This window comes from Girardinichthys multiradiatus, chromosome 14 (assembly GCF_021462225.1).
Source record: "Girardinichthys multiradiatus isolate DD_20200921_A chromosome 14, DD_fGirMul_XY1, whole genome shotgun sequence".
NCBI lineage: Eukaryota > Metazoa > Chordata > Actinopteri > Cyprinodontiformes > Goodeidae > Girardinichthys > Girardinichthys multiradiatus.
Window position 1 is genome coordinate 17,479,761 of NC_061807.1, and position 72,089 is coordinate 17,551,849.

General features: G+C 38.9%; 1 protein-coding gene across 1 annotated transcript; it reads left to right on the forward strand.

The window, feature by feature from the left end:
• The first annotated feature begins 16,389 nt into the window (after positions 1–16,389).
• serpinh2 (serine (or cysteine) peptidase inhibitor, clade H, member 2) lies at positions 16,390–48,185 on the forward strand. Its single transcript, XM_047385226.1, has 5 exons — positions 16,390–16,523; positions 18,725–19,353; positions 26,532–26,624; positions 27,104–27,336; positions 47,066–48,185. The coding sequence occupies exons 2-5, from the start codon at positions 18,732–18,734 to the stop codon at positions 47,369–47,371; spliced, it is 1,254 nt and encodes a 417-aa protein (XP_047241182.1). The 5' UTR covers positions 16,390–16,523; positions 18,725–18,731; the 3' UTR covers positions 47,372–48,185.
• The last annotated feature ends 23,904 nt before the right edge of the window (positions 48,186–72,089 follow it).

Consider the following 72,089-nt stretch of genomic DNA (forward strand, 5'->3'; position numbering starts at 1 on the left):
ACTCTTCTAAAATACACCAAAATCTAACTCAAAACTGTCAGATGAACTATATCAGCATCAAGGTTCAGTTCATTCAGCTCCCTGTGCCTAATACTCATAATTAGATGATGGCAAGTGTATTTAGAATAGAATAGAATAGAATAGAATAGAATAGAATAGAATAGAATAGAATAGAATAGAATAGAATAGAATAGAATAGACAGTAAGGGCAAATTTACCGAACACTTATTAAAAATAGCATACACAGATTAAAATAAATGTACAATTGAGTAAGGTGATTTAAAAAAAAAAAGTAAAAATCTAACTATTTGTTGAAAACAAATTACATACTTTGCAAATAACAGAAGCGATATAAACACACATTGGTTTTTTTGGGGGGAACAGTGAAGTTATAAAGTTTAACAGCTGCTGGGAGGAAGGATCTGCTATGAAGCTTCTTTGTGCACCTACTGTAGGATGCAGTAGTCTGTCACTGAAGGACCAGTTCTGCTACAGCTTCATTGTCCAACACTGATGTTATTTTTACCAGAGTTCTTCTGTCTCCCACCACCTGCATTCGGTTAACGTTATAAACCTTGAGCCAGCTTTCTTTGTTTATTAATAAAACAGTGACAACCCACACCACCCCTTCCCTTTTCATTTTTTAAGGTGACCTTGTTTTTGTGTTACCTTCAGAGTTCTGGACCTATTCAACTTTAAATAGCAACATTAATCCTCATTCTAATTCTTCAGTCATTTGTATATATAGGAGATCAAATCTTCTCAAACGGTACTTATACTAAATTAAATTAACGTAATAGCTAATTCATCGATCCTTGTGAGATTAATTTTATATGCCAGACTTGGACCACTGGGGAACAAATTATTTTCTCCACAAGATTTTAAAAATAAAAACGGTAAATGGAGCCTGGAATTTAGACCTGGATGAATGATGTGCAATCAAGAACACTTAAAGGGACACTACTTGCGGCAGGGTAGAACCACAGTATCTAACAATCTCAGGTAAAATGTGCTCTCTGCTTAAGGCTGGCAATAATAAATATACTACGGAAAAACCTTCACTTCATTAAATTAGGACATTCCCACATTTATTACTACTTAAAATGTCTAAAATAGCATGCAGGCGAATCCCATCAGGTGGACATGATTTGAGTTTTAATACTCAGCAGTTTGAAGGAGCTTTGCTCTATTTAAACCTTAGATATTTGTTTTGGTGTGCTCCTTATTGTTGAATTGATAATGAACACAATATGTAAAGATCACTATCTAAAGATCTGATGCGACCTTCAGAATGAAAATTGTAGTTTGTGAGTTTGGTAAGGAATTTAAAGAGGTCTCAAAAGAATTTAAAAGTAGCATTTGCACTGGATGGAAAACGGTCTGCAAGGCCAGGACATTCAAAACAACTGCCAACATTCCCAGGTCTGGCTGTCCATGCAATTTCACCCTGAAAGCAGACCGCAAGATGATAAGAGAAGTCTCCAAAAACCCTTCAATGTCATCACGAGACCTAAAGCAGGATGTTACTGTTTGTATTAAGCAGGCCTGTACAATCAGAAAGAGGCTGCACAAGTTCTCTAAGAAAAACATGAAGGCCAGATTGATGTCGTCATTAGAGAAAGTAGACAAAGAGTAGGACAACTGGGATAATGTTCTTTCACACATGTCTAAAACTGTGAAGCATGGAGGTGGGAGTGTTGTGGTTTGGGGATGCTTTGCTGCAGCAGAACCTGGTCTGTACATCACTGTGTATCAAAGCGTGCTTGTGGACATAATAAACAAATAAAAACACATAAGGTCCCATGATACTTTCTATCTAAAAGAAAAAGTGTTAATAGCAGCTGTAGCTCCTTAAGTGGCTTTGTTTTGGAGAGAAATACAGATAAACATAGAAGCACTAAGCCACTGGTAAAATCTATAGGAAGAAAAACAGAGTACATGAGGGAGTCACAGCAATTGCTCCTTCAATTGGTTTGTGTAGGAGAGAGACACGGTTATACAGAAATGTAAATCCCTGTCTTTTCCAGAAATTGAAAAAAAAAAAGATAAGACATTAATATGTGATGTTATCTGTGGAAAGAACAGAAACAAATGTCATTCTAATTGTTTAACATGCATGTGCCTTGGGATTCTTGGGCCACTTACATGGATGCCCTTTAAGACAGTGACAGAAAGAGTTTTAAAAATGATTTTATCTGCCTCTTTTACTGAATCATGGGAACATGCTCCACCTGGGGGTTGCTGTAGGCCTATACATAGGAGCGAAAAGTAGTCCTACTTTTAACACCCAGGAAAATACTGAAATGAGGTTGTAAAAATTCACTTTACCAGTCAGTTTGTCCTTGGTGATTATAGATACTGAAGACATAAGTTTAATTGAAAATATCGGCTAGAATGTTTGTTTTAAAAACTAAGTAAAACAGTTTTCCTGTGTTTACACCAGCGCATGTTTTGCTGCTTACCATCCATCCATCCATCCATGCATCCATTTTCTTTACCCACTTCTTCCATCCAGGGTCGTGGGGTCACTGGTGTCTATTTCCAGTGGTCTATGGGCAAGAAGCGGGGTACACCCTGGGAGCTTCTTGCAGTAAGGTTACAGTGCTACCAACTGTGCCAGTGTACAGCCCCCTGCTTACTATTTGTTGATAAAAATGATGTTGTTGATGTTATTGATGCAACTTGCAATCAGAACATTCAAAACAGTTGTTCTACCTCTGCTGTTGTGATTAATTATTAATAAATCTGAATTATTATTTGAAAAATGCTTTCTGCATTTATCCAGGTAACTTTCTTTGACATTAAAATGTATTTAATGATCTGAAACGTTTAAGAGAGAGAAAAAAGCAAGAAGAGAAGTGTGCCGGGGTTTAATACCTTTTGATGCCATTGCATGGATGTTTAGATGTAGAAATCTTGCTCTCGTACCTCCTCACAAAACAAGGAATAGTTTCTTCTGAAGGTTGAATCTGTAGGATTCTTCAGAAATGTTTCTGAGCAGACAGTGTCCCTGACTAAGGTCTTGTTAGTCAGTTGTTACTGGTTGTCACAGAAAAATGAACTGAACGTACAGACTGGCATCAGAACAACCCGCCATTCAACAGCTCCAAAATTCAGATTTGCGTTTAATAAATGCATGAAGCTGCACCTGTGGCCACTTTTAAATTACAGTGAATTCATATTTACAAGCCTCTCCGCCTGCGTCTTCTAAATTCACACTGGGTTCGGGCTGAAACTAATGTAATTTTGATGAATGCCAGCTGAATTAATATATTCTTGGTAGGTTTTTTTCCCCCCAAATGCACACACTTTGACTAAATGCCATAAAATGTCATTTCTTTATTACAATATTACATCATCAAAAATGTTTGTAGTACTTTTGAGAAAGTACAAGGCCAAAGTGGAGCTATCAGCAAAAGGTCAGAAGCATGCAAATGATGGCTGAAGTGCTAATGACTGGTCGAAAAGGTGGATGTGAATGCGTTGTGGATGCAGAGGAGTCTGCAAAACATCTTTCCTGGACTTTGAAAGCTTTTGTTGATCCACAGGAGCATTATTAGTTGATTTCATAAGCAGTTTGTGCAAGATGGTGTGTGAGCAGTCATTTTGAGCAGGTATTAAAAGGACCTCTGACCTGGAGGAACATTAGCAGCGAAATAATACCCCAACTTGACCCTCGACATTTACTGCAGCTTATATCTCCTCGCTGAGAGGTAGCCTCTGCATTCAGCTCTCTGCTCTGGAAACGGCAACAGGAAGGGAGAAAACAGAGAAGCTTGGGAAGGAGGGATGGTAAAATGGAGAAAGCAGATTTTATTATATTTTCTTTTCACACCATATATCAAACCTGGCTCTGTAAATCCAGCATGAAGGGGATGTGTTCAGACTAACAACAAGCACTCGTCGAGGTAGATAATAAATGACACTCGAAAAGTTTTTTTGTTATCAAAATCAAATCACTGAACTGGTTCTCACTTAGCTTAGACTGCTTAAGACAATTTTCCATCTTTCAGATGCATCTTGATGGGATTTTTCCTAAATAATGTGCCATTGATTCTTCACTCAATGCAGAAGCAAAGGAATGACCCTTTGCTTTTGCATCTTCCATATTCTCCATGACCCCCTCCTGTGCTACATACAGAGCTGAGTTTCAAAACCAACCTTAAAATATTTGTTTTTGCCTCTGAAGATCCAGACCTTTTTGCAATCTTTTAAGGTGGTCTTGATAAATAGCCCTTTGGGTTTATTAATGGTCTTTTTCTTTGTAAGCTGCTCTGTTGCTCATTTTTAGCCAAACCTTTCACAGAAAGTGATGGCTTCAAGAAGGAGGAAAAATAAACATAGAGACATAAATGATACGTTACACTTGAATTGAGTATCTAAATTTTCCAATTTTTGTAATGCTTCAGACACAAACTGCAATGTATGTGTAAGAACGGCAAGAGGAGAGCTACTCTTGGAGGACAGCCATAAGAAATCCTGTTTAGTTTGCTACATCCCATGAAAGGGAACACAACAAACATTTGGAAGAAGGTCCTCTGGTCAGAAGAGACCAAAATAAAACATTTTATAGTTATGCCCTACTTTGTGTTGTTCTATCCTATGAAATCCCCTAAAAACATTTACCGTATTTTCCGCACTATAAGACGCACTTAAAAACCTTTAATTTTCTCAAAAAATGACAGTGCGCCTTGTAATCCGGAGCGCCTTATATATGGATCAATTGGTTAATTGGTTGATCCATACTGGTTGTACACGGCGCTCTGTCAAAATGTTTCAGTACGACTGGTAAACTACAAAGCCGCACCGCTTGCAGCATTACGGCTACCGTAGTCAGGGGTGTCGCCGAAGTAATGGCGGTAAACACCTGTACTGTGCTTACTCCTAGTCCAACACCACTTGTGTGTGTATAACGTTTGAATGTAGTGTTGCAGGAATTGCCTGAACTATATGTGATTAGAAGCTCAGTGTGTGGGGTGTATGTTTCGTGTGTGTGTATGGAAGATGTTGACATTACTCCTCCGGACAGAGGTGGCGCTGTGTGCTGCCGTAGCTGAGAATCAAGAGTGAAGGAGTGACGTCGGTATTATTGTGTGTGTGGGGTGGGTAGAGACGGCGACCGGAGCAGCGGTGTATGAGTCTGTAAGCCCTGTGTTTTTACGTGCTGCAAAGTCATTAAAAAGAACCCCGAATCTCGTCAACAACTCAGTGTTTTGATGCTGTTTCTTCATGCTCAACTCAGCAACGTATGAGTGAGGGAGTTAACCCCGAGGAAACTAGTAACTTCGGCCCTGGAGAAAGCGTCTCCCCTGTGTCATCAGACTACGGTCAGGGGACAGAAACAGGAAAGGTTAACAGTACTAACGTTTGATTTAGTGCATCAAACTGTTTCTTTTACGTGTTTACTGAATCAGGGAAAAGTTCCCTTTCACGTTTTAACTAACGTTTGATTTCAACTTCATAGACTCCAATGCATTCCTAACGTGCGGTTGGCTCTATTCAATAGAATTCTATGTAGAGGAGACCTTACCATGAGAGTGAATGGAGTTATCAGAACGCTGGTTTGTAGTGTATTAATAAAGTTTGACTGACTGACTTATCTGTTTTGTTGACATTCTCTTTAGCACAGCTCCATCTAGTGGATGCATAACGCAACCCCAGTCAAACGTTTGACTGCAGTAGCTTCTATTCTATGCGCCTTATAATCCGGTGCGCCCTATATATGAAAAAAGTTCTAAAATAGGCCATTCATTGAAGGTGCGCCTTATAATCCGGTGCGCCTTATAGTGCGGAAAATACGGTAGTTTTGTGGATATAACGTAACTAGATGTGACAAAACATTTCAAATATATGAGTACTATTGCAAGGCATTGTTGATTTAATTCAAGTAATAGCAACAAATAAAGTCCTTAAAGATCGTGTTCTTTGCTAAATTGTCTGTAATGTTTGCCTTGGTCGGCTGGTGTGTATTAACCTCTGTTTGTTCTAGATCTATGCTGCAGCATCAGGAGCATATCTAGCTAATGTATCCAGCCTATAAAAACCCTGGGTCCTTACCTCTCCTTTGTTCCTCGCGAGCTCTTTTATCCACCTTTTGTTTGGTTGCTACATGCCACTCTCACTTCAGCTGATTATTCATCCACATATGAGAATAAATGTTGCTAATATTACTGACTTCCTCATGTTTTTTCTGTAATTTTTCTTTTATTTTTAGTTGAAACAAACATCATTCACCTTTTTTTTACCTTTAACGTTGTCTCTCCGCCATTAGTCATGGCTGGTGATCAGGATATGACATGAGTCAACAGGTTACCAAGGCATAATTTATTATGTGTTGATGTTTCCATAAAACATAAACAAGTTCATTTTACATTTATAGCAGAAATACCTACAGTGGTCTGGAAGTAAAACAAACAAACAAACAGACAAACCATGGTACCTTTTGTATAGATCAGTGTAATCACATTGGAGCAACTTATTTTTCCTGAAAATGGGACAAGGAATGATGCATGGAGATATAAATCTCTTGATATAATCTCTTTTTTTTTTCTTTTTTTTTTACCCAAAGGTTCATTAAGTTTTGAAGCCTTTCATGTCTGAATAAATCACTGGTCAGGGTTGATGGACAATAAAATAGAAAATAATTCTCTTTAAAAGGGATAAAAAAAAACAGCCAAAGTCAATGAAAAACTTCATAGATAGCCTGAAGAATACCTAATGATAACCACATTCAAAGATGGGGAAATTCTGGTTCCATGGAAGCGGAGCATAAAGAAATGAGAGATGACTCTAGAGTTTTGTGCTGTATTATGCTTTAACCTTTTACCCTTCTCTCCTGAGCCCCACTTCCCCTTTCCCCGCATTATTCCAGCTTCCTCCCTCAAACTGTGTGCCCTCCAGCAGGGTTGCAACCAGTTTCCCATGAGGCCTAACGGCAGCCTGATCGACAGCCTACCTACACCTGACACCATCTCTTCTAACCCTTCCCCTCCTGTTAAAAATGCTTCCCCTCCATCCACCCACACCCTCAGATGACTCAACGCGCTCCTGCCCTGCAGCCGTCGCCTATCAGTCAATCTCAATCACACACACTCACACAAAGAGGCGATCTCTGTGTGTGCTCCATGAGATTCATGCGAACAGTAACCGCTGTGAAGGACTAAAATGACAGCTTCAGCCCTCAGGAGAGGTCGAACCTCTGTGTGCGGGTTTGAGCGCATCTCTATGCTTGTAGATTCAGTTATGTCTATAAATATGTATGGTAATGCACAGAGTGGGGTTGTGAATAAAACATGCAACAGGCGAGGATTCCCTGTATGGGTGTTAATCTCTGAGGCTGTGATTGTGAAGACTTCACGACGTCCTGTTCAAATGTCACGGCTTTCTGCAGGTCATGCTAAAGGGAACATGTGTAACATGGTGCTTCTTTATAAGAGAAATGGCACTGCAAGGACAATGTATTTTTTTGACTAAGGCAGTGGTGTCCAAACTGTTTGTCACATGAGCCAAAGAAATCAGCAAGTCAAAAGCGGGCCAAAAAAATAGTTTAACTAAATCATATCGTAATTTTTTTTTGACCTACTCGACAATAATCTAAGCATGCAATATTTTCATAAAACAAACAAAGTGCTCATATCTTGTAGGAAAGGGTTGTCTAAATCATTGTAGATCCAAATCCTAAAAAGTGTGGTTAATCCAGTTTGCAAATTCTTTTGGGATTGATTGAAAATCAAAACGAAACATGAAACAGAACCTCAATTGTAAAAAGGGATTTGAATCAGGGTTTGGGTCACTTTTCCTTTAAAGCACTTCCTTTATTTAGCCATGGGTGTATTCACATCTGCCACATCTAGTCCGCTTTAAATGGACCAGAGTTCATTTCCCCCCTTGGACCAGACATGCTGTTCAGGTGTGAAAACACTCAAGCAAACCCTGGTCCTGACCAAACAACTAGACTGAGACCCACTTTTTGAGGTGGTCTCGATCTGCTTCCAAACGGACTCTGGTGTGGTTCACTTCTGATGTGAATCTGTGCAGGGGCCCCAAATGTCTGTCTCAGTGTACCACATTGGATTTTAAAACTTGATCTGCTCCCTGAACTCAAACTCAGAGACATCGTTGTTCAGTGAGAGGAGACTGAAGCTGTTTGTCTGCTGAACATCCTTCACCCAACCATCATGCTACAAGCCTTTAAATGTAGAGATTAATATTTAAGCTGGGCTTCATCTGCTTATACAAGGGTGCTGATTTAAAAGGCCAAACTGCTGACTGAGTCAAGGCATAACATTATGATCACTGACTTGCAAATAACATCACTTCATAATATTATTCCTGACCAGAATTTTCTGTATATCCATCCTCTCAGAGGAGCAATGTACCTCCATGACTAGGCCTTGGATGGATGGATGGATGGATGGATGGATGGATGGATGGCACACTTACATTTCCTGGTCGAAAAGCATCTCTTCATTCGAGGTTATGGAGCTTTTTTCATAGCTTTTGGTCTGACCTAAAATTAATGAAGAACTTGATTGATGAAGAAAAAAAACTCTGCACAGCAGGGGATTGGGATGAGGGATGAGAACTCTCCCTATAGACCTATATGAGATGGTGCAATGAGTTGTCCCCAACTAAGAACATATCCAGACAGGCAGACAGGATCTTACAAATACATTGTCGGGTAGACCTTTTCCCAGCTTGCCTCCCTCCTTCTCCATCTCTCCCCATCTCTGTTCCAGCCTATCAGACATGACAGCACCAGCTGGCTGCAGGCAAACTCACAGCCAGGGGATATAAGCAGTTGTTAGTGTACACGTGGACAGAGTGGGAGGTGATATCAGCATATCTGTCTTCTAAAGTTGTGTCCTCAGCTTTGACAGTTTATGGCAGGGTGAGAGTTTGATTGCGAGTCCTAAACAGCATGTTGATTTAAGGTGGTGGAGTCTGGGTCCAAGTGATCTGAGTCACTGGTGTGAGCCCGTCTACTTGGGGCGGGGCTTAGAGCAATATTTAATTCCTATAAAGATAGCTGTCAACACTTGCTCGAAGCAGCTGTGTACTCCTGTGGGCGCTTGGCATTTGCTTCTCTGTCTGACTCACCGAGCACATTAAAAGCCACTTATTTGCCTTTCTTGATGTGTAGACGGGCTTCCTGAGAGCTGCGTACCCTTTCCTTTGTGCTTTTCACAGAACTTCTGGTAATTTATAGAAGTGTCTAATGAGAAAAGGGGGAGAAAGACCACATTTTCTTCCACTCAGAGAAAATCAAATAGCAGAGGTCCTTTCTGTCTTGGCAGCTCGGTGCACTTTCACAGGACTTCAGGAAACATTTAGAGCCTTTTTAAAACATTCCAGTTATACAGCAGATGTGTCTGTGATTTTAGTTCTGTTCGGCATGTTCAACCCGACCCCCAAATGCTGCTGTCGCTCGTCACCTTTCCTGGCCTGCTCCCTCTCTCGTTCAACCATCAATTGGGTGCACATATTTCTCTTTTTCCATCTGTCCGCCCAAACTCTCAGCAGACCATTTAGTACAGAGGTGGTTTGGGGCTGAAATGTTTGTTTAAAACAAATGTTTTAAATAAAATAACAGATAATTAATTAAAAGATATTTGAAATTTAGGAAATAGAAGTTGTGATGCTCTATTTATGAGAAGCCCAGTCCCCCAAACCAAGTAATTTATAAAGCAAAAATAGTTTTTCTGTACAATATCTGAAGGTAGAAAAGTTAAATAGCTAAAAAAAACATTTTCAAATTGATTTAAATTGACTGAGAAAGACAGATAATCCGACAAGTTCAAAATATAAAATTTAAAAACAAACGTAACTTTTTTTTTAAGTTCAAAGTCAACAACTTGAATTTCATTTTTTTACCTTTATTTTATTTATTTTTTCATTTTAAATAAATCAATTTAGTAAATTTATAAAGCAACAAATGCCATCTGAATGCACTTTACAAGACAGATATAATTCATATAGGTCCAAATTCTGTTCAGATCCCACGATGATCCAGTCAAGTCAAAGAGTTTAAACTTAGTCAGCTGTTCATTTTGAGTCCTTTGGTAAAAATTTTTATTCTTAAGGAAACAACAGATTTTTTTAAACAACAAATGCTATGCTGTTTAACTCATGTTGTTCATACTTGTTTTTAAAGACATCCTCTTATCATACGGGAGGAAAAATTCTATTATGTTCAGTAGATATACTCAACTGTCATGTAATAAAAAAAAAAAACTTATTAGAAATCGAAAAAATACATAAATAGTCACCTATTTTTTGTCATCGTTTTCTTTAAGGCCGACTTGACCCACATGGAGAGAGAACACTCAAACAGAGAAGCGTGGATTAAAGATGATTTATTTACACGATTAACTGAGAACTCAGTCAAAGAGGGGCGTGGCCGGAGGTCAGGCTGAAAAGGAGCAGGTCGAACACGATCAGACTGGAGGGTACGCAAGAGCGGCTGCCCGGCAAAATGATCCAGGGAAAAAAATCCAGATTAGTTGTAGGTGGTTCGAAGAGGATCCCCAGCATGGAGCTCGGCTCACAGGCCTAGGAATCAAGGAAAACAGAACAGGCGATTAGTCAGAGAACTACTGCTCAGGATTACAAGGTACGGCCAGGTGATCACTACCGCAGTGACAAAACACTCAGGGGTAGAAGTGCTGGGGAGCCGCCCTCATATAGTCCTCCAGCTGATGAGGCAACGATGTGCACCTGTCAGGAACTCAGGACCCGGCTCCAGCGCCCCTAGTGGTGGAAGGAGGTAAAGAGCAGGCAGGATGAAAAGCAGACTTGACATTTTTAGTGAATGATCTGCCCCATATCACCTTCTCAGAGCCAAAGGTTTCAGACTAAAAAAAAAACTGGGGAAATCATAAAGTAAAATTAATGTAAAAAAATAAAATCAAAAGGAATAACACTAATCTGAAACTAAAAATAGTTTTGATCATGGTTTAGAATATCTGAGTCTAACACTGACTGGAGAAATATACATATATATATATATATATATATAAAGGCAGAAACTTGAATCTTGAATCGGAAGTTGGAAAAAAGTTTTAAACAAAACATGTCTGAGTCTAAAACTGCCTGAATTTCTTTTTACAAAAGTTTATAAAAACATTTAAAAAAGAAAAACTGTGACCTATATTTCTTTTTTTTATTATTATTAAAAGCTCAAGTTGAAAAACTGCTGTTACATTTTATAGTTTCATTTTCATTTTTTAGATCCTCCTAGATATAGTAAATCAAATAATTTAATGTTTACAACTTGGTAAACATTAACTAATCCTGGTTCCGAAGCCCACTGATGGCAATAGATTTTATTTTAGGCAATCAGTGTGAAGGGGGATGAATGCAAATCCACACATTTCAGGTTTTCCTCCGAAGCATACCAGACTTTCTTGTAATCTTTGTTATTTTGATGAATAGTGTTCCAGAGATTTTGAACGTTTAGTTTTTCTTTGGACTTTGGCTGCCGACCCCCTTCAAAGCAAAGAATTTAACTGATAAAGTAGGTTTAAAACTTTTACACAGTACCCTAGAAAGGAGGAAGCAATAAGGCCTAGAATTTTATGTTTTGGAGTGAGTGTAAGTGTAAAAAACACTTTATTGTATTGTGAACCAAAATGGGTGTATTTTGAAGTGAATAAATAATAAGCCGATAGCAGAACAAAGCCAATGCCACAGTCAGAGTGAATCAGTGAGAAAAAGAGCTAAACATGTGGAGAGTAGATGGCTCTAGGCGACTTGGCAGGGACTGTGAGGACTTCTGTAGCAAGGCGCTGATTCTGTTGCCGAGCCCTTGAGCCAGGGGCATTAAATCTCAACAGCAGCCAAGAACAATGGCTAACAGCCCTGCAAATGGACAACATGTGAGCTGAATTACAATCTTACCGCCTTAGACAATAACATCTGGAGCTCCGAACTCGAATCAAGGCTCAGGGCAGGGTCTCTGTGTTGAAAGGTGAGGGGTATTGCATGGGAGGGAGCGTGGCGCAGGTGAGCCCCCTGGAGGCAGGGTGAGGGGGTTAGATGGACAAATGCACTGTGGTAAAAGTGCAAGCTGACAATCTGCTGACTGAGATGTTTCTTTCATTCTGACCCAGTTCCCCTGGGATTCATTTATCTGCTGAGCGAGACCTGCTTTCTTTTTTTTTTTATGAATCACCTACACTGTAATGTGTGTCACAGCTCATTACTGACAAGGCTCGCTGTGATAGGATCCCAGGGGGTCTCAAGAGGAGGAAGGTGACTTATCTCATGGGGGTTATAGGCTCACTGATACCACCATGTATCTGCCTGTCAGGGAAGCCTTAACCATATATATATTGTGTCTACCTGTGACACCTTTCTGGAGAGGGGAATCGTCCAAGCTTCTGCTGGCAACAACTAATGCTCACCTTCTACCGATGATCCACATGGCTCTGTCTTTCAGTGTTTAACCCTTTCTCTCTCCTAGATATAGCAATTGACTGAGCTTTTACTGTAACTAATTATATGTGCTCTCTTTCAGACTCTAACCTTGAAAACTGGCTCTGAGTTTATCTGTTCTTTCTTTCTAGATGAAACGACTAAAGGAGCTACATCCATTAACATTTACTTTTCCTTCCCATAGAAAGGACACCTGGATCAGTGCTTCTTTGTTCTCTTTGTGTCTCTGCTCTGTTCTCTCAAACCCCCAGTCGGTCGTGGCAGATGGCTGCTCACACTGAGCCTGGTTCTGCTGGAGGTTTCTTCCTGTTAAAAGGGAGTTTTTCCTCTCCACTGTCGCTACATGCATGCTCAGTATGAGGGATTGCTGCAAAGTCAACGCCAGTGACTGTCCACTGTCTCTACATGCTCATCTAGGAGGAGGGAATGCTGCAAGTCACTGACTGGATGCAATCTGCTGGGTTTCCTTAGATAGAAAAACGTTTTATCCAATTTGAATAAACAACTGAATCTGACTGCACTGTTCAATGGTTAGGATTAATTGGAATGTATGTACCTGATGTTGTGAAGTGCCTTGGAGTTACATAAATAAAACTGAATTGAAGAATATTATATATATATATATATATATATAAATAAAAGTATGTGCTTTCTGCTTGTTTCAGGTCAATGCACTGATTGGCCTTTCCCTTTTCATGCAATTTAATCATGAATTAACAGTGATAAGCCATATTTCTGTTTAATTTCACTAGCCACACTCAGGGATTCAAGAAAGCTCTTAAATAGAACCTGTCTGACAACATGAAGTAGGCAAAAATATCTCGAAAAACAGCACATGATACCCATAACTAAAGGAAATCAATAACAGATGGGAAGCAAGCTGATTGACATGTATCAGCCTGGAAAAGAGGTAATTTAGGGGTGATACTTTTTTTTTTACATTTAAGTAAGACCCGGTTGCTCTTTTCCTTAATTTATTAATCATCATTTGAAAACTGCTTTTTATATTCACTCAGTTTATCCCCCTGATGTCAAAATTTGTTTTATGTTCCAAATATATTAAACAAACAAAAAGCAAAACCTGGAGAAATTTGGTGGTAAATACTTTATCACAGCTTTGTAAGTATGTGTGTTTGCAAATGTTCCTGTGATTGCATTCCACACAGTGTAACTGATGGCTATCTATCAGCCAGTGCTGTATTGATTTGGGTGGGCTGAATAATTGGTTGGGTCTACAAGCTGTCATGTTTGGCCTGACTACAGAGCATCGGTGGTCTCGTGCAGTTATCGTCTTCCAAATTTCTCTCCGATCCATCTCCATCCTCCTTAGCCTATCCCTGGGTGTATTGATTAGAACTCTGTATGTTTTAAAATTTGGGCAATAATCTACTGTTCCAAAGCACTGTTTTTACAAGCAATCTGCTGTTTACGCCTTGTTCCGTTTAGAGGAACATCAGGAAAAGGCAAAACAAGAGAAAAATACAGAATGAGGACAGTTGGAGGGGGTCAGAGCAGACGTCAGGAGGACTTGCCCTAGATTTTCATGATAGAGGATGGCAGTTTCTGCAGCGTAAGGATATTTAACGTGTAAGAGGTTACCAGGAAATTTCATCGCATAAACGTAAACCTAAAGCCGAAATGAGGGATTTCTGGGAGATTTACATGCCAGAATTTATTAAGATGTAATGTAACAGTCACCAAAAAAGGCACAAACCATCCTCATATTGCACAACTGACTGATGGCAATAAGTGCTTTGCAGAATATTTTCACATTTTGGCACATTGCAACCACAAACTTTAATGTCAGTCAGTCATCTTCTATACCGCTTCTTCCATAGTGGGTCGTGGGGAAGCTGGTGCCTATCTTCAGCAGTCTATGTGCAGGGGGCAGGGTACACCCTGGACAGGTTGCCAGCCCATTGAAGGGTGACACACAAACAACCAAGCACACACTTAAGGGCAAGAGAGACCAATTAACCTAACAGGCATGTTTTGGACTGTGGAGGAAGCCAGAGAACCTGGTGAGAACCCACACATGCACGGGGAGAACATGCAAACTCCATGCAGAAAGACCTCCAGCCGAGAGTCAAACCCTGGACCTTCTTGCTGCAAGGCAACAGTGCTACCAACTGCGCCACCTCGCCCAAACTTTAATGTTTTCATTGGAATTTTATTACTAAACCAACACAAAGTTTCACATAGATGTGAAATAACAGAAAATTAGACATACTTTATTAGTTTTATTTACAAATTATAACCTTGGTGGGTATTTGTTTTCAGCTCCTTTTCTGTAACATGCTCACCGCTGTTCTGTGAAGGCCTCAGAGGTTTGTTAGAGTTTGTTAGAGACCAAGGAACACAGCAGACAGGGCTGGAGTTCTGGAGTAGTTTAAAGTAGGTTTAGGTTATACAACAATATCCCATCCACCAAAACTTAGAGGCTGGACATAGACTGCATTAGTCACAGAAGCAACCAGAAGAGTTATGGTAACTCTGGAGCTGGAAGTGGAAGAATCAATTGATAGGACATCTATTAGTTGTGGCACTCCACAAATCTGACATTTATGAAGAGAGTGATAAGAGGTTGCAGCAAACATGTGGAAGAAGTTGCTCTGCTTAGATGAGATCAAAAGTTTTAGGCTACAAAGAGCTAAAACACTACATGTGGTGAAAAACAAAAACTGCACATTAACCTGAACACAATGTCCCCACAGTGAAACATGATGGTGGCAGCATCATGCTGTAGGGATGTTTTTCGTCAACAAAGAGAGGGAACCCACTCCAAGTTTATTTGAAGCACACAGTTCAACGTACAGCTAGAGGTTAAATATTTTTTACTTGACAAATATTTATCTAAGGTGCTACCAATACATAAATCATTCTTAGTGAATTTAATTCAAGCAACACATACTCAGTTGTAAAGTCAATTCATATAAAATAACAGATCCTAATTTTATTTATTACTTTTGTTTAATGTTTGTTTTTCTTCTTTTAATGATATGGACTGATTTTGTCTGAAATAAAGGTAAATTAATTTGCAATTATTAACTATAATTATGTCAAATGTAAAAAGCAAAAAACATTGAAATGTAGTTGATATAAAGATGATTATACAGTTGAACCCAAAATCTTTCATGTACCTGGCAAATTTACGATTAAAGTTCCCAAATCATTTTTACAGTTCATTTTAATAAAGATAAATAACTTTTTTCAAAACTGATACTCCTTTCATATTGTTGTATTATTTCACAAAAGATGCTTGTCTCGTTTCCTATCAGAAAAAACCCCCCTGGTTAATTGAAAATAACTTTAAATCTAAATCTGCCAGGGGTATGAATAATGGCTGTAGCTATAGCTAAGATCGGCATATCAATGACAGTGGAGAGGCCCCAGACCGAATTCTGTTTGGGGGCCCCATTCACCGTTGGACCGGCCCTGGAAAATCAAACAGCCAGCTCCTTAATGGGAGGGCTTGGTGACAAGGTTAGCAGACTCCATTTTGGCCTGCATGAGTCCAGCTCTTCCAGGATTACTGAGACGAAGCAACGAGAAGATCAGTAGCGACCTCGCTTGAATGATTATGAGAACTGCAGCCTCCTCCTCTCAGAAAGATGTTTATTATCGAGGCAGGTATGAGAATAAAGGTTCAGTTTAGAATGCAGAAAAACATGCATGGTTTACTACAACCTGTAAGCTCATGCCCGTATTAAATAATGTATTATACTTATTGTGTAGCGTTATTTATTCAGTTATTTTTACACTAACTGTAAAGTGATACATTGCGCATGTTTTGCACAGATGTTCGCTGTGTTTACATCAGATAAACAACATTAAACACACAGACATATGAAAACTTATATATGCAAAAAGTTGGAAACTGGTTCGATTTTTTCTCCGCTTTGGGTCCAGCTTCCCACACATGCTCGGTACGGTCCGCTGAGCCTGGAAGTTTCGGGAAAAGCAGGAAACATTCACCGTCTCTTTCCTGCCACGTCTGAGCCCCCGGTTCGGTCCCAGCCGTCACTTTCTCCGGAGGCTCAGGTGAAAGCAAGACGAGCTGCGGGGACAGACGGCTGAATTAATTAACGGTAAATATGAACAAATCGAGCCATTCTCTGTTTCCTCTCTGTTTGCCGTCAGGAGGTTATTTTGGAAATCAGAACAGAGTAGGCAGCACCAGACAGCAGATGTTTCCCGTCTTCTCACAATCAATAGCTTTCTTTCCTTTTTTCCCCACAAGATGAATGCATTTTTAGTGTATCAATTTCACCCGCTTGTTCTCTCTGAAAAGCTTTTTTTTTTTTTTTTGCAACTTCATCCAACTTAATTGTCGTACTTTGATTTTTTTTTTTGGCGCTGCAGGAGAGATAATTATCAAGCAGGGAGGAATTTACAAAAATCCAGTTTGCTGCTGAGGCTCTGCAGGAGCGCTTTGCACATGTAGGAGTTTTAACTGCGAAGAGGGAACCCTCAGGCTGTTTATAGTGCTTTATCTCAAATATTAACAGCGAGTTAAAGTAGCTGCACTAAGGGACGCCGGTTTGCGTGAAGAATAGAGCCGCACGCTTATGCAGGCATTATAACTCAGAGGGGTGCATTCCTCCCATCCGTACAGTGCAATGCTAAAGTGTTCATTTGCCCTGAACTTTTGAACATTCAGTCACGTTGTAACCATAGACCTCAGTGTATTTTATTATTTTAAGTGATAGACCAACACAAAGTAGTGCATGCTGGAAAAGGGAAGATGATTGCTACGTTTTAAATTTATTTACACATAAAAATATGAAAATAGAGTCCCCCTCATAATCTAGCACTAGTTTCTCTCTCCTTACTGGAGAAAACCTTCCCCACAGGATGATACTGCCACCACCACGTTTCACTATGGGGATGATGTAGTAAAGTTGATGAGCATTGTTGGTTTTCTGCCAAACATGATTTATTTCATGTAGGTCAGAAAACCTAATTGTGGACTTGCCTTCTCCCACGTTTGCTCTGACCCCTGTATCCAAACATGACTTCTTATGGGTTTCTTTCAACTGTGGCTTTCCTTTTGCCACCCTTTCATAAAGACCAGACTTGTGGATTGCACTAAAAATAAAATATTAGTTGTGTTTTGGACAGACTCCACCTGAGCTGTCTATTTCTGCAGCTCCCCCAGAGTTACCATGGGCCATTTACACATGTCTTGGTACAGTGGTTCCCAGAATTTTCAGTGCAGGTACCATAAGTTTTAGTAACACCCTTTAAGACATTTAGAAATACTATCACAACTTTTATTTCTGTTTTTCACAAAGAAGGGAAACAATTTTTTAATCAATTTCCACAGTTTTTGAAGCAATGCAAATTAGTTGGCCTCCTGAAGTCATAATCTCTTCATAGGGAAAGATGAAGGTTCATCACCAACCTATCTAATATGGCTGCACTGGATTTAAACGGCTGGGATAAAGAGTTTATTTGCACTATTGGCAGTGTGTTCATCATTTAATTTCTTCTGCTAATAAACACAAGTACAGCCTCTATCATCGGGTTTGATGTTATTCCTCAAACCCACTTACAGTTTCAGAGGTAAATAGAGTGCATGAGAACCCATCAGCACATGTTCTGTTTAACACTGACTGTGTCCCTGCATGCCTTGTGGTAAACAAACTTGACTTCTTATGACTTTTTTTCAACAACGGCATTTTTCTTGCCACACTTCCATAAAGCTCAGATTTGTAGAGTGGATGTCCAGTAGTTGCCCTATTAAGAGCTTCCTCGCTCCTGAGTTATGGATCTCTGGAGCTCCTCCAGAGTTACCACAGCCTATTTGACTGCTTCTGTAATTAATGCTCTCCTTTGCTGTTGGTTTAGGTGGACGCCATGTTTTTGTATGTTTGCACCATTGCCATACTCTGTTTTCTGAAAGCAGGTGCCTGAAATGGATTGTTAATTAGACTTATCATCATTATTCGTATGAAATGTTGAACACCATGTATCATTTTCTTTCTGGTTCACAATTATTCACTAATTTGTGTCGGTCTGTCACATTAAATCTTTTTTTTATTATTATTGTGGCACTAGGGGCCTTTAGTTGGTAGGTTGACTGACAGGAAATGGGGTGGAGAGAGAAAGACATGCAGCAAAGGTCAACAGGCCAGGACCCATGACACCTGTGTCGAGGACTTTAGCCTCCGTAAATGGGTCGCGGGCTTTACCCCACAGTTACAGCTACGCCCGTTACATGAAATCTTAATAAAATACAATGTAGGTTGTTGTAACCACAGCCTTATCTTTTTGTGCTCTCCTTCAGGTCCACCATGCTGTCCAGGCTGGCATTTGGCCTCCTACTTTCTCTGCATGTTCTCCTGGTACTGAGCGGCACCACTAATTCATCAAAGAGCCCCTTTCCCCCAGCCAGCCCCTCTGTTCCTTCTCTCCTAAATGACCCAAGCTGGGCTCTGGGTGTGCGCCTTTACAAGGCCCTACGCTCTGATTCCAGCTCTGTAAACGCATTGTTCTCCCCTCTCCTCTTGGCCTCCTCACTTGGAGCCTTGGCTGAAAGCTCGGTGGGTAAAACTGCTGACCAGATTCAAGATCTTCTCAAGACGCCATCCAAGGCCAAAAGAAAGGTTGGGGATGTACTCTCTGTGGCGTTGAAGAGCTTCGTCGAAGCTAATGGGACCAGCTTCCAGATGCATACATCCTCTTCTGTGTTCACTAAGCAGGCTCCTGCCCTCAGTCACACTTTTACAAAGCAGAGCCAGAGCAGGTTCAGGCTGCAGCACCAGACGCTGGGGAAAGGGGACTTCAAGGCTGACCTGAAGCAGCTTCATGACTGGGCTAAGGCTGTGCTCAGTGAGAAGAAAGGAGCTCCTTTGGAGGCAGAAATTAAGGCTAAAGCTGGAGCCATGATCCTGGCGAATGCTCTTCACTTCAAAGGTCTGTAGAAACAGTACAGTGGTAAAGCAGCGTAGTGTATTGAGTTTTGATTGCATCTGAAAAGGTCAGTCCAGCTTCAGCATTTGCCTACACCTTAATTATACCAGGTTCCTGTTACAGGTTCAAAAGGAGGGGCAGGGTGTCCTAGATCGTTTTGTCATGTAGACGAAGGGTAAGGGAGGGCTATAGTTTGTTGGGGAAAAAGTTAAGACAAAGGGGTACGACCTGCGAACAAAGGATGAAACAAATGTTAAAGTACATTTTCTCTATTAACAATATTTTCCATTGCAATTATGATTGTCTGGTATATTGCCAATTCGACTAAAAAACCTTTAAAATGTGTATTTCTTCATGAACCAACAGCAACTATGGCTAATTTTGACGTTTTCTCATTCAAAAGATTATGCCATCAAGCTCTTGACCAGGGCTTGTGCTAAAGCTGGTTCTTAGCTGTTTCTTTAAAAACAAAGCAAAGAACCAATTTAGTTTCCTTAGCCAGCGAGTCAGTGAACCCTCTCTTTATTGTGTCAGTAAGGTCTCCTTTAGTAAAGACTTGATCCTCCCTCTAAGAAATGGATCACAGGGTTGAGAGCAAATCGACCCAAATATATTTAATTCTCACATTATTCAGGCATGAATGTTGCATGTAGGTTCCCAGCACCTCTGATCTCTTATCTTAGGGTATACCTAAACTTAATACCTGGTTGTACCATGTACCACCCTTGATGGCAACAACAACCTTTAAGTGTTTGCATACAGGTACTGAGTCTTTTAAATCAATGTAGAGGAATTTTGGCCCACTCTTCTTTGCAGAATTGATTTATTAAAGCCACATGGAATTTTAATCATATACTTTGACTATGCTACTACAAAACCTTACTAGTTTTTTTTTTTTTTTTTTTGCCATTCCATTGTGCCTAGATTCGGTAAGCTGGTAGAGGCATACTCCTAAAGACCTTTAGCTGTAATTGGAGCAATAGGTGGTTTTACAAAGTGTTGACTCCTAGAGGTTGAATACAAGTGCACGCTGCAGATTATTTGTAAGAAATTAATAGATCAATGTATCCTTTACCTTCCACTTCTTAGTTATGCACTACTTTGTGTTGGTGTATCATATACAATCCCAGTAAAACACATTAAAGCCTGTTGTGGGAACGTGACAGATGTGGAAGAGTTAAATTGGTATGAATAGTTTTGCAAGGCACCGAAACGGTTTTCAGCTCTAATAAACCAATTCTATAACATGGATTTGGGTGGACCTCCAGTTACATAATTGTTTGGATGATATAGAGACGAAATCCTGGAGCATCTCTGCACCGAGCAGAGTCATTTTGAATTATCCAATCTGTTCATTTTGGACCCGTTTGCTGCACTGAATGAAAAAAGCTTTGCATGTGAACATGGCACCATTTTTCTCCTGTTCAGACAGCAACATACACTCTGCAGGCCGCGTGCCAGCATGGCCACCTGCACTTGGAGTGCGCGTCCTTGATGCATTGGACTCCAGCTGGTGAACTCCGCGGATAAAGGATGATTCTGGGGTCCGTCGCTGAGAGCTTATTCATCTTCTATTGGCGGTGGTGGTGGTGTGGATGGGTGGGGGTGATATGTTGTCTTAAATAATTGAGTAACAAGTGTCCGGACCCTCTGCCTTATCGTCATGCCTAACATCTGCGCTCAGAGAGCTCCAAGTCTGTCTCGGTACAGCTCGGCTCTGTTCTTTGTGGCAGGCTGCAGTGGTGGAAGTTCATTGTTTCAGGCTTCAATCCAGTCCATCAGAAACTCCATCTGTGACTTAATAGCTGCATTCCCAAAGCATATCCATTTAATCCTTATCAGCACTTCATTGTAGCAGCACAGCAGAGATGCATCATTAAAGGTAAAATGTTCACTTTCAAGCGGGCTGTGGGAATTTTTTCTATTAGTCAAACAAAATGGGTTTTTGTCCATTTTCATGACAACTTTTAAGGAATTCAGGCCCAAAGCGAATGTTTCAGTGAACCTCCTCCTGTTTCCGCTCTCCAGAAAACCTGATGATGTGTTAAATACATTCTTCAGTTACATTTGTTCTCGTTGTGCCGTCCCTAATTGTTTTTCTTGCTTTTTGCCGTTATTTATCAGACGCCTTATCTCCCCACCCGCCTCCTTCTTCTTCTTTCCACTCGTCCCCCGTTCCTGTCCTTATCTGTGTTTATCTGCAGCCTTTTCCCCCCTGCAGGTATTCTTTTTATTAGGCAACCGCAGCTGAAGTGGGAACAGGTTGAGAGCCCCCTCCAAAAACAACATTCTCTAAACAAAGTAAGCATTGATAAGCAACTTAATTAATTTTTCTTTGTTTGATGATTCGACTATTATGAAATTAGTTTTTTCTGTGCAGCAACTCTCATTGGTTCATTAATTTTGTGGTTGGAAATGTATATATCAGATTATTTAGACCATGAATGCACTCAAAGTAGATTAAAGAAAATTGGATTCCTATAGTGTTGATTCGCAATTTAGAGGTGGTCGATAGTTTGCTTCTTGCTCCAACTAGCTGCTTTTTTTAAATTTGTTTTTCATTTCAGGCTCCTAAATTAGTCATGGCAGTGATTGTGCATTGTCCTCTGACAAGTTGCCAGCTTTCCTTTAGGTAAAAATTGAATATGAATTAAAATAATAAAAAAAGAAGTGTCATCCAGTCTTGTTTCTGCTGCTCGTAACGTTTGAAACGTGTAGTTCAGGGTAGAAGTCGTAACATTTGTAGTGATGAGATGCACTGATCACAGTTTTCTAGGCCTGTTCCAGTTTTTCTTGTAATGCACCAAATAATCGGACAGTGGTCAGAATTGGTCAGTTTTCCACTTTATTGGCAGATCAGGTGCTGTCAATAGATCTATATCTACCTTCAGTCAATATTTGCACCAACAGCCATAGTTAATTTATTTTCTGTTGGGTTAAAATTGAAACCTGCATCAAGGACACTACAGCATTGCTGATTTTTAAATAATCAATATTTGTTTAATTGTTTAATTAAAATATATTTACGTAAAGTTAGTTTATACACTGACTTGCAAAAGTCTTCATACCCCTTCAACGTTTTTACCTTTACAACCACAAACCTCATTGTTTTACTAGGAATTAGATTGATATATTAACACAGTAAATTAGTGCATAACTAATGTGGAACAAAAATGATACATACTTTTCTAATTATTTTCAAATAATCTGAAATGTTTTGTGTGTATGTGTATTTTATGGCAGTACCTTCTAAATTTCAAATCTTTCTACAAATTCTTAGTCAGATTTAGATCTGGACTTTGACTGGGCCATTCTAACACTTGAATATGCGTTGATTTAAACCTTTGTTGCTCTGGCTGTAAGTTTGGGGTTGTTGTATTTTCCAGCCTCAAACTAATTTATTTTCCAGGATTGTCCTGTATTTAGATCATCCTGTCAACACTCACCACTTTTGCTGTCACTACTAAAAAACAAACACAAAAAAAAACCTATCCCCACAGCATGATGCTGCCACCACCATATTTTACCATTAGAATGGTTTGTTCATAGTGCTGGGCAGTGTTCATTTTTAAGAAGCAATCTATATCAAGCTTGTCTAACTTTTGTCTGCTCTGATTTCATGTTTAGACACCCTGTTGATATATAGATGGGTATCTTTGATTCTTCTTAACTCAGTTGCAACTTCCACATTCAGGACAAGCTGTTGCTTAACAGTATCGCTACATTGTGTTCACTGACTGTTCATCTGGGGATGAACAATCAGATCAACGGTTGGTGCAATCTTTATATAAAACAAACAGATAAGGCTGAGGAAAGGAGAGAAGCAACAGAAATGATGTGTGGATGGGTTGCAGACAAAGATACATTGGGTGTATTAGATGGTGATAAATGAAGGAGCAAAACACTAAGGAACAGTAAAGTAAGAGACTTTGACAGAAATGATTAGGAGGGAAATATTGGTGTTTAAAGGCTTGTCTTGGGAGTTCTTGTACATGCTGGTTAATTAATTCAGGCTTTGTTTTGTTGGAGAGCAACACCAGTGACAGTGGAAGAAAATAATAATTTAAAAGCAACAAGAGAGACAAAGTTACACAAGGTAATGCTACAACATGGGGTAAAACAAGTCCCTGCATATGTATCCTCAAATAATGGCTTCTGCAAACCAACTTTGGCATGCAATCACAAGTTGATAAGGAGAAAAAAACTGGTCGCTCTCACTGATTTCTGTCTGGACTTTTGTTAAAGTTGAAGCACTGTTTCAGTCTAACGTTTTTGTTCACTCATCATGTGTATGAATGTCAATAATTTCGGGCTTTTAATGATTTATTTAAATCGATGTTTTTCCAGGGTGACATTATGACACAACACTAAACTTCAATGATTTAAGAAATACATAAATAGGGAGCACAGGTTAAAATTTAAGGTGCATTTACTCTAATCCACACAAGGTCAGAAATATACATACAGGCAGAAATATAAACAGCACATAAACCCCCACTAATTCCCTTTGAAAGATACACCTTGACCACATACTTTTTGTAGCCATCAAAACCAACTGAATTTTAAATATGTAATTATAAACTGTGTTTAGTTTTCAGCTTTGGGAAAACCATTTCGGGACCCCATTCTTTAAATGTTCGAGGGGAGTTAGGAAAATTTTGAGGTGGTCCTTCAATTTTCAATTGCAGTTCAGTAGTAGTTTGTCTCATTCGACCATTAAACCATTTCTTCAAAAGGGATTTGGTTTGCCCAGTTGTGTTGAAGTTTCAACTTCATCCTAATTTCATATACAAAGTAGAGATTTTCAGTGTACCATTTTAGACCGGACAACTGAAATTTGTCTGCATTCCAAACTTTGGCTTTCTGTACCAGATATTGTAATGACCCTTAAGCCATTTTTGTGAGTTTTTCCACATCTGTTTGTATTGCTGCCAATAATCTTTAGAGGCGTGTTTAAAAGTCAAAAGGAAATATTACATGGTGCCAAAGGAAAATGAGCTACAATTTCGTTTGGGGGGCAATCTTAAGTCTATTACCCCTTTAGCCATTCTCAGGATGGTTCTCCCTTTGAATTATCATAGTGTTGGCCTACTTGTGTGTCATTGCTACTACAGCAATGTCCATATGGACATAGCTTTTCTTTTCTTTAACAAAAGCAAGAAATAGAACAATTATATCAAATATTTTATTATTATTTATTATTATTAAACAATTTTTTGGTGAGGAAAAAACGAGAAAAAGAAAAACAGTTTCCAGAGTGTCGAATTTAAAAAACTAGATTTGTTTGTGCATCTCTGGGCAGAAATGTGTATAGAACTGTGTATTTCTACTGTTTCCACTACAGGAACCATTTCTGTGCTGACAAATTGCCTTTTAAAATTTATTACAGTTAAATTTTTCCATGAAATTTGTATTAACGCTTTATGAGCTACAAAATAGCATCGTTGTGACTGATTGCTGAACGCCAGTCTCTCTACCAGTTGTAGTTGCAGAGTGAGACCTATAGGTCAATGATGCTGCTGTAGGAGATTACCAACTCATTGTCTAATCCTGTTTAGAACTCCACAGTGGAAATACTCAGTAAACTGCAAGGGTAAATCAAAGTTTTATAGGTTTGATAGTCATAATGTGTCTTTACGCTCTGTGTGTTCTCAAGCGCTGGTGTTCTCTCTTTGTATTTTAAAGAGCTATTTTGTTGCCACCTGCTGGTTCAGTATGGGATATGTTTTTCTTGCAGTCTGCTTGTTAAGAGGACAGAAAAACTTTTTTTGCAAGAAGTAAAGACATCTGTTTTAAAATACATCATGATCCTAGCCCCTTACTCTTAACTTATGTATAGTTATGTAAAAAATAATTTTTGTCATTTATTAAGTAGATATTGTTCATTTGAATATTGCACATACTAAAAATCTTAGTAAATGTATTTAATATGTAAATAAGTAAACTTAGACACACCAGGTATAAATCTGACCACTAGATGGTGGCAAAGTGTGATCTCAGTATGCGTAGAATTTGCATAACCTGGTATTGGTGGTAAACATGCGCCACCCTCGCTATGTAGTGTTAGTTTTGAGCAAACTTGCAGCAATAATTTAGAAGGGGTTAATGTTAATGATTGTTTTGATTTTGTTGTAAATTGTGCAATGAAACTCTGGTTTTCAAGTGGAACACTGAATTATGACATGACGTGATTGGACATAAAAAAAAATACATTTATATATATTCATAGGGTTTATTTCACTCTGAGAATATTTCCTCCATTTGTTGTCTCTCTTTCTTTGTTTTTTGTCTAATTTATATGCACAGGAATGTTACTTTTCCGAAAAAGTTAAAACAACCCACTTTCTTATTAAAAATAGACATTTATGAACTGTTTTATTGTTGAAACACACTTCAGTTGTTTCATGTTTTCAGTTTTCATTTTCCATAAAGAGCAAAAAGTAGGGTGGTGTAAATCTTCCCAGTCTTTTTAAGTGCCACAATCTGTAGATGTCACCTTGGGTACTTTTTGCCTTCAGATCAGATCAATAATCAACAATACGAACAAAACACTGAGGCTGCACACTCCTTTTAATCAAAGTCTTTAATCATAATAAGTTCTCAAACTATCTCTTTTTTCTTTTTGGACCTCTTTTCTCTGTAGCATTGTGTGCTGAGAGTGGAGATTTTTCCAAAAGATTAATCAGTAATGAGTCATCATTTGTTGTTGCCAAAGCCAAACTAAAGTGTCATTCACAAAGGCCCAAATGGTCATAATTTTGTCAACCTACACCCACACACACACAAACACACACTATGATGGTCCAGCAGCTTTGAGAGTGTGTTTTGAGGTTATTACAACAGTAATTCCACTACTCTCTGCCCCTCTTAAACTGACAGCTGGGGTAAGCGGGGCCAAGTGGGACATGTCGAATAATGAATGGTACACAGTGGCCTTCTAGACTATCCAACAACCTCTGCAAGCCTCTTCGACTCAGCAGCTTTGGGAGGTGTTTACATTGTTTAATGGGCAGTAAATAATTGACAATTAATGCTCTTTGTTACTGTATGAGGCCCACATGTAGTCTTAGGGATGTCATGTCATTTGGAGTGTCTTTAATCATCTACAACTTTCAGTGCCTGATGATTTTCTTGGAGCCTTTTCATTGTTTTCCGTATTTAAGATGTCTTTGTGTGTTCAGGGCTATGGGAAAGGAAGTTGAGCGAGGAAAGCACTGATCATCGCACCTTCTTGGGGAAGAAATACACCAAAGTGATTATGATGCACAGAGCAGGTAAAAAGATAAAAGCCTGCAGCTAGCTGCTTTTTGATGCTAAATAACTGCAAATAAAAGGGATTCAGCTTCTGTATGGTCCAGTCTGCTTCCCTCCCATTTATCACTGTGCACCTTATGATTTATTAAGCAGGCTTTTTATATTTTATGGATTGTCTTCAAACAACAACAAGGCAGACCGAATTTCTGCCATTAAAGCAGTAAAGGATGTCAGAAAGATGCATTGTGCTCGTTTTAATGCTATTTTTACAATGTCGTTTTCAATTTGGGAGAAACTTAGTTCGCTTTATGGCTCCAGCTGAACGTCTCGTTCCCTGTTTAAGTTCAGCTGAATTGAAGAATGAGAACTCAAGTGGCTCCGAATCATTGCACTGCAAAAAAAAAAAAAAGCATGTCTGCTGAGAGCTTCTGCACTGTAGCAATAAAATATAAAATGTTTCTGTCCTTAATGCTGTGATCTTTCCTCACCCTTCCTGCAGGTCTGTACCACTTACATGAAGACATTGACAACATGGTGCAGGTTCTTGAGGCGCCTCTGTGGGGAGGCAAGGCCAGCCTCATCCTCCTGATGCCCTTTCATGTAGAAAATCTGGCCAGGCTGGACAAGCTGCTGACCCTGGAGCTGCTGTCAAAGTGGCTGGAGAGCACAGTGGTAACCAGTGTGGCTGTCTCACTGCCCAAGGCAAACATCACTAGCACGCTCAGTCTGCAGGTTGGTGCAGTGCTGTTAGCTGTATATGACAGTTTTCTTGTAGACTGGTGCTCTTTCAAAACATAAATGTTTTTATTTATGTGTTTATACTTTAAACAAGCTTCAATCCAGCAATGAATCAGTTGCTCTGCAGGTGATAGAATTTTCAGCAGTGCTGACCGAGTGTCTGCATGGTGTAGCAAGAAGCAAAGAAAGTTATCATTTAGTGATTAGATAGTACTTGCTTTGATTCCATAGCACAGCAGTGTATTTTGTGTCTCTGAGTAGCGATACTCATGCTAAACATTTTCTGAATTGTTCAAAAAGTGCATCACAGACTGGCTTAGCTGGAGATCCAATTACATATGCTGCTGTTTTAGATATGAAGATAGGAGATGCTGGAGTGTTATTCCCCGGGCAGGGATCAGCAACCAATCCAAGGAGCCATTTGTGCCCTCATGCTTAATACAGGAAATTTGTTTAAAGTCTTTGTTTTATTGTTAAATAAAATCACTAAAAATGTGACTGCAGGTTTTAGAATAAAAACATGTAAAACTTTTAAAATACATTTGTTTTCCTGAATGAAATGTTCCAAATTTATGGAAAATAAAGGAGGAACATGTTGTGTGCTGCCTAATGACAAAACAACAAAAAACCTTAACTTTCCGTTAGCATTAGCTCTTAAAGTCCTGTATCAACCAGACTTTTAACATAATATTACATTTTCGCATCAAAAAAGCAGCTCAAGTTAAGACTAACTTGCCTTAACTCCATAATACTTAACTGTAGGCATGAGCCTGTCACTGACATCAAAGTATTCCAAGGTTCTAAAAACGTATTATTTAAAACCACTAAAATGTTTCTGTCATACCGTTCCTGCCATTTGAAGTCCTTTTAATGAGATGCCAACGAAAGTACTGCAGTGACAGAAGTTCCCTCTTCCTCCACAGAGCATAGACTAACCTAGCAATGCCGTACAATGCCTACATCTTGCTGTTCACTGCTCCTGTGGTGACTGAAAGATAGTTACTATACTGTTCCCTCAAACAAAGCAACAACGGATTCAGCTGTTTGGGATTTTTTTGCAAGGTGCATGTTCTGTCATGGTGAGGAACCTACTGTAACACTCATCACATCTTTTGAAGGTAACGCCATTTTGAAACTGCAGTTGATGTACGTGCAGTATGTCTAACTGAAGGCAGACTACCCCAGTAGATTACTCAACTAATTAAACGGCTAATATCAGCTTTTCTTAGTTGTGATACTCCAGAAAGTACCAGACTTATTCACTCAAATACTAACAGGAAATAAATCCATCCTGCTGCTATCATGCTTTATAACTCATCCGCCATCATTGTGGAAGAGTGGTTACTTTTTAACCCTGTTTATTGAAATACTTCTGCAGGATACTGGAATTCTTTTTTAACATACAGGGGTTAGACAATGAAACTGAAACACCTGTCATTTTAGTGTGGGAGGTTTCATGACTAAATGGGACCAGCCTGGTAGCCAGTCTTCATTGATTGCACAATGCACCAGTAAGAGCAGAGTGTGAAGGTTCAATTAGCAGGGTAAGAGCACAGTTTTGCTCAAAATATTGAAATGTACACAACATTATGGGTGACATACCAGAGTTCAAAAGAGGACCAATTGTTGGTGCACGTCTTGCTGGCACATCTGTGACCAAGACAGCAAGTCTTTGTGATGTATCAAGAGCCACGGTATCCAGGGTAATGTCAGCATACCACCAAGAAGGACGAACCACATCCAACAGGATTAACTGTGGACGCAAGAGGAAGCTGTCTGAAAGGGATGTTCGGGTGCTAACCCGGATTGTATCCAAAAAACATAAAACCACGGCTGCCCAAATCACGGCAGAATTAAATGTGCACCTCAACTCTCCTGTTTCCACCAGAACTGTCCGTCGGGAGCTCCACAGGGTCAATATACACGGCCGGGCTGCTATAGCCAAACCTTTGGTCACTCATGCCAATGCCAAACGTCGGTTTCAATGGTGCAAGGAGCGCAAATCTTGGGCTGTGGACAATGTGAAACATGTATTGTTCTCTGATGAGTCCACCTTTACTGTTTTCCCCACATCCGGGAGAGTTACGGTGTGGAGAAGCCCCAAAGAAGCGTACCACCCAGACTGTTGCATGCCCAGAGTGAAGCATGGGGGTGGATCAGTGATGGTTTGGGCTGCCATATCATGGCATTCCCTTGGCCCAATACTTGTGCTAGATGGGCGCGTCACTGCCAAGGACTACCGAACCATTCTTGAGGACCATGTGCATCCAATGGTTCAAACATTGGATGCACATGGGTGTTTAAGTTTCATTGTCCAACCCCTTGTATATTTGTGAAGTTTCTGTCTTTTTTGACTACTTTAGCTGACATGACACTCGATATTCTGCTTCATAATTATTCTATATTTATATTTCCTACACAGCTGCTTTTTGCTATGATTTTTATTTATTTTTTATATTTCATTATAAATTTGATATTTTTTAATACTTTCTGACTACTTTTATGATGACAATTGGATTTCCTTTGGGGAATATCTTTTTTTTTCTACCTTTCTGTCTTAAAAGCTGCTACAAAATTGCTCGATATTTTTTCTATGTATCAAAATAACAATAATTAAATGTGATCGATAACATTACTACAATTATAATAATTAAAAGCTTGTGTTATTTTGGCAGCAGTAGGAATAAATGCTGCTTGTCTGTTTTCAAATAAAATCCAGTTGGTCCTATTCTGCAAATTTGTTTTACAGTTATATTTGATACATAAGAATGTTATTGAAAAGTTCCTTTTTTCAGTAACTCAGTTCACTAAGTGAAACACATTGTATAGATTAATTACAAACAAAGGTTTTCAAGCCTTTATTCCTGTTAATTATGATGATATACCACTTCCAACTAATGAAAACATGACATTTAGGATTAGAATATTACATCACACCAATAAAAAACACAATTTTGATACGGAAATGTGGGTTTAATGAAAATTATGTTTATTACCTACCTGAAGGTTGTTATTTTCTAAAGGTACATTTAATCTGACAAACAAGCTTATTCTGAATGCATATTCAAATTTACTGAATATAAGTGCATACTATTGTTAAATATATTGCTACAGGCAGCTTATTTCTCCTCAAAGGGACGTGAAGGTGTGAATCTCCATCCCATCCAGATCTTCTATGGTATCCCCATAAAATGTTCCTGTGTCTGTTTGTGCTCACCCTCCTAAAATATTCAGTTTCAATCTTACCTCTATGAATGTTGACCTGTAGCTGGTGGTGACAAAGACACGAGGAGCAAAAAAAAGACAGACTTCAAGGTTAGTTGGACCAGACGTATACAGATGACATGGCAGTAAAACCCTTTTCCCTGAGGTAGGGCATGCTGACTGAAGCCGATAACCATGTCCTCTTCGTGCGCACGCTGTAACCTCATCACGGACTAATGAAATCTGCTCTGCCCTCGTTTCTAGTTTGACGTACATCTCTGTAGAGCTGCGCTGCCATGTTACTCCGCTGGCCGTGCCCTGAAGAACAAGCTTTTGACATTAACCTTGTCAGGACGCTCCGGGGGAGGAAGAAGCTGTAATCTAGTGCCGAAGCCCGAAACAACTCCTTTTGACATGGCTGTGGCCCTGCTTGAGAAAGCAAGAGAAAAAACTTGATGTTGCACAAATCCTAATTTGTTCCATGAAGGAGTTTGTCAGACTGAAGGAAAAAAAGCTGTAACTCCTGTAAATAGCTGAAGGTAGCTGTACAGTGTTTTGATTATGTAATCAAATCCGAGTCATCACAGACCAGATGGGTTTCAGTGATCGTGTTGAAAATGCTTAGGCGGGTTACCGGTATCCAGGTATACCAAGATTTAAAAATCTTAAGGACATTTTGTCATACTGTTCACACAGTTTAAATAAGATGTCAGGCAAAGACAAAATTGGCTATTCATAGTTGGTAAAAGTACAGATGGTCACTGTGTTGAAATTAAAGAACTGCAACCCATGCCTCCTAATTAGGGAATGCAGATTTAAAACTACGGCTAACAAGCAGTAAGCCAGAATAATTAACCAGCCAATGTCCGCTTGTTATTAGATTAGCGTTATATATTATGTATATGTCTTGTAGCATAGGATGGTGTGATAATGAAATGTGATATGGTGCATTAAAGTGAAATATGTTTCATAAAGAACTAACTAGTTACAGTTTTAGTTAAAGCTGTGAATGTTTTGTTTTCCCCAGAAAAGGATAGAAATCGTATCCTGTCTCGTTCTTGTGAACCCGATGTCGTGTATCGTTAATGCCTCGTTGAGCTGGATGTATTGTTGCAGCTCTACCTGTTTTACTTGTATTCGTCTATAAAGAACAGACTGCAAATACATCAATGTGTTAACTTCTTTAGACAGCTGAAATGAATAAGGGTTGCTTTTCAGTTTCAAGTTAAGCAATTAGGTCATGTTAAATGTTTTGCTTTTAAATCTTTGTGTCAATGCCGTGGTATTTTTCATCAAGGTGCTCAAACCATGGGAATTTCATACCAGGCCATGCCTTGTCTACATTGAACAGATTTTTTTAAAGCATTGTTTTTAGATTTATGAAATCTTTGTTCTATTCGTGAAACACAATTTCACTTCCTTTCTTGGCATTACAGCAACATTAGATTGAGTCTATTGAGTCCATAAATGCTGCAGCAAATTATTACATGTGGACCAAAATACTCAAATTTGGGGGAAATACTCAGTGAGTTTTTCCCCCGACTTTGTTAAAATCTTATCTTGTTCTCGTTGACCCAGTATCCTGTATCGTCTCATTTTGAGCTGAATGTATCGTTACTTTACTTGTTCTATATCTATTAAAACAGAACAGCAGCATAACCAACATGTTAAATTATTTTAGCTATAAGGAGTATATCGCTTTTTTATTTTAAATAAAACAATTAGATCTTCTTATCTGCTTGTGTTTTAAATTTTCACATCAATGCCACAAAACCATGATTCACTCAAGATTGTCCTTATGTGAGAATCTCACACTTTCCCATGCAAAGTCTACAACCAATATAGATTATTTGAAACCCTTTAAAAACACTCTTTGTAAAACATACAATTGCATATTGTGTTCTTTGTTTAGATATTTTTTTTAGTTTTTAACTAATAAAATATGAAGACGTTCTCGTGTTACTCTATGAGAAAACAAACAGCCAAAAAGTGCAATATTTTGAGCAAAACGTACTTAAAACCTATAAATATCTAAAAAAAAAAAAAAAAAACTAAATGGTAACACTATTAAAACACTGATAATCACTGTTATTTTAGCAACAAAAATACATATTTATTCATTTTCTGCTTTAAATAGAACAATTAGATCCTATTTAACACTTTTGTGTTAATACATAGCCCAAATGTAAAAACATCAGCTGGTGGAACCTGAATTAAGTTGTTACATATTTAAGACACAAGTTTGTATGTAATCTGTGAGGACTATTTTTAAAATGAATAGAAAAAAATGGAAATTGAACCTGCTTTTGTCTATCTTCTCTATAAATATCTTATTACGTCTGTGTCAGTTTAATAAATATTAAAGGTACATATAATAGCTGTAGTAGCCAATATGTTATTTTATTTTAGCAGCAGTATGAATAACAGTTGATTATCTTTTACTGCTTGAACATTTTACCATGTCATGTGTTCTTATATGGTGAGAAATGCTAACCAGACTGAGCCCACTCAGTCCTCTGGCCAGTGACGTCCCGCCATGTCTTTATTAACAATTATTCTTCCAACAGGGTCTGGCAAATAATTGCTCATCACCATTGGCTAATTCTGTTTACCTCTCTGTCTGTCAGCACTTGGGTCAGCCATAGACTTGAGATTAGAGGGCAGCATCTGGACAAACAGATGATTATTATGTGTGTGTGTCCTTAGTGTCATGGTATATGAGAACAAACTAAATCAACCTCCTTTGAGTCATGTGGAGCAGATTCTCCACATCCAGATGCACCAATTTCCTGCTTCACCCCTGTCCTCTTCGTCCTATCAGTCCCAGGAATCTAAATCCTTTCCTTTTTCTATGTGGGACTCACATGTTCCTTTAATATGCTATCACCAAGCAAGTGTATCTCAGCCCTGCTGACCTAAATGGAAGTGACATTCGGCAGGGAAGTGAGCAAGAGATGTGGAGGAGCATGGTGGCGGTGGGGGTCAAAGATTGCTCAGGGACAAGGTAGAGACCGTAACACAGCACTATAAATAACGGTTGAATTTGGCTGTTTTTTTTCCCCCCGTTTTCCAATTTGTGGTGTTTTTCTCCAAAGGCCACATTACGTTGCTGGTCTACAGCTGGAGATGAAGAGCCCTCTTAACAAGAGGTCAGCGATAAGCCACCCTTTTCTCTCAGTGATCCTCTTCTGACCAGGCCACACACACACTAATGACCAACGCTGAGGCAGTACCTCCAGTCGATGACTAAGACATATGAGTGTGCACCACAGAGCTCACTCAATCATGGCTAATGAGGTCAAGAGGGCATCAAATATTTACAAGAGCTCGCTCCGCAGTGTACAGTGTCATGGGGGCAGCTGTTTTGATGCCGCGTTGGCGGACCCGCATTGTATGAATTAACCAGATGTGCTTCATTTGTGTAGCCTCTCGCTAAAAAGCAAAAGCTCCCTTTTTTCACCTTTGTTTTGTGCCGATACGGCCTTGTGGAATAAAACAAGCTCTTCGTGTGTGTACGTGAACAAGTTGAATGAGACGCTGAGTATATTGACCGTGCAAAAGAGGTAAAAGCCCATGGAGATAATACACCAGTGGAGCTGATGAGATTCAATAAAGAAAGAGAGCGGCTTTGAAGTCTTAAGGGAGCCATGAGGAATAGAGCTCTTTGTTTATTTCTTTCTCTGAGCCTGCATCATCAGTGGGTCCATGAAATGAAGCTGTGATGATGCCAGAGCCACTGCTTTAACCCACCCACTCACAATGTTATGGGCAGCGCTGAATTAAGCAGAACGTGTCTGCATTTGTTCAAGGTGGCAGGAGCTTAAAGGAGCATCTCCGGACGCTTAGTGGTAGACCAGAGGGAACTCGAAGTGTAAGCTGTGCAGGAGGAGTGGCGGTAGAGATTCTCACTCCAGGGTTGTTGTTATGATGGTTTGGCTGATTTGAATTTGAATTCTGGTGCCGCATTCATTTGTTCCAATCTGGTTCTGCTGGTATTCATGGTGTTAAGATTCATGCCCAGTATTTAAACATACCACATGTGATGCAGTTCCACTCTTATTAGCTATGCCTGTCAAAATTGTCTGGATATTTTATTTTTTTATTTAGACACCTTTGCTAAGGAGCATGATTCGCTCTCTTCACACCAGAACATTTTTCCAGGATCTCCACAGGGTTCCTACACAGTCTGGAAAAATATGGAATTAGATTTCAGTATTTTCCAGCTCTAGATAATTGTGGGAAAAAGTTTTTCTACTTCTAGACTTTATTCTGAAATTCATTGTTGAAATGTTGTGAGCTTACTTCATTTCTTGTATCCTTGCGTATGTCCTCCCTCCCTCATGTGTGCTCTTTCTTCTTTGTGTCCTACATCAATGCCTTCATTGCATCCTTCTTTCTTTGCATCCTTCCTTCCTCCCTTGTGCCTCAACTTTTTTCTTTTCCCCCATTGTGTTCTTTTTTCCTTTTATTTTCCTTCCTTCCTTCTTTCCTACCCTGTTTGCTTCCTTTCCTTATGTCCTCCTTGGTTTCTTTACTTCCTTTTTTCCATCCTCACTTTGTAATCCATTCTATGCATGAGTTGTATCCTTCTTTTTTCCTTTCCATCCTTCCCTCCTCTCTTGTGTCCTTTTTTCCTCCTTCGTGTTCTTTCTTCCTTTTGGATTTTCTCTTTCCTTTCTTCCATTGTTATTTCCTACCCTGTCTGCTTCCTTTTTCCTTCCATGTGTCCTTCCTTCTGCAGTTTGTTCTGACTTGTATTGCTTCCCTGTTTTCTTCCTTCTTTCCATTTTTCATTCCTTCCTTCTGACCTAACTTTTTTGTGCCCTTCGTTTCTTCCTTGTGTCCCTCCGTTCTTGTCCTTATCTTTATTTTTTCCTTCCTTCTGTCCTTACTATTCCACTTGTGCCATACTTTCTTTCCTTCCTTCTTTTCTTCTTTTCTTTCAGTTTCTTGTTTTCCAGGTTCCTTGTATGAGGCTTGCTCACCTTGAAAATACCCGGGATAAATTCATAGTAAATTGTACAATGAACGTAAAGGACTGAGAACTTTAAAAGCCTGAATATTTATATGAAAATGTTGTGGTCGCTGAATGGATCACAGCGAGGCTCGTAAACCTTTAAGTTCTTGTTTTCTTGATGCTGATCTACCCAGTGGTCATTCAGAGTTCTGACTTCCAGGGCAAATCAAACGTAACAATATTTATGTTTCACTAAACAAGGCCGTTTTTACCTGGATAACTTGAATGCAGCACATCTTACCCTGATAATATTCAACAACAGTATATGAGGGCATGAATGGCTGCTGTAAAGTGCAGGGATCTTTGATAGTCTCATGATGGGCAGAATCTAGTTGTACGTTTGGAATGTTCCAAACATTTATAACTTTGTTAAAAACAGTCTTTGATAAAATATACTCAGGTGCAGAGGGGTCTGCACCTTCCCTTTACCCAGTTTGATGTCCAATGAAAACATATTGATTAAAACATGTTGAATGCATTTAATCCAACACAAATAAAATGTAAAAGTGAAGGTGAATCCGGTTGGCTGTTGTGAGTTCACGTGATTTTTATGAACTCTTTCCAGACTGTTCTGATTCACTGCACCAGACAAACTACTACAATTGCTGACTTAATTCCTGTAACTCTACACATGTTCTGATGGATGATAAAATTTTTATTGTACCAACACGCTACTGTATATATTACATTTGCTTTTACTTAAACTTCCTGGAATGATAAACTGCAGGAAAAAGAGACTGAAGACAAATATACAGATCAAGTGATAACACAGTTCGTGGGCATGGAGTTTTAAAGCCATTAAGAATGAATTTTGAGATTTGTGGTTTAAAAGGTGCCTAGGGAATACTAATCTTATAATGGCATCAATCTGGCTTTTAATCATATGGCATTTAATATATGACAACTTGTGAACTTATTTCAACATGAAGTCACATGTGTTGGACTATAACTATATTAAAAGAGAGTTTGAATAAAGGCAGGACATTTGCCCAAGTAAAGATTCAGTTCTTCATGGAGAAGTCTTCATATATTTATATGTAATTTAATTGTTTATCCTTTGAAAAAAGTGACCCTGCCATGTGGCAGTCCAGTTCTGCTGACTGACATTATCCTGAAGCCCCCTGTGATAAATGGTAACATTTGTTGTAGGTTTTATGATGGTGTGCTCTTCAGGTCCTGCTGTAGTAAAGCATCCCTGAACCATGACCCTTCCACCCCATACTTTACACCTGGTATTAAGTTATTTTTCCTGAAATGGTGTATTTGGTTTATGCCAAACATGTCCTCTGATTTAACGCCCAAATAATTAATCTGTCCAAAGGAAATTGTTCCAGAAGTATAGGTATTAATCTGCATTCTCTCTGACCCACGTCAGTCTGGCCTTTATATTTTTGTTAGAGAGCAAAGGCATGCAATTTCACATCAACAGTAGCAAGAACCTGCAGTAGGTTCTATGAAAACATTGTAGGGTATTTGGATACTTTTTTTTAGCATCTCACGGTCTGCTTTCAGGACAAACTGGCCGGGGATAACCAGACCTGAGCATGTTGGCAGGTGTTTTGATGGTCGTACACTTGTACATGATTTTTCCCAAACAGTTGAATGGATGATTTCGAAAATGTTTTGAGACCTCTTTAAATCCCCTACCAGACCCATAAGCTGAGAAAAACATTTTTTTGAAGCCCTAAGACAGCTCGGATCTCACCATTCAACAGTCAGGAGCACACCAAGCTAAATTCCTGAAGCTTAAACAGGGCAACCCTCTTGCAAACTGCTGAGTAAAAATATTCTCATCATGTGCTTTTGATTGGATAGTACTTGAATGAGTTTAACCATTTTTCTTCACATTTAGTTTCACAGCACTAGTGGACTTTATTTTTTGTTTTTTTCTGAAAGTAAGCAGACAGAAAATGTGGTGGAGAGAGTATGGAAGCAAACGTCCCTGGGGCCCAGACTTTAATCTGGGACAGGATTAAGGCCTTCACACATGGGTCAAGTGCTCTACCGCTGCGCCATTTGTCAAAATGTGTTAGACAAACTTTTTTTTTTTCCTCATCGTTGAAAGACATTTTGAAATGTGCAACAAAAAAATCCACACCAGAAATGTTCCATCAGTGCTACTGATCAAAACACGATTAATGATTTTCCATCTGTCAGGGTGTACAGCTTCATGGAGATTTGCTCTCTTTAAGCCACCATTGCTACAAGTAGTTTAGAGGTGACAATCTCACAGCTGCTTCACATGGGTCTAGTTTTAGGTTAACAAACTAATATCCAATTGAGAACTTCAGTAAACTAACATTGTTTGATGCTGACTCTAATAATGATAAAATTAGACAGTGTATGACAGATGTGTCAATGAGATATCAGCAGTTTGTTAAATAAACCATGTTAACTGCAGAAGGCAAGGCTCATTAAGTTCGATAGCAATTAACACATTCAGTAAAGTGAATCAGAGTTTAAAGCTGAGTGTGAATTAGTCTCTCTCTATCATAGAGGACTCAGTATTGGACATTGCGAGACAAACTGATGCATTTCAGACACTGCTTAACAGCAGTAGTGCTGTTTAATATAATGCCTAGTATTACCAGTTGCAAGTTGCATAGGTAAGTCAGCAACAATATGCAAAACCCTACCTGATGTGGTATTGTTTTATTTCTTTTAGATTGGATCCAAGTCAGGTCTTTAGTCTTTAAAGCCTGGGAACAAATTGAATCTCAATCTTTAAAAATTGTAATCAGATTTTGAGTCATAAAAGTGTGTGTCTAAGTCAGGATTCGAGTCATTGAAGCGTTAGTTGAAGTCAAGTATTGAATCCTCAAAGGATGAATCCAAGTCAAATCTCAAGTCTTTAAAGATTGACTTTAAGTCATGTATTGAGACTTTAAAGCATGAGGTCAAATCAAGTCTCAAGTCTCTAAAGCATATGTCCAAGTCAAGAGTCAAATCTTTAAAGCTTGAGTCCAAGTAAAGTCTCTAGTCTTTTGAGAGTGAGTCCACAATAAATGTAGAGTCTCTAAACCAAGTGAAGTCTAGAGTCTTTAAAAGTTGAGTCATGTCTCAGGTCTTTAATGTGTGAATCCAGTTGGTCTCAATCTTAGCTGGAACACTCAGACGTATCCGAATAGCAATAGACGGGAGCATGAATCCATCCTGCTTTGTATCAATGGTTCAGGCTGATGAAGGTTGAATGGTGTGGGGGATATTAAGTTTGCCTGTTCTAGGCCCTCTAGTACCAACTAAACATTGCTTAAACACCCAACCCATCACTAGCAAGATGCACCTTATACGTTACCCTGCGAGTGTAAATGTAGATAACCTTTTAGCTCAGCTCTCATAGAAAAAGGTAAATATCTGCTGTTCTAAGGTCAGTTTTGCCAGTGCAGCTACAATGTCATGAAAGTATCACCACAGGGATTCTTCCTCAGTCTGAGACTATGATTATATCCGTCTGGACACCGTTGCTATGTGAGCACTTAGCAACACCGGATCTTTCTCACATGTTGTGACACACAAGTCAAGGTCAGGTCAGTGTGAGTCTGCTAGAAGAACCCAGTTCCTAGAGCCTTCACCGCATCAGCATAAAAGCTATGAGATTAACCAAAGATGATGCTCATGCAAAGTGTGGCAACTCATTTTACACAATTACATTTTCTTATACCGACGTATAAATTAGTGGGTGCAGTTTTTATACTGCTACTCTTTTGCTCACCACTTTATTTCTTTGTCCTGAAAGTATGTTTGTTAATTGTTATTCCAACTTTTATGACATTATGGGCAGTCGAGTACAGAAGGTTCACCTCAGGGGGTTTTGTTATCTGTACATTATAACATATTATAATACTCCTTATTCAGCATTGCTTCTTGGCATCTGGACAAACTTGGAACAGTAAAAATAAATACAACCAAAACATTTCTAGACTGGATTATTCTAGCTTAAATCCTTTAAATTACACTATGCAATCAGTGATTTTTACATTTATTAAAATTACAAAAAATAAAATTTTCAGTGCTAAACCTGACTCAGTTAAGAACATTGGGCCCAGTTTTAAACACAAAAGTAAAAGTGTTTTAAGGCCATTTGAACAAATGTTTCATCTGTTACGAACTCAAGAAGCAATGAGTTAATCATCAAAATGTAAATCAATGTAAAAAGTTTTTTAGTTTTCCAGGATTTCTAATTTGTATCTTTTATATAATCTAAAATCAAGTCTGGAAAGTATGTTTGATATACCTCTTTTTTGAAATTATTTTTCCATACTGATCTAGACTTGAAAATTTATAAAATGAAATGTTAGAATTTGCACACTTTTTAAGACTGTGCATGAACCCAGGTCCAGCTTGGGACTACTTATAATGATGTGAACTTATAACAAATTAAATAATTGTGATTTATTTATGATTTTGTTTTACTTTTCAGAGCCAAAATAGAATATGTTTTGGAGTTATGTAGGTAAAATGATTCAGAAGTGCTGGGCAATGAGGTCTTCTGGGTTTCAGTCACATGGAGTTAAGGAGTTTTTCAGAGAATTATATAGAAACAAATTTCTCAAAATCAATTTTGAAACAGCTAGAGTCAGAGGAAAATTAAAACCTTTTAACACCCATTTTCCTCAGATTCTAGAGTTGCTGCAAAGACATACAGGTCCTTCTCAAAAAATTAGCATATTGTGATAAAGTTAATTATTTTCCATAATGTCATGATGAAAATTTAACATTCATATAGTTTAGATTCATTGCACACTAACTGAAATATTTCAGGTCTTTTATTGTCTTAATACGGATGATTTTGGCATACAGCTCATGAAAACCCAAAATTCCTATCTCACAAAATTAGCATATCATTAAAAGGGTCTCTAAACGAGCTATGAACCTAATCATCTGAATCAACGAGTTAACTCTAAACACCTGCAAAAGATTCCTGAGGCCTTTAAAACTCCCAGCCTGGTTCATCACTCAAAACCCCAATCATGGGTAAGTCTGCCGACCGGACTGCTGTCCAGAAGGCCACTATTGATACCCTCAAGCAAGAGGGTAAGACACAGAAAGAAATTTCTGAACGAATAGGCTGTTCCCAGAGTGCTGTATCAAGGCAACTCAGTGGGAAGTCTGTGGGAAGGAAAAAGTGTGGCAGAAAACGCTGCACAACGAGAAGAGGTGACCGGATCCTGAGGAAGATTGCAGAGAAGGGCCGATTCCAGACCTTGGGGGACCTGCGGAAGCAGTGGACTGAGTCTGGAGTAGAAACATCCAGAACCACCGTGCACAGGCGTGTGCAGGAAATGGGCTACAGGTGCCGCATTCCCCAGACCTGGGCTACAGAGAAGCAGCACTGGACTGTTGCTCAGTGGTCCAAAGTACTTTTTTCGGATGAAAGCAAATTCTGCATGTCATTCGGAAATCAAGGTGCCAGAGTCTGGAGGAAGACTGGGGAGAAGGAAATGCCAAAATGCCAGAAGTCCAGTGTCAAGTACCCACAGTCATTGATGGTCTGGGGTGCCTTGTCAGCTGCTGGTGTTGGTCCACTGTGTTTTATCAAGGGCAGGGTCAATGCAGCTAGCTATCAGGAGATTTTGGAGCACTTCATGCTTCCATCTGCTGAAAAGCTTTATGGAGATGAAGATTTCATTTTTCAGCACGACCTGGCACCTGCTCACAGTGCCAAAACCACTGGTAAATGGTTTACTGACCATGGTATCACTGTGCTCAATTGGCCTGCCAACTCTCCTGACCTGAACCCCATAGAGAATCTGTGGGATATTGTGAAGAGAACGTTGAGAGACTCAAGACCCAACACTCTGGATGAGCTAAAGGCCGCTATCGAAGCATCCTGGGCCTCCATAAGACCTCAGCAGTGCCACAGGCTGATTGCCTTCATGCCACGCCGCATTGAAGCAGTCATTTCTGCAAAAGGATTCCCGACCAAGTATTGAGTGCATAACTGTACATGATTATTTGAAGGTTGACGTTTTTTGTATTAAAAACACTTTTCTTTTATTGGTCGGATGAAATATGCTAATTTTGTGAGATAGGAATTTTGGGTTTTCATGAGCTGTATGCCAAAATCATCCGTATTAAGACAATAAAAGACCTGAAATATTTCAGTTAGTGTGCAATGAATCTAAAATATATTAATATTAAATTTTCATCATTACATTATAGAAAATAATTAACTTTATCACAATATGCTAATTTTTTGAGAAGGACCTGTATGTCTCCTTAGCAAGAAGTCAATAAATATTAGCTATTTTTCTAATCTATCTATTATACATAAACATTCAGGAAAAAAAAACAAACATAACAAAAAAACTAGCTAGAAATGTTGTTCTTTTGTAGCAGACATACCTAGTCCCATGAAAAATCAAGTCTCCCTGCTGGAGAGCAAACAGGTCCAATACTCACTATAACACTGAGGCAAAAAATGAAATTTAAGCTTATTTTCTCCTGTCTATGCCCCTGAAAACTAGTTTTGTGTCTTTTATGTAGTCTAATTATTTTGCTTTTTACAAGGCTTTTGTTAATGGACTTTGCCCATTCAGCAAAATTCCTAAATTATCTCTAATTTCTGTGATGGGAGCTTTTAATATTAGCCTTAGTTTCATAAGCCCACTTTGCTGGAGGTCTTTATGCAATTTGCAGTCATTGTTCGATTGTTTCCTTACTAGATATCTCCTCGAAATTTATGTTTTGTTTTTCCTTAGCTTTGATTGCCTTTCTCCAATATTTGTATCAAGAATTAACAGGAGATTCAGTTTTTGATAGATGTCAGTTTTGATTTTGAACAGGGTCTTGAATGTCAGAGTTTTTGCTGAATTAACTTGGAAACAAAAATATTTAATTGTACCCTTGGGGGAAATATCTGCTTTCTTTGCTGAGGTTCCAAAAAACAATAAATGCAATATGCATTTTGTAGATATAAAACTTCCAAAAGACAATTAAAAATAAGAAGAAACTGTACAATTCGGGCTACAAATAGAAAAATTGAGTTCTAGATTTTCAAGTTTACCTGTTTTTTCATTTTAATTTATCTGACAGCTTGCACCATCTGTCTGTTGGTGGAAAAAGTCGTTATGTGTGCCGTCTTGTAATTCTTTGGTTTTTATCTTGATGTCTTTTCACAGTTCGGATCACATAGTTTTCATGCAACAGTGGAATAACAGCTTCGTCTTGTAGAAGTCTTTGTTCAATCTCAGTTTCTTTTTTACCCAGCCATAATTACCACTGATCCGGCTTTCTAAAATCTGCAGTGATTCCTTACAGCCCCTCTATCAAGACCTCGGTGCCCCAAACTGCCCTTTGAACACCTCCCACACAATCGTAAATACAAAAAGCTACTTAGTTTGTCCAACCAATAAGGTGAAATAATGTGATGTTGGTGGTTATATGTGCCTGGGGGGTTGAGGCTTTGCTTCTTCAGGCCTGGTAAGCGTTCACAACGCTTTAGGCTAAACAAGCCTTGCACATGTTCACAAGAGTAAGACACCAACCGCTGACGGTGCCTCCAGCTCTCACTTGCAGACAAATTTCTCGTGGATGCTATGTGTGAGGCATCAGCAGTCCTCCCAGAACCCTTCCATCTAAGATTCATGTGGAGCACCAAAGAGAAAGGGCAGCCAAAGAGCACCTCCCAGAGGTTTTTCCTCCCAATATATCGCAGTGCCACACCTCTGCAGGGCTCCTCTTACATCTCGTCCCTGTTTCCCAGATCTGCTTCTTGATCCCTAAGGTTTTGCACTTTACTGCTTGGAAAAATAATTAAGCAAAGTTTTTGCTTTGCTGAAATATGAAAGATTATCAGATTAGAGAACTTTGCCATTTGAAGGAGATTTGTGCTGCTTATATGATAAAATGATAGTAATAATTTTAAAAGGGATGCACTGATTGTTCAGCAGGTGACAGAAATTGGCAGAATTTTCCTTTTTAAAGACTGGGAGATCCTGCACTCGGAACATATTTGCCAAAGATGATTTTTACTTTAATTTGAAGGCTGGGTGAAACATTTTAAGAGCTAATTATGATAAAGGACAGAAAATATAGATGCTTCGACTATACCGCAAGCGTCTGGATTCGGACGATTTTCAGCTTTACAAAACGGACAAATGACCAGGAGATTCGACACTTAAAAGTCCTAACTTGGGCTGTAATTTTTTATTTAAATATTAATGACAGTTACTTTGAGTCCTGACAGAGGTAGTATTTTTAAATCTAAACCTGAGAAAAAGAGAATAAAACAATTTAAACACAATGAATTCAGTAGATTTTTGCTTAGCTGAATTTAATGTTGGCTGGCATATCTGGCTCTAATTTTCATACAAATATTTATTATTTTTGCCTTAATTTTAGCCCTGGCAGATGACATAATATGAGCTAATCCTGGTAAAGAGTGATGCACTGATTGTGTGGCAGATCACCAGATAATGTTGATTTCTCATCCTTACTGAAGGGAACTGAAAACAAGCACTTTAAAGATTGAACTGATTATCATAATGATTCGTTACGTTTTTATTCTTAATGTTAGTAAGCTCTCAAAATACCTGGTTATTTATTTTTGTTTTCCCTGAAACAGATTTCACAGTTGACGTTGACAGTTTTTTTCAAAATTAGAATTAAGAGGGTCAGAGCTTTACTAAAATTGGAATTGAAAACCTGGGAGGGAAGGCCTAAAACAATCCCGGCCTTTCCTCACGCTCACGCTGTCATTTGTCTTGGACACCCCGGGCAAAACTGGCTGTTTACTCCAACGATAAGAAAGCTTGAAATGGAGAGCGAAAAATTTCAAGAGCATCGAGTAACTGTAACAGCAAGTCTGTCAAAGAAGAATGACGTGAGGAAGAAACAAAATGAATTAGGAACAAGAAGGGGATAAAGTACAGGCGCGTGGGACAAATGAAGGATGGGCAATGCCTGGCGAGTGGCGGAGCAACAGAGGAAGACAGTGATGTAGTGGTGGTGGGGGAAAGGAAAGAGGAAAAGTGGAGTAATAATGGATGAAGACAATGGAAGTGCATTAGAGCTAGAGGTGGCATTTGAGTTTCTGTGGTTTACATAAGGGGCACATCTAAATATCCCTGTATTTGTTTTATGCCTGTGCATGACATGATCCAAGGTCATTTTTCTGTCAGTAGTTTTGTAGAAAAGCAGATATTTTGTATTAATTATCGCGAAAAGTTGGGTTGACAGAAAATGTTCCCATCCAGATGATTTAGGAGGTATCTCCAGCTTACTCAGCTAAAGTCTAAAGCGTGCCAGAAAATCATGTTGTCATCCTCTTGCCTCCCCTTCAGCTTCCCTCCGTGGCTTTCTACACACGAGTCTGCACATTTACACATTCACCTCCCCAACCCACCCCACCTACGTGCTCTCGTGTGGCCCCCAGAGAAGCCTGTCACTGCGAATGGCCTTCTGCCACGGGAGGATAAACTACCTGTCACGCCGGCGACTTTCTGTGGAATTCATATCAGAGCCAAAACAAAGGAGGTGCTCAGGTCACGGGGCATCACTCTTAAATTATTCATCTTCTGCTTCCTCCTTCGATCTCCTCTCGGCCTGTCGCCTACTTTGTTCTGCCAGATCACAACAAGGGCAACTGTCAGTGTCCTCCTCGACTCCCAGTTTTTAGGATACAAAGTAAATAGGCAGTATACTGAACCCCCCTATGGAAAAGTCACTGGTTTGGGAGGGTACGCTGAGTTCAGGTTAATCATGTGACGAGGTTCAGGAGAAGGAGCACGTCTCCACTTCTGAATGTCATAGCATCATAAAAATTTTAAAATATTCTTTCCCTCCCACTCGTCATTTGGTCTCCCTGAGTGCATAATTTATCAGGGTCTTGGCAGCTGCTTGTTTGCATACACTTTGCAGGACGTCTCTGAGTCGGGTGGCCTGGAGACTCAGGGGTAACTGATTCGAGACCATAGATAGAAATGTTTTAGGTAAAAGTGGAAACTGTGAGTGAAATGCTGAGGACTTGGCATCACAAATTCTTCTGCTTCACATTAGATAATAAATTAACTAACAAAATATGTCATCAAATGTAATTTTATAGTTATTTATTTCTGTAATTATTTACAGTTGAGTCCAACATTATTCATACCCCTGGCAGATTTAAAGGTAAACCTTCCTATATTTTCTGCATATCTTTTTGCTTGTTTTTTCTGTTTTTTTGATGATTTATTTTTGTTGATTAGGTCAGACTATTTGAGGTTGGAAGGACTACTTGCCATCACCCTAATCCTTAGATCCCTGCAGAGATTCGCTCTCACATTTTATATTACTTCATATCCAATATGATTTTCAAAGAATTGTGTTAAATCTGCCAGTGGTATAAATATCTGTCTATCTGCCTGTTGGCCTGCATGAACTGCAGACCTGTCTGTCTAGGAAAAGGTGCACCAGCAACAGGGATAACCGCAGCCTTGAGAGGATTGTCAAGCAAAATCCATTTAAGAATTTGGGGGAGCTTTACAAGGAGTGGACTGAGGCTGGAGTCAGCCCATCTAGAGCTACTAGACACAGATGAATGTTTCACGTTGGCTGCAAGCGTCTTAACTGGGAGAAAAAGAACTAGACTGTTGCTTAGTGGACTGAAGTCCTCTTTTCAGATGAAAGTAAAGTTTGCGTTTCATTTGGAAATCAAGGTCCCAGAGTCTAAAGGAAGAGTGGAAAGAGACAATCCACGCTGCTTGACGTCCAGTGAGAAGTTACCACAGTCAGTGATGATTTGGTGTCCACAGTCAACGCAGTCATCTAACAGGACATTTTAGAGCCTCTCATGCTTCGCAGAAGGAATCTACAGAGAAACTGATTTTATTTTCTAGCAGGACTTGGCACCTGCTACCCATTGCCAAAGATACCAAAAGCTGGTTCAATGTCCATATTGTTACTGTGCTTGAATGGCCATCAAACTGGCCTGACCAGAACCCTATAAAGAATATATGAAGTAGTGTCAAGAAGAAGACGAGAGACAGCAGACTCAAAAATGGAGATGATCTGAAGGCCGCTATCAAAGCCCCTTCCTTTACACCTCAGCAGAACTACAGGCTGATTTTCGCCATGCCACACCGCACTGATGCAGTAATTCATGCAAAAGGAGGACAAACCAAGTGCATAGAGATGAACATACTTTTCAGAAGCCTGACATTTCTGTTTAAAATCTTTTTATTGATCTTATGTACAGTAATATCATCATTTTCTAAGAGATTGACTTAGGTTTTCATTATCTGCAAGCCATAGTCTTTAAAATTACAAAAATGTTTACCTGTGTGTGTAATGCATGTATGATTTATAATTTCTGAAATACAAAAAATGTCTTGAACTATTATAAAATATTCAAATTTATTGAGCTGTACTTGTAACGTTTGACAAAGCAAAATAGTAAAGTCATATAGAGTTTTAACACTGAATTCATTTTATTGGTTTGGTATATTTACAGAGGTAAATTACAATACGTTTGAGTACATTTTAAGAACACACTCTTTCCCCACATTTTTTGTCTATTTGCAGAAGCAGCTGTCTGCTTTGGGCTTGACCGACGTCTGGGACCAGAAGGCAGCCGACTTCTCCGGGGTGGCCGAGAAGAGCAAAGGGAAGCTTCACCTCGGCGGCGTCCTCCACTGGACTTCCTTGGTGCTGGGTCCCAAGGCCGGTAAAGAGGAAGCAGATGTAGAGGAGGAGAACATAGAGCAGCCCAAGGTGTTCTACGCCGACCATCCGTTCATCATCTTTGTTAGACATAACAGCACTGGAGCCCTGCTTCTGGTGGGCGCTCTGGACCATGCAGAGGGAGAGCTCCTACATGATGAATTGTAGCATCTCTTCTTACCCCCTGTCTTTACTCATTTCTTCCCTGGTCCCTCTCCGAGACAGCTTGCTGGTTTCTGAGTGCAGACATTGTCATTCAGTGTGGCATACGTTCACATCATACTGTCATACACTGACACCACCATAGTCTTTTGGCTGACTGACACCGACATTTACACTGTCACGCACACACAGAGCTACACCTACACTGCATGTATAAATGATAACTCTGTACAAGACATTACTGAAGTTGATGGATACAGCATAAACCTCCATCTCAGAGAAAGTCCATGGCATCTTTTTTTTTTCTTCCAACATCTGCACCCACACAGAAACTTTCAGAGACTGATCAAGTCAACAGAAACTAGAAACAAGGCCGCTGTAGCAAAGAACCGCCATGCTGACATATCGAGAAGTGGCTGAGGAGACAGCATTTAAAAAGAAGCTTTGTTTATCTGATAAACACCAGGGCAGGATCAGGAGTGACACCGTGGTCGCTCTCTGAGCTGCCAGATGTCTACGACAGGGTCTTTTGAGGGCCATCATAAGAAGACTGATGGTTCAACAAGTGCTTATTGATGAGGATGAGCCAGCGTAATACTAATGACTGTAATGTGTCACAGCTTGTCAACAATGTGGAGAAGATGCGGAACCTTTTAATCTTTTTAAGCCATCGCTGATCCGTGATAACGTTCTATTACTGGAAACAAACTTGATTGACGTTGCTTGACTTAAATGTAACAACTCCATGTTCAATAATTTCAAGAGGCCAATGAGTTATTGATGGGTGCGGTTTTTTGACTAAATAATCCAAAATCAATTATCCTGTCGTGGTTTGTGTCTTTTTTTCTGTTAGCTTTAAATTCACCTTGTACCCAGAAGTAGGATTTCTTTTGTTTTAAGTAGGAAAAAACAAAATTAAATATAGTCCCGGTTGCAGGAATAATAGTTCATTTTCATGTCTTATAGTTTTTAATCTACCGCTGTATCAAACAGAAATTTGTCTGATTTCCAGTCTTTATAAACACACCTGCCAATATCCATTTTAGCCAAATCTGGTATCTCTTTAAGTAGCATCATTTAAGAAATGAGAACAGCATTTATTTGTTTAAGCATTTCTGCAGTGAGTGCTTATTTATTATTTAGTTTAGAGGCAGATGCAACATCATGCAGTATGTGTGGGGAGCAAGGTTTTTTATTATTTTAAAGCAAAGACATTTCAAAACTGTTTTTATCATCTTATATTAGCGGCTACCTCCACTAGCATTACTTGAACCATTGTCTCCATATGTGTCTTGTTTTTCTAAAGAGTTTTGATCCTTAACATTAACCTGAGATTTCCAAAGGGATGCCAACACTCCTAAGACAGACAGGTTAAAAAGCTCAAATTGATAAAACAAAAGCATTAAGCCTTCCTGTTATCTGCTTATGTATTGATTGCTCTGTCTCACTCTTTCACCAACAGCATGAACCGGAGGCCTGTACCTGCCAAAACCTTTATGCTGTTGTATTTTAGAGACATTTAGAGACACACTTAATGGTTTGCTTTGGATTATTGTCCTGCTGCATAATCCGAGTGATCTCGAATTTAAGGTCACAAACTGTTGACCGGACTGGCTGTTTCTCGCAGAGAGCAGAATACATGGTTCTAATAATTATCATGCGTCGTCCAAGTCCTGAAGCAGCAAACTGCCGCCAGATCATCACTCTACCACCACCATGGTGTTAGTGATCCAGCTGTAACGGGACGCACACCTTCCAAAATATTCCACTTTTGTCAGTTTACAGAATATTTTTCTCAAATTCTTTGGCCATCATCAAGATGTATTTTAGCTAATTTGAGATGAGACTATGTTTTCATTTGGCTTTGGAACTCACCCATAGATGCCAATTGTTAAAACATGAACACTGACTTTATGAGGCTAGTGAGGCCTGCAATGCTTTACATGCCATTCTTGGTTCTTTTGTGACCTTCTGGATGAGGTAATTTGGATGTTTTCTCCATGTGTGGATAATGGCTCTCACTGCGGTTTGTTGGAGTCTAAAAAGATGATAGAAATGTGTTGCTTTTCAAGCTCTTTTTGCCTACTTCATCAGACAGGTTATCTTTAACTGATTTCTTGATATTACAGGTTAGGCAATTATCAAAACTGGGTGTGGCTGCTGAAATTGAACTCAGCTGTACAAATATATGGGTTTTCAAAGTTAATTCAATATTTGCAAGGAACCAGCTACTTTTTCAGATATATAGGGCAGTATTGGGGCCTCAATTAATGAAACCATCATTTGAAAGCTCCTGTTTGTATTTACTGTGGTTATCTTTGTCGGATATAATAATTTGATTGCTGATCTGAAACATTTGAGTGTGACAGAAAATCAAAATAAGAAGGAACTTTAAGGAGCAAGTATGTTTTCCCAGCACTGTATTGAGGGACAGGATTAGTCTGAGAATATGAAGCATTTGTAAAACTGGGCTGTAAAAACCAAGAGAACCGCAGGATTATAGCAGAGATACATAGAAAGTAACAAAACAGTGATCAGGAGACTGGAAAAAAAACATCAGTAAAGCAAAACCTTAACATGAAGCATGAACTGATGCTAAAACTCACTCTAGGTTGTTCTTGTAGCTCAGAAAGTGCACTTAAAATGTGAAATCCACGAAAACATACTCTTAGTCCTCAGCATGAATATAAATGCTCTGAAGAGGTTGGCAATCTCTGTGCTTTTTCATTCAAGTCAGCAAGTCCTCTCTGCGGTCGAACACAACAAACATCTGTTTCCATGCACTCCAGGCCGGCTCTTTGTCCTGACCCGTCTGGAGCTTTTACCAGCAGCAAGGTGAAAATGGAGGGGCCCCCTTAGCATCTCTATCAGCAAGCTGACCCTCAGTTGAGTCACTTCCATGATTTTCTTCTAAAGGCCAAGTACTGTGCTGTAATTGGGATTACTGTGCTCTGAGTGCTCTTCCTGCTGTCTCACTCCCCCCTCGTCACTTGGCCTGACCAAGAGGTGAACCCATAGCATGGAAAAAGGAGGAGACAGGAAGTTCACATTCCAACTTTTACCTTATATTTTGTGCAAAAACAAGGATTAAAGCATGATTTTATTTTTTCAAAACTGCAGTTGGTGCTGTGGCCAAGCCATCACAGGAATTTAATTGAAAAGGTAAATGAAATGACGTTAATTTACCTTTCTGAAAAAAAACTCCTGTTTTTGTTGCTATTGGGCTATTATTTAAAAAGAATCCCACAAGGACAAGAGACAAACAAAAACAAATATTAAAAACATGAGAACTATGCATTTCGTCTTGAATCACAGTTGCATTTCAGTTGCCTGGAAATCCTGAGCAAACACAACTACTGTTTGCAAAGTGAGAAGGTTTAGTTAAGTAAAAGCATCAGAGATGTGGGCAAAATACCCAGTTTAATTATCAATAGTTTCATGTTCTGATCAAATGAAATCTCTTTATGCTAATTAAATCTGTGTTTGATTTGGTGCCAATCAGATTTGGGAATTGCATTCCCACGCGAGTTCAGAACGTTCTAGGCAGAAAACCAGTGAAATTTTATAATTGTTGAGGTGGGAACTATCTGTAGCAAAAAAAAAAACAATGACAACATATATCTTTAAATTTTATGACTTGAATTACTTAAGGAAAATGTTGAAAAAACATACAATGCTGTGTATGCCAGTGGTTTATTGTGATACAAAATGTCAGAAATACTTTAAAAAAGTTTTCAACTGCAAGCTTCACTGTGATTGATATTGGTGGTGGCCATGTTAGACTTTGAACTCAGGGCTGCTTGGAGATGCCAACCTTCCAGACTTAAATCTCATCTTCAGGCTACAAATGTAACCCATATGTTCTGTTTGTATTTTAAAATAAAATTTTAGGCTTCGTGCCATTTTAAAACATGTATCTAAAAACAATTCTCAGCAGTTCCTGCAAATGCTGTTTTATGAACGCTTACGCTATAAATACTTTACTGCATTACCTACGATTTCATGCAAAACTGAATAAGTTAAACTTACTCAGGGAACCTGACAGAAATGTATGCAATGTAAAAATCAACAATACATGCTTAATACCGCTATAAGTTCTGTTTTACTTTGCATTCAGATAGTTTCTCTTGTTTAAAGTCCATAACATTTTTGCAAATCAAATTGACATAGAACATCATTAATAAAAGAGTTTGTTTAAAAAACTGAGATTTTTATGTAAATAACTGTCTACTGTAAAAAATTAAAAAAAAAGTGTAAAGGACAATAAAATAATGTTTTAATGAACAGCTATAAAATTTATAACAATGCTTTATGCATAAAAGCAAAACTTACCCAACCGAGACCATATTAACACATCAATATTTGAACAAATGCAGTTCTAAAATACAAATACACTGGAATATAATGCTTCCTCCTCAGACAGGCTGAATAAGAAGAAGGCAAGGCTGCTTCACAGCACTGTGAATTGATTTTGTTGTTTTTTTTTACCTTGCCTTTTCCTTGTAAATCACATTATGTTTGGCTAGCTGTGAGTCGATGTAGACATGCATGTGTTTGTCAGTGTTCTGACCTGAATAAAATGTGAAGGCGAGCCAGCTGGGAGCTGGTGTTGGAATAAGCAGGATTGATGTGCTCACAGCAGACAACCTCAGATCCATCATCAGTCTGTCTAAAATTGAGCGCACGGGTTTGTTTATTGTGGAGTGTACCTGCAGTATTGTGCCCTTTTACAAGTCTGAGCGGCGCAGGAGACCTCGGTAGAGGGAACGCTGCGGCAACACTCGCTGTTGCTAAGCAGAGCTGTATGTACAAAGGGGGCTAATTTGGGTAAAAGCTGGAACACTGGAGTGTTTGAAAAGACTTTGTTGAATGCTGTGAATCAGACAGACCAGCTGTGCGTCTAGACAGTGTTTCCTACTGTAGCAATGTAATAAGACAGATGTAGCAAAGATTAACTTTTTTTTTTACCTTCCATGAAATGCATTTCTTTAACTGGCTTTGTTTCTGGTCTGTAGGACATCTGGGAGGAAAACACCACCAATGTCTTGTGTGTGCAGACAGATGGACAGTTGGACTAAAATGTTCTTTAAATAAAACACTGAAAACAGCGAGGATGCCAAATGCAAACCGTGTTTTAAAGAAGCAAGGCAAAAAGGGACCATTTTCTTTTCTCTCTTCAAATATTTTATTTCTCAATTATTCATCTGTGTAAATGGAAGAAGCATTTTGACTGTTGTTGCTTGGAAGCCTTTGGGGAGTGTTTTGACAAAGTTTGTGGTTCACTTCCAAGTCTTGTCGTGTATTGCCACAAAACTTCAATAACTGATGCCGGTTCATTGCTTTAAATCTATTTCCATTCACCCTTCAAGCCCAGCATCAGCCAATCCAGCTTGGTAGTGAAAAAAGAGGAACGGCTTCATGACTTTAATTCCTAGCTGCCTGAGAAGATTGCTGTGGCATTGTTGGTAAATGATCGAGATTTGATCATACTTGTAACACAGTGAATGTAAAGATATACAAGTTTTAAGTCATCTCAAAAATCTGACATTTTACCTTTAATAAACTAAATTATCTTGTAATCTTTTACAGTGGTCTCGATTAAAATTCTTTCAATTTTGTTAATTAAATCTGCAATAGGCACAAAAGTTGATTATAAACCCAACTACTTTTTGAACAACTACTGCCTACAAGTTGTGTACACATTCTTTAAAATGTAAGAAAAAATATGGAATTTGCAGAATCTGTATCCTTGCATTTTCCCTAAAAATGCAAAAAAAAAAAAAACTGAAATCTATCAATCTAACTGAAATTATCTAAAATTACACATGTGTGCATGCCTATCTATATTTTTATGTATGTAGTGTTAGCTTCCAGCGTTGCAGAGATCAAAATGGTTAAACTGGTTGCCGTCCCGGCACAGATCCAGCTTTTAAGCATAGTAAACAGGAAGGACGGCTATTTGAGAAGATTAATGTTAGCCTGCATTATTTTTCCAAAGGCAGTTTTAGATGTTTGGGAGGATCAAAGACTAGTTTCTAAGTTTCAGCCACCTGACCCGGATAATCACCATCAGATGAAAATAAATTGTTTAGGGGGTCCAAAAAAAAGCATAGGAACTATCATGGTCCCAAGGCTTTCACAAACTGAAAGCTGTTCATGGTGAAGCCAGTTTATCATCAAAGTGGACCTAGAGAGAGTGGAAAAAGAAAGAAGCAGTTCTAAAATCACCACCTTCAAGCAAAACTGACACTTAAAGCTGCCCACATGGACAGGTCAGATGACCTCTGAAGAAACGTTTTACCGTCAGACTAGACAAAGACTGAGCTGATTTTTACAGTGACAAGATGTATGTTTGGAGAAATCAAGGTGAGGTTTTTAAACCAAAGAACACTGCACCAGCTGTCAAGCATGACATCATGTTGAGAGTCTACAGTGGGTCTTTTACATTGCATAAAGTCAAAGGATGAAACGATTCCTCAAAATTCTTCACTTCACCTCAAATCACCAGCTAGATCAGGGGTATTGCAACTCTTGCAATCCAAGGAGCCATTTTTGCCCTCAGTCCAGCTAAATGAAACTTATTTAGAGCCACAAATGTTACCTTGACCTTTTGAAAACAAAAACAAACAACTTAAAATTGTTGACCAATATTTATTATAGTAACTTTGATATCATTTTTAAAGAACCAACATTTTATTTACATTTTTAGGTTTACAATAAGGAAAAACATTCGTTCCATAGGATGTTGATATTTATGGAAAATAAGGTTAAATAAAAGCACCTAGTCTTCAACCTAGTGACACGAAAAATAGATCTAAAAAATTATTACTGGTACTATAAAACTGCTAAAACTGGCATTTGTTATTATATCTATATTTAAAAACATTTGTTGGTTCTTGCACATTTTTAGCCAAAGTTATTGAGAGCCATTGTGGAAGGTCCAACGAGCCACTTGACGCTTTGGAGCCAGGGGTTATCGACCCCTGAGCTAGATGGTTGAATCTTGGACTCAGTGGGGTGGTCTTCATTTTGTCAGGAAGCCAAACAGTTTAACTGAGCTCTAAAAATTCTGCAACATATCCGGTCAGAATTACGCCAGAACCTTGTTGATGGCTTTAAAAAAGCGGGATTTCTCTGCAACTCTGAGGTGAGCCTTTTTCACCAAATATTAGTGGGGGATATGTAATATAAATATTATATATATATATAGATGAGAGGTACCTTTAAATAATTTCAATCTTTTACACCTAACTTTTTTTTTTTTTTTTTTATTGAAGTTACATGTTATATGATCAGTCCAACCTTGAGAAACTTTCAAAATAAATCATTAAATGACCAATATTAATAAGCGACTGATGACTCTATGTAGACATCTGGTTAAGTTTTTTTTTAGGGTTAATTATTTTAGGACCTCAGGTATACTAGTTTTCTTCAAATAAACCTTTGCTGCTTCACTAACTGGCTGAACCTAAAAAAGGAGGGCTTTAAGAGTCCTGTTTATTAAAAAGATATCAATAAAGGTTCAGCCTTTTAGTCATGTTTTCCCTTCTACACCAGCAGATATTTAATGTCAGCAGCAGAAACTTTACTGCAGCCCATATTAATGTTATTGATCACTGTCAACCATTGTGTCTCCTGCAGCCTCCGATCACACCGTACATCTCAGTTTCTTGTATTTTTTCTTTCCAGCAAAGCTATATATTTTTTTTCATTAGCCCCCATCTTCCTTTTTCTGTTCCCCAATAAACCGTCTCCTTTATTGCACACAGTCCTTAGAAAGTGACATCTTGGGAAACTAAATCAAGGTTTCAATAAAGTCTGGACTGCTGCAGGCTCTGACAAGTGAGGTACAGAAAGAGACTCAAGGAGGACATATCAGTTCAAGAGAGATAAATAGTTTATGAAGCTGTTGACTCCACCATTTTATTACTTTTGTCTATGAATTTTCCACCTGCCTGTAGCTCTTACTGTCCACAAATTATTCATCGAGTGCCCCACGGGCTCCTGCTGTCAATCCCAAAAGGGAAGGAAAGGATAACTTCAAGGTGATTTTTTTAAAGACACTCAGGTGTTTGCACACCTGGCAGAACTTTCATAATCTGTTAAAGCTCATTGTACCATGCAATCATTGTAGATGCATTCAGAGAAATACTGTAATAAAATAGTTTTGCAAAGAATTATTTCTGAACTTGATGAGAACATGTGTTTACTTAAATTAGTGAGAATGTTGTGTTTCTGTAGTAAACCTTATTTTTAAGGAACTTAACATCCTTTCATCAGGGATGCATATAACTGGTGAAGGTATAGTATCTCCTGTCTTGGTGCTGAATATAAAAACACCCTCTCAGATAGGAAGAGCTGGTTATTCGTTGTCAGATTCCATGAAATATTTTGTTGCAGGAGTTGCGGTTACTGGGTAAACCTTGACATTTAAAACACCAGACTTTTCTCTCTGGTAAGATCTCCTCTGATAAATACCAATATCATGCATGTAGGTTAAAATAAAAGAGAGTTACACATCTTGAAAGATTAAATTTATGCTTACTGAATGACTTATGCTTTTTGATTTACATTGAAACCTATATAAGTTTATTCATTCTTGATAGCAACTTAAATTATATCTGTTTACTATGATCTATTGCTAAAGAAAGCAAAACAGATCATGATTTCTGACTATTGTTGACGGCTAAAACACTCGGAGAACTGATAGTAATGTGCATGTAAAAGACAGGATTAGTAAAACAAATTAGTCAACATGTGTCATGAAGTGGTGCCTTGTTTAATTTTGTAACTTCTTCCAGTATGTTTCAGTGCAGGTATAAGATGCATTAAATGCCTGATTTGGATAATATGGAGCAGGTTGAGATTCCTGCCACCTGCTCAGTGAAGCCAGGCAGTCACTCTGCTCTCATCAGTTGAACTGATGCAATTAATTACTCCTTTCTGCCTGGGAACACACTGCTGGCATTTACATGTGCTGACCCATAATCCCTCCTTCTGCACCGCCGTGTGTTTGCGTGTCCGTGGCAGCACGCGCTCTTGAAATGAACAGCTGCAGAGCGTGGACACAGATCAGGCCCCGTACCTTCAGTCCCCTTCTCTGTTCTGCTGTTGGACGTTCTGCTGTACCTGCCTGGTGGCGTTATTCGACGAGACATCTCCCTGTATAATCTGCATGGCGATTCTGTTTGGGTAATATTAGAGGAGGTTTAGGTGCCACCTGCTACTGCGGTGAAATTACTGCTGTGGAATGAGGCCAGGTGGAGTGAGACCACCGCCTTCTCTAATTATGATATACAGTGTTATAATAGGGGGATGGATACATGTATTTGGGTGTAATTGTTCAAAGGCTTATTGCCTTATGTCCCCACAGTGTGGAAAGTCTAACAAGTTACAATGAGGTCTCACCAGAACTACATTAGACACTGAAAATATTGTCTAAAACAGATGTTTTCATTTAATTCTGTTAATTACTTTTAAAGGTTCTGATATGTATATATATATATATATATATAAAATGACAATATATATATATATATATATATATATATATATATATATATATATATATATATTGTCATTTTATAGATACATTTTCAAAGATTAGATAAAAAGCAGCTACAAGCAAAACTGTGACTGTAAAAAAAAAACTAAAGAAGAAGAAAACAGTTTGTTATAAATCTTTTTAGAACAAATTAAATAACCATTTGTTACAACCAAGGTGTGCAGAGTATCATCTCTGGCCATACAACACAATGAACCTTTCAGCAGGTTATACAGGGCCTAGCAGAAGACCACCCGTCAGCTAAGATGAGGAAACTAAGGCAACATTTTGCACGGCCTAGTCAGATGAGTTGATTTCAGCTGCAACATTCAAACGGTTTAACGTAAAAGCATGGTGGTGTAGTGCTGTGTGAGATATTTTCTTGGCACACTTTGTGCAACTTAATACCAGCTGCCCATTGTTTAAACAACACAGGGCCTCCCCAACTATTGTTGCTGACCATGTCCAACCTTTTATAACCACAGAGTACCCATCTTCTGATAACTACTTTTAGGAAGATAATTCAACATCTCATTAAGCTCAAATTATCTCAGACTGGCTTCTTGTAGTCCACTGGTCTGCATTTTAGTCTCAAATATGTCAAAAGTCTATTTGCTGAAGGATAAACTTTTTATTTCAATTTAGTCTAAATGGAACAAGAGGAATATGTCATTATTATGTGTTTATTCTCAAAATCCCATTATTAACAATTGGAAATTACTAAAAGATTCAAACATTAAACAATTAGCAATCACACTAATATAATGACAATTTACCTAACAAGACATAAAAAAACGTGAAATCTATCTACTTGAAGGGAATAGATGGAATATAAACGTTCAGGTTTTCTTTAGCTGATCAAAGATTTAACTTATACAATTGTCTTTATGCAGGTAAACTCAGAGTTTACCTGCATAATTTGGATTTCTAAATACCTGACTGGTGTCTGAGAGGAAGTTTGGTAGTATTAACGATCTGGAAAGGATCGCTAGCAGCGGCTCACAGAATGCTGTCCTCCCAGGGATTTTACTCTGAGTCTGGAAGGCCTTTGGATGTTAAGCTGTCCCTCCCCTGAAATTGAGAATTGGAAGCAGGTTTGATCAACTGACTAGTCGATCAGATGTATCAAGGTATCCATCTCTCTGGTATCCATCTCTCTGGTATCCATCTCTCAATCTATGAAATGCCAAATCAGGAATATTACTGTCTGGAACAGACCTGCACTGAGATAATACAACATTAACCTTCACAGAAAAAAGAAAATTACTTAAAGACAATTACTTGTGACATGTTTTAAAAAGCATTTCATTTTTAACTAATGTTTTAAACATTATATCATAACAACTTCACAGTCATTTTGGACAATCTAACTAGCACAGTCTGTTGAGTTATGAGATTATTTATCTCAATCTAATAGAACCCAAAGGTATTTTGAACATTTTGCATCTCTGTGTGCAAGTATGTTCAAGGTCATCGTTTGTGCATTTCTTAACTGAACACTAGTGGGTCAATATGGAATAAAATCTCTGAGGAATGTTTCTGACACTTCGTTGAATGTATGCCGCAAAGGATGAAGGCCATTTTGAAGGCAACAGGGGGTCCAACCTGGTACAAGCAAGATGTATGAACTACAGTCACATTACAATCACAAACTTCAGTGTATTTATGTGACGGATTAACACAAAGTAGTGCAGAATTTGGAAGTGGAAGAAACTGATTTAAGATTTTGAAAGTATTTTACTAATAAAACAACAGCACCCTCTTAGCACATTAGAGACCGTGTATTTTTGCTGATTCTTCAGTACAAAATAACTCAACCAAGTCTGGACTTTGACTAGGCTGTTCCTGATAATAAACATTGTAGCTCTATTTGTATGTTTACAGTCGCTGTCCTGCTAGAAGGTGACCCTTGCCCATAAGTTTTAAGTCTTTTGAAGCATCTAACAGGTTTTCCTCCAGGATTTTCCCACATTTAATTCCACTCATCTCCCCATCAACTCTGGTTATCTTCCCTGTCCCTGCTGAAGAAAATTATTCTCATATTATGATGCTGCCACTTCTGTGTTTTACTGTGGTTATTTTGCATGTAGAGCACCTTCTTCCAAACATTTGCTGTGTCTTCTACATGGCTTGTGACAAACTAAAGACACGGCTTCTAACGACTCTGTTGCAACACCTTAATAAAGGCCAGATTTGTGGAGTTCTCAACTAATAGTTCTACTGCAAAAGGGTTCCCAAAGCTTGGAATATTGTTTTATATCCTAACCCCGCTTCTCCACATCTTTTATGACCATCTGTGCTATGTTCATGTATAAGCAGAGAAAGGTCTTCCAGTGCCTTTGTTCTGGTTCTGTATGAAGGCTTGTCAGCTTTCATCCTGACTAATGGAAATGTCAAAAAACACACTGAAGGAACTAGACTGCCCATTCCACTCAGATGGCAAAGTATGTGAAACAGAGATAGGAGGCGAGCCGTGTGAAACAAACACACACCTCAGACACGCAGGCCGCCCTTTGCAGCTGATAAGAGCTTTTGTAGGTTTTGGTAATGATGTCCTTGAATACCAACTGTGCTCCATATAAAGAGACCCACAGGAAGTAATACAAATGTCCGCCATTTTATGGCTGCAGTCGCTTTCAGTTTTCTGACATTACAAAAGAGAATCAGTGAATGCCACAATTTAATTATGTCTTTCATGAGGTCTCTGCTTTTTGGAATTCTGCATTCCCTGCCCAATCCCACTCTTTGTCTTTTTTTCTACTCTTTCCCCTTTCTGCATCCTCTCTTTTTCATTATCTCCACACTCACTTAACCCCCCCCCCCCCCCCTCCCCATCCTTTATGTCTCCAATCCCACCCAACTTTCATCCTTGTGCTCTTTCCCATTAATTTCTCCTCTGCCTCAGGTCTTTACTCTGACAGGTGGCGCAGCAGCTGGCCAGCTATGTCCATGTGTCAGAGGAGGTAATCACAGAGGAGATGTTTGATGCAGTGCTGCAGGTTGGTGAAGTGCAGGGCCAACCCACCCAGGGCTGAGCAAAATGACAATGTTTGCTTGACCTCTCGGCTGAACCCCAAACCCTGCTGGGGAAAAGAGCATCGGGGACAGCTGCCGACTGCTGAGTTTGAGCCAGGTACACGCACGGTTAGTGTACCTGAAAGAGTTTCAGATCTGTTAATGAAAAAAACTCAAGCATCAATTTGTTACCGAGGGCATGGTATACGCCCAAACACAATGTTTTATACCCCAAATGGCTTAACTGAACCTCAAAGTGACAAAAGGGTTGAACTGGCTGGTGTCATTTTTGATGCCTAACTGGAATGTGTACCATTAGAATACATTCTGGCCTTATAATTTGCTAATCATGCTCAAAATGCAACCTCTGTTTCATGTAGGAATTCTGATTTCCCAATAGAAATACAAATATATGTCTCATTTAAATATAACATGTAGGAGTTTATGTACAATGTTTTATTAATATAACTGAGATTAAATTTTTTTTTTCTAAAAAATTTAAAAACAGTTTATAGTCAAGTTGTGGTAACTAAAATGGAAAAAGACTCACAACAGCATGGAGAAAATATGGCAAAAATTCCAAAAAGAGCATCAAAGATCTGGTATATAGTTAATGTTCAAATTGATTAAAGCCCTGTGATAATCTACTGAGGGTTAGATCTGATGGGGAGCTAGGTCAAAGGTCCCAAATGTTAATAAAAGAAAGGCGGACACAGCCCCAACCACCAACACAGCTTGGATGTTGCTTTAGCTCATGGTCGTCTGAATGAAGCAGCTGGATGGACCTTTGAAACCTCCAGGTGGATCTTCCCGTCGGTTCCAGCTCCTCTTGTGAATCTCGATTAGCAGGACTTCCTGTCTGTTTCAATCACTGAAAGATTGTCTCTTGGTCCGTAGAGTCAGATCTCAGAAGCTGTAGTGGTGTGGTCTTGCAGTGTCCAAAATTCATGCACTGACAAAGCTGGTTTGGAGTCAACATCTCTAATAAGCTCTGAGTAGAGGTCAGGTCCAAACAGCCCAAAATATAAAATGAAAAAAAAAGGTCAGGATCACTGATCAGTTGCTGGTCGCTAGACGTGGTTCCTGGAAAAATCAAGTTGCTTTAAAATAAGGAACATAAATTCTAATACTTAAATCTGAGCCTATCTTACCTGTTTTGAACTTCTTATCTGAAGTTGCTCCTCCAAAACCTTCCTTTCCATCCTCCATCATCCTCACTTGTTCTCTGGTCACATTTCTTTCTCTAGTCTTTTTGGGTTCTCTCTCTGATTCCGTCCAGAAACAGGGAGAAACCTCTGTGCACCCAGTATCCTTTAGACTTTGTGTAGAAACATCAACAAGTGAATATTTTCAACTCTTTGTCCAGCACAGTTTTTTTTAATTATCCACACACACAACCTTTTCAAACTTTACTGCTATAAAGTGCTATTATTCCCCATTTTCTTGTATCATGTGATCACTGAATTGGCCTATGTGAAGGCTTGGACCTTTTTGAGTTTCTTCTTCTTGGGCTAAGCTTGAAGACAAAAGACAGACAATTCTTGCATTATTGCCTGGCTCTGGCAGACATGTTGTAGACATAGTGGAATTTTGCAAAGATTGTGAGCATTTTCACATTTATTACACAGACACATCTCAGTAAATTAGAACATCAAATGGTTTTAATTTTTCAGGAAGTTGTCGATTTTAATTTAGTCATTTATGTCTTACAGCTAATAAAAACCAAAGCTCAGTTGCGAACAAACTGTGAATATTCCTCCATAGCTGAATGCCCTGTATTTATCTCCATTTATCTTCCCAGGAACTCTCACCAGATTCCTTGCATAATGCTGATTATAGACATCCCCACAGCACGATGCTGCCACCACCATCATTCATCATGGGTATATTGTGTTCAGTGTTAATTTTCCTCCATACAGCAATTTTGGTCTCATCTGAGCAGAGCACCTTCTTCCACAGGTTTGCTGTGTGCCCTACAGGGCTTAGCTTTCTTTTAACTAGAGCTCTCCTCCTTCCGTTCATCTATAGGCCAGGTTTGTGGAGTGCATGACCAATTATTGTCCTGCAAACAGATTTTTCTGCCTGCCTCTAATGAGCTCCCCTCACTTGGAATATTATTATGTAACCTAACCAGGTTTTAAACTTCTCCACAACTTTCTCCCAAACTTGTCTGTTGTGTTCCTGGAGCTTCATGATGCTGCTTGTTGTCTAAAGTTCTCAAACAGAGATCTAAAGCCCTTACAGGACAGCTGGATTTATCCTGAAATTACATTACACACAGGTTAACTGTTTATGCTTGATTTTATAAGTAGTATTTGAAAAAAGGGGGGTGAATACAAATGTATTCCATACATTTTAGCTTTTTTTGTTAAAAAAGTTGAAAATCATTGATATTTTTTCTTGCACTTCACAATCCTGCACAACTTGTTGGTCTGTCATAAAGTCCTATTAAAATACACGGACATTTATAGTTTTAGTGTGACAAAACCTGAAAAATTTTAAAGTCATGAATATGTTTGCGACCCTCTTAGAATTGGTAAAACATGTGCCAACTAAACTTTTGGACAGCTGAACAACTGTTTAATTCTGGCTTTAAGCTTTAATTATTCCATTGTGTTTCAAATCTCCACATAGTTTTCCTCCTTTCTCTCAGCTCTTTAGCAACAAAACGTCTTAGCAACAATCTTTCTTAACAGCAGCACTTTTAATCAGTTTCACCAAAGCTGCCTGGAAATTACCCTGTCATTTGTGCAAAGCGTTTCCTCTTGAAGAAGAAAGTGCCTCACAATAAAGGTTATGGCGCATCGCTTGCTGACAGAATATCATTTTGACAGCCAACCGCTGATCTTCAAGTGGAACAACAAACACATCCAGGATTTGGACTTGTTCTTTTAACGTCGCAGCCAAAGAGATATTTGTTGTTGTTCGAGAAAGCTGGGAGACGCCAACGGATTGGCTGAATAGAACGGGCACCCGGGGGGCAATCAAACGCCATGCTGGTGCGTTGTGATGGTTCAATTCTCATGCTAATTGTTTCAGTCAGTTACAAAACGTAGTTGCTTTTTAAGGGGAAGCCACATACACTCACGCTCTGAACTGGTTGTAAACAGACTTGCATACCTCTCTCTACCTGACATGGCCTCATGTTTCCTGGCTAATCAGACAAAGATTGGATAATCCTGACAGAAATCCTTTTCATTCCTACAACCTCCCTTGCAAATTGTCATTTTGCAATATCGCTTTCAGTCGATGCTCAAGCAATCAAATGCATTTCAGGGATGTGGAATTACTGAACTCTAAAATCAGGCCGACAGAGTAAACACGTTTTTTTTTTCTTTTTAAACACCTTCTAGATCCACTCACAATAATCTCAGACCTGCGACTGCTGCATAGAGAGGGCTGCAGCAGGAAATGTAAATGGAGAATACAAGTCACATTATAGCACCTAGGTAAACAGATTTCTTTCCCACGTCAAACTGAGTGGTCGCAATCATGCAAAACATTTATTTCGCTTGGAGCGGGGCTACACCTCAATCACTCTGTCTTCATCCATTCACTTCAAGATCCCGAAGGTCAACATAGACTGTCACATTCATGTATGTAAAGCACAAGCAGGTGTGAGAGGAAAACAACACCCGACTGGCTGCAGAAACTACACGTGTATTTTGCTGTAGAAGTTTCCTCGGATAGCAATTTAGTTGTTCAGCCTTTTTGGCCCATTATTTATCTGATCTTGAGGAGTTGTCTTGTTTATCTCTTGTGTGTAAAGGCTAATGTATGGTGGCATGATGCTCCCACTGTTTGTGACGAAACATTTTACACACATCCAGCTTCTGCTTGATGCTGAATGTGAGTAAATACTTTGCACAATCCCCTTTTTCCCAACAGAACAGCAGTTGTCATTGTAACATTTTATTGGAGGTGACTGAGAAAGGGATGTTTCTATATCTTTCCAGATCATTCAGTTTTCTGGGTCCTTTATCCTGCTCTCTTCCCTTCAACTCACCCTACAGGTTTTCTATAGGAAATAGGTCAAGTCTGAGACAAACAGAGAGGAAGATTTATATTGTGTCTTGTGACACATTTCTGTGTTGACTTTTCCAAATCTTTTGTATCGTTATCCTGCTGAAAGACCGAATTTTGTTTTATTTTTATTTTTCCGGTAGGGGCCATCAGATTGGTATTTAAAATGTTCTGTTACTTCAAAGAGTTAGTTGTGCTCTCCAGCCATACTCTCTAACAAGGCTTCGAAAGACTTTGGAAGAGAAACAGGAACACATCATCACAGATTCTCCATCGTACATAACATTAGTCCTGAGGTGCATCCACATATTGGTCCATTGCTCACGGCAAATCAGGAGCTCAGTCTTAGTCTTTAAGAGCCAGATAAAAATAGTAAATATCAAAAAACTTATCAAAACACAAAGTTACAAATGTGAGATAATAGGGACTTAGTCATAACTGTAAGAATTAGCTGTACATTATTCAGCAGCCTTGTGCAGCTGCACACAAAAAAGACACTTCCGTTAATGCAGTCATACTTGTAAACATATCAATATGGTGTTGACTCACCCTTTGCTGCTATAACAGCTTCAGCTCTTACGGGAAGGCTGTCCACAATGTTTAGGAGCATGTTCATCATAGTTTTTGACCATTCTCCCAGCAAAACATTTGTGAGGTCAAAGACTGGTGTTGGACAAGAAGGCCTGGCTCTTAGTCTCCGTTTAATTAATCCCAAAGGTGTTCTATTGGGTTGAGGTGCAGGCCAATTAAGCTCATACACACCAAACTCTCTAATCCATGTCTTTGTGGAAGTGTCCCTTACACCCCTGCATCTGACGCTTTGCCTTGTACTTGGTGATGTATGGTTTGGATGCAGCTGCCATGGAAACCCATTTCATGAAGCTCTCTACAGACTGCTCTTGAATGTGCTTTAGCATCCGTTCCCCCCGCTCCATTAGTTTACATGGCGGACCACTTTGACTAAGGTGCTATCGTTCCCAATCGCTCCCACCTTCTTACAATACCGCTGACAGCTGATGGTGGAGTATTTAGGAGTGAGGAAATTTCATGACCGGACTTGTTGCACAGGTGATTGCATTAAGCTATTGACTTTGCAATGAGGCGTCACTCTGAGAAAGCATGTGATGACAGCAGAGAAGAATCACTTGCTTTTCAACAAAAAGAAACCTCCCATTAAAATGTGTTAAAGTCCAGTAAGAGTCTAAAGAAAACATTTGAAAGACATGTGGAAAGCATGGTGGACAATAGATCCAGACCAGTTTGAAAATTATAAGAAACTTTGGTGTCTTGGCAGCAAAAAATAAAGAAATAAGGGATGACTTCTCCACTATACTATACACTTACTTTCTCATTAACAAAGGTAAGTTTTTCTTGGCTTAACATGTCTACTGGATGTTGAAATTCCTGAATACTTTAGATTTCTCATGTTAAGGGTGGCATTATTAAACAGCTAGTTTTTCTTTACTTTTGTAAAGTAGAGGTACATAAATCTAAATCCATCTTTAAATGGAGCTCCCTTATTTATAAGGTATAGAAACCTCAGAGCCGATTAAGCCAGTTATCAATCTATTTTCTGTTTGCTATCCAGGGGGACACAGCTGCTGATGTGTGGTGCATGTGGGTTTACCGTATTTTTCAGCAGATACAGTGTGTTTAAGGCGGGAGGCAACATTGTGCTATTTCTCTCATCTGAGGGTCAACAGCACAGCCCCGAGGAGGCCAGAGAGGATGAGAAGCCCGTTTAGAGAATCTGTTATGTCGGTGCCTTTGTCTTTCCATTCATCTCTCTGGGGATGCTACCGAAAAGGTCACACAGACTTTATCGTTTGATGAGTGATTCTTTGTTCAAAACACCACTGAAGCCCAAGCATCTGCTTCCTGACTCTGACTCTAAGTGTTTTTATTTAATGAGGCACCAAACCCGCCACCTCTCACCTTCACATTTTCCTCTGTTTTTAACATTCTTTTTTGGTCCTTGTACCTTTGCACTTCCACCATCTCTCCTCCTCTTTCAACCTGTATTTTTAACCTTTCCTTCTGTCCTGCTTCTCACATCATTTCAGGCTTTTCTTAGCTGCCTTATATGGCCCTTGATTCTTTATTCACCACCCTTCCATACCTTCTCTTATCCTCCTGCGGTAACAAAGAGCCGCTGATTGCTTGGAAAATGATTAGAATGAGGAACTGGAATTGGGAGCCTGTTGGAGAGGCTGCTGAGTTAGACTGTTAGGTTTATTCTACTTGCTTTATGAAAGCCCAAAGTCAAGCAGAATCAGAAACGAATGGGTGGTTTTTAAAAGGAAAAGGGTACATGAAGTCTGCATTTCATCTGAAGAGCATGCACTCTTTGTTACACAGTTTGTATATGGTTATATGTACAAGTACAGAGTGGTATTGTCTCTTAGGAGAGCTCAAAGACAAAAAAAAATCTGATTTCCGAATCCAAATGTTCTACAAAAACAAAAGCGAGTTTTAATTTGGACTTATGGAGCAAAAGTATTCAGACCTCCTAAACAACCACAAACTTCAAAGTATTTTATTGGGATTTTAGATGATAGACCAACACAAGTTTGTGCATATTTGGGAAGTGGAAGAAATAAATTAGCCTAAAACTATTCATACTTCTGGCAGACTTAGATGTAAGATTATTTTCATTCAACCAATATGTTTTTTTCTAATAGGAAATGTGACAGGCATCTTTCAAGAGGTAATAGAAAAATGTAAAAGGACTAACATGCTGACCAGCTTTTTGCATGTTCCCTTGATATTTTGATGGTTCATTTTTAGTGAAGAGCTAGAAGTCTTTGAGATTGGAAGGCCTGTTGGCCATCACCTTAATCTTTAGCTCCCATCACAGGTTTTCTAACAGATACAAGTCAGGACTCTGGTCACTCGGGGCACTCCAAAATGTAGCACATCTAACAAATATATAGGTGTTATTTCTGAAAATCTTTATTTTATTATTTCAATTTCATCTTTTTCTTTTAGAGTAATGTGGTAAGTGATGGGGCATTGCCCTATCGCCCTCTTTTAGTCAGCCATCTCTGATGTAAAAGGTTGTTGTCCTGCTGGAAGTTGAACCTCTGCCCCAGGAGTACACAACTTATAGTTATCCTGTCAACAGATTGTCCCATCTGAGTAGTTGATCTCTGCAGCTCCTCCAGAGTAAAAATGGGCCTTTTGGCAGATTCTTTGATTAGTTCTCTCTTTGCCCAGTCGGTTGTGGTGGACGGCCATGTCTTTGTAGGTTTGTAGCTGTGCCATACTCTTATTTCTAAAGGTGGCTAGTTGCATCTGACTTTATTGAGGCATATCAGACTAAAAAGTGGCTGAATACAAGTCCATGCCACATAATTTTGAGATTTGAGATTTTTATTAGTGAAATGTCTTTTAAATCCTTGCATTATTTAACTTTTTTTCTACGCAATTCTGCAGTACTTTGTGTAAATCTATCACCAAACACTCCCAGTGAAATAATTTGAAGTTTGCAGTTTTAACGCAAAACAATGTTTAAAAAAAGGGATAAACATTTGCAGGGCACACTGTTATGTGCATAGAAATGCCTCCATTCTTCATTCTTGTAAATGTTATGCATATTAAAACCATCTATGCTGTGACAGTTTCACAAACTGCATGCAGTGTTTGCCTTCCAGCATTGGTGCACACTGCATACTGGCTGCTTTAAAGTCATTACAGAAGCAATCTATGATGGATTGTAGGCAAGCTGAGAGTACCGAGGCCTTACCCAGTGTGCCTTTAAAACTCAGAGTTGGCTTAGCTAGCTAAACAATCCATAAAACACTGTAGGGCCAGTCCTGACAAACAGCACCTGCTTGGATGAAAAATTTACACTCCCTCTATGACTGATGACACTGGCTAATGCTCAAATCACGCACAATTACCTTTGTTTAAACGGGAGGGGATGCCAGCATTTTGAGGTATGTGAAAGCACTTAGATTGGTAAGTGAAGAATGCTCTGTACCATTGCAGCATGTGGATAAACTGGAGTCATAGTAGACTGGGGCCCAGAAGCTCAGAGCACCATATTAATGTTATTCTTCAGTGAGAAGTGTAGACAGGCAGTTGTTATTTACCATCAATTAATATAGGTGGAACAACTGTAAATTACTATGCAGCCTGCATGTCTATAGTTAATAAACATGAATTGCATGAAATAATTTGGTGTTATTTCCTCATACCTTTTATGTGCTAGAAAGCCAGCAAAGTGTGCTGCCATCAGACTTTTATAATATTTCCTTTAAATGATCTTAACTGTTCCTTATTGGTGTCTTATTGGTCCAAAATATTCAGTCGCCCAACCAAAAACTGTTTTGTTCTACTCGGTTCTTGAATTGCAATTTTATTGTGCTTTTTTTGTTTTGTTTTGTGCTGTGTATAATTTAAATGTGATTTATGTTGTTCAGCGCTTTGTGACTTTGTGTTAGAGAAAGGCGTTCTATAAATAAACTTTAGTTATTTACTTTTTGGCAGTTAGAGTTAGTCTATCCCAACACCCCAAATGATATGTCACATGTCACTGATAAAAAAATAAATAATAATCTTTGTAAATTTAGGAAATTGTTCATTGGAATGTTACACCTTCAGCTTTGGAATACCCCAAGGCACACTTCTCAGACCTACACTTTTTCAAACTATACATAATGCCACTGGGCAGTCATGAGTGTTTCCTTGTTTGCCCTTACACACATAACTTTTTCAATTCAATTCAATTCAGTTTTATTTATATAGCGCCAATTCACAACACATGTTGTCTCAAGGCACTTCACAACAGTCAGGTACATACATTCCAATTAATCCTAACAATTGAACAGTGCAGTCGGAGTTAGCTTTTTATTCAAATTGGATAAAATGTTTTTCTATCTAAGGAAACCCAGCAGATTGCATCCAGTCAGTGACTTGCAGCATTCCCTCCTCCCGGATGAGCATGTAGAGACAGTCACTGGCGTTGACTTTGCAGCAATCCCTCATACTGAGCATGCATGTAGCGACAGCGGAGAGGAAAAACTCCCTTTTAACAGGACGAAACCTCCAGCAGAACCAGGCTCAGTGTGAGCGGCCATCTGCCACGACCGACTGGGGGTTTGAGAGAACAGAGCAGAGACACTAAAAGAACACAGAAGCACTGATCCAGGAGTCCTTTCTATGGGAAGGAAAAGTAAATGTTAATGGATGTAGCTCCTTTAGTTGTTTCACCTAGAAAGAAAGAACAGATAAACTCTGAGCCAGTTTTCAAGGTTAGAGTCTGAAAGAGAGCACATAGAGTTAGTCACAGTAGAAGCTCAGTCAATTGCCATGTCTAGGAGAGAGAAAGGGTTAAACACTAAAAGACAGGGCCATGTGGATCATCGGTAGAGGGTGAGCATTAAGTTGTTGCCAGCAGAAGCTTGGACGATTACCCTCTCCAGAAAGGTTTCACAGGCAGACACAGAGCCCGACCAGGTGTAGCTTCTAGGAAGAGAAAAGAGAGAACAAGGTTAAAAGCTGAAATAACAGCAAACAATGCAGAATTGGAGAGTAGTGTGAGAATGTAGCGAAGAGGGTGAAAGTGGTCGTTATGTCCTCCAGCAGCCTAAGCCTATAGCAGCATTTGTCTTGTCTATCCTTTTTTAACAAAAGTTGGATGGTGAGTGCTGGATTGGTCACTCACAGAACTGGAAGGGAAAATGAAGGACAACTCTCCAAATTATATTTAGTGACAATTAAGGGTACTTCATTCATGATAAACTTATGCAAATATCTTCAGGACCTCAATGTGGCAGTTTGGAGAAAGAAAATGTTGTCAATTGTCACCTCCTTCCAAAAGGACAAGATTAAAACTAAATCTACTCCTCTATCTTAAGGCCATCTACTCCAACCCTTCCCCAAGGTAATAAAAGGGTGTTGGAGTTTGATGTTGGAGTTTGTTTCTGAGTTAATGTTTTGATTTAATCAAAATGTTGTTGGATGTATTTTTCAAAGTTCTAAAACTAAAAGAGTGACTTCCTGTTTTATTTCGTGGAACCGGTGTTTTTGTACATACTAGAAAGATTTGCTTCATGACACACTTCGGTTCACAGCTGAGTTCAGTTGTAATTACTTGTGCCTGTGAAAGGGAAACTTGTTTTCCCCTTTGTTTGCTGGATTGTTAGGTTTGTTTTCAGGCTTAGTTGTGCTGGCTTTATTTCTGGATCTACCTCTGTATTTTGGATTTCACACCACTGACCGTGGCTCCAAAAGTTATTTTGACCGAATCCATAAGTGAGGTTTGGATTGTAGAGTTAGAGTGCATTGAAAACCTGGCTTTTTTCATCTTTAAAATCACAGGCTGAAGCAGCACTATATATATAATTAGTATGCCTTCTGCTGGAATAATAGAAGGCCAAGGACTCCTGACCTAACACTAAGATGACACGATGCCCTCTTCATCAATCTTGATTTGGATGAACTCAAAACACAAAAACAAAACTAATAGAATGAGTCACTTCTGAAAGGTACAAGCATTTTTCTGATTTTGTTTTTACCCTCTCTATTACACATATAAACATCTGATGTATACACATCTGTTCTACTCTCCTACAGTACTCTTCAGGCTATTTCTTCTTAGACAAAGGCTTCCTGTACTCCTGTATATATCTATGCAGTGCTGTGAAAAAAGCTTTTGTTGCCTTAGAGATTTTTTGTTTAGATTTTGCATCACTTTTAAACTTTTTAGATAAAATACATTTTAATAGAAGACTAATAAAAACCTGAGTTAATATGAAATACAGATTTCCCACAATTTATTTAGGGGAATTAAAGCTATCCAGACCAAGCTACCTCTATGTGAGGAAGTAATTCTCCTCAAACCAAATAACTGGTTATGCCACTTGTGGCAGTATTGTCTGACGTTGAGTTTGTCATAACTACCAAGTTCCAAAAAACAAAAATAGAAGAAATCTGTAAGAACATGCCACTGTATGTCTTTACTGGTGCTACCTTTTAACTTTCTTACCTCACACAAAGTGTAACCCAAACGTAACTAGATGTTCAGATCTGCCTTTTGTCCTGCCTCGGTGCTGCTTCTTGCTCATCTTGGATGTTTAACAGAGTAACAATATTCCAAGATGAAGACCGCCGAACAAAGGGCCCCGTCACTGTTTTCATTACCTCAGCTCCAAGGTAAAATGTTTAACCTCAAATAATTATGTTCTGAACCCTCGCTGTTACGATCATTTGCTACCCTGGTGCATGACTTTTTTCTTCTTTTACTCTTTCAAGTGTGCCTTCATTTCAGCTTGATGCTCATCATCTTTTTCTCCATCTTGTCTTTTTTCCCCCTCTAAAGACACATCAGAGGAGTGTTGGCTCAAAAGAAACACTCGGTGTAATTGTTTTCTGAGTCTGGATGTGGTTGTAATGAGCTGACAGCATAACAATTGTTGAAGGCATACTTTCAGGAAAATAAATGTTGTGCACTGAGTGGAGAACATTTTCAACACAGCTCTAATTATTCTTAAATCGTGTAAAAAAATTTGAAGAGTCAGCAGTATTACAGACCATTACCAAAACAAACAGTTAACTGTAAGATTTCTACAATAGAAAGGGAGAACAATTATTGTCTAATGTAACAACTGAAACTGAAGAACACTTTTGAATTAAGCGTTACAATTTAGGGTATATTTAAATATCATTACTAGGTTCCTAACAGCATCATGACATTTATTAATAAGACCTGACAAGACTGAAAGAAATTGGGGAATCAACAAGAATGACTTTTTCTTGACTATTACTGTAAGGGAGAACTTTGGCAATTTAATATGAGAAACCCAAACTGTAAGACGATTTAAAAGGTTTTATTTTACTTTACAGTTCAGTGTTAGCTGTATAGGAACAGTAATGAATTCAGTAGCTCTCAATCAGTTGACTCAAATAATGCATCCAAATGGCATGAAATCTGACAACTGTAGTTGAAATATTTTTTTTTTAACTGCATGGCTGGTGCAAGTATGGTTTTGCAACATTTATCAATGTCTTGTCGTTAAGTGTCACATCAGGTCACACATCATCATCTGTCTTGATGAGATAACATTTTTTAAAGCTCCTTAATGATGCAACAGAAGGCCTTTCAGTAACCCCTGAGTCCTGTTATACTCTTATTTATTA

What these genes read in the sequence shown, in the direction of transcription:
- serpinh2 (XM_047385226.1), top strand. Translation starts at nt 18,732, where the DNA reads ATGCTGTCCAGGCTGGCATTTGGCCTCCTACTTTCTCTGCATGTTCTC. An exon ending in GAATGCTCTTCACTTCAAAG is followed by an intron (nt 19,354 to 26,531) that starts GTCTGTAGAAAC and finishes TTGTGTGTTCAG; the next exon opens with GGCTATGGGAAAGGAAGTTG. An exon ending in CTAGCACGCTCAGTCTGCAG is followed by an intron (nt 27,337 to 47,065) that starts GTTGGTGCAGTG and finishes GTCTATTTGCAG; the next exon opens with AAGCAGCTGTCTGCTTTGGG.